Source organism: Orbicella franksi, chromosome 3 (assembly GCF_964199315.1).
Source record: "Orbicella franksi chromosome 3, jaOrbFran1.1, whole genome shotgun sequence".
Lineage (NCBI taxonomy): Eukaryota > Metazoa > Cnidaria > Anthozoa > Scleractinia > Merulinidae > Orbicella > Orbicella franksi.
Window position 1 is genome coordinate 4,470,008 of NC_138147.1, and position 71,426 is coordinate 4,541,433.

At 38.3% G+C, this 71,426-nt stretch overlaps 5 protein-coding genes and 2 pseudogenes across 6 annotated transcripts in view; 3 read left to right on the plus strand and 4 right to left on the minus strand.

The window, feature by feature from the left end:
• Positions 1-8,943: 8,943 nt before the first annotated feature.
• On the plus strand, positions 8,944-33,290 carry LOC145480521 (uncharacterized). Its single transcript, XM_081458762.1, has 22 exons — positions 8,944-9,067; positions 10,218-10,457; positions 12,304-12,333; positions 13,171-13,200; positions 13,402-13,559; positions 15,271-15,691; positions 16,569-16,604; positions 17,337-17,554; positions 17,770-18,154; positions 18,718-18,834; positions 19,839-20,384; positions 21,459-22,290; positions 23,997-24,169; positions 24,335-24,412; positions 25,823-25,957; positions 26,930-28,441; positions 29,201-29,896; positions 30,054-30,605; positions 31,124-31,159; positions 31,665-32,033; positions 32,495-32,630; positions 33,151-33,290. Exons 1-22 carry the CDS (start codon positions 8,986-8,988, stop codon positions 33,272-33,274), a joined length of 6,906 nt encoding a protein of 2,301 aa, XP_081314888.1. The 5' UTR covers positions 8,944-8,985; the 3' UTR covers positions 33,275-33,290.
• On the plus strand, positions 10,512-12,277 carry LOC145480386 (vitrin-like). Its single transcript, XM_081458669.1, has 2 exons — positions 10,512-10,599; positions 11,397-12,277. Exons 1-2 carry the CDS (start codon positions 10,512-10,514, stop codon positions 12,014-12,016), a joined length of 708 nt encoding a protein of 235 aa, XP_081314795.1. The 3' UTR covers positions 12,017-12,277.
• Positions 33,291-33,787: 497 nt separating the features above from the next.
• LOC145480749 (uncharacterized) lies at positions 33,788-36,650 on the minus strand. The gene is made up of 5 exons (XM_081459070.1): positions 36,567-36,650; positions 36,197-36,266; positions 35,377-35,539; positions 34,679-34,902; positions 33,788-33,862 (listed from the first exon to the last, which is right to left on the minus strand). Exons 2-5 carry the CDS (start codon positions 36,249-36,251, stop codon positions 33,837-33,839), a joined length of 468 nt encoding a protein of 155 aa, XP_081315196.1. The 5' UTR covers positions 36,252-36,266; positions 36,567-36,650; the 3' UTR covers positions 33,788-33,836.
• A 1,863-nt stretch (positions 36,651-38,513) lies between these two features.
• LOC145480522 (uncharacterized) lies at positions 38,514-44,756 on the minus strand. Its single transcript, XM_081458763.1, has 5 exons — positions 44,733-44,756; positions 44,178-44,309; positions 43,205-43,284; positions 42,833-43,015; positions 38,514-38,952 (listed from the first exon to the last, which is right to left on the minus strand). Exons 1-5 carry the CDS (start codon positions 44,754-44,756, stop codon positions 38,640-38,642), a joined length of 732 nt encoding a protein of 243 aa, XP_081314889.1. The 3' UTR covers positions 38,514-38,639.
• Positions 44,757-47,577: 2,821 nt separating this feature from the next.
• On the minus strand, positions 47,578-53,312 carry LOC145482965 (uncharacterized). The gene is made up of 6 exons (XM_081461593.1): positions 53,212-53,312; positions 52,588-52,666; positions 51,890-51,943; positions 50,689-50,845; positions 49,745-49,968; positions 47,578-49,224 (listed from the first exon to the last, which is right to left on the minus strand). Exons 2-6 carry the CDS (start codon positions 52,661-52,663, stop codon positions 49,187-49,189), a joined length of 549 nt encoding a protein of 182 aa, XP_081317719.1. The 5' UTR covers positions 52,664-52,666; positions 53,212-53,312; the 3' UTR covers positions 47,578-49,186.
• A 7,420-nt stretch (positions 53,313-60,732) lies between these two features.
• Positions 60,733-66,470, plus strand: LOC145480523 (matrix metalloproteinase-19-like; annotated as a pseudogene).
• Positions 66,471-69,625: 3,155 nt separating this feature from the next.
• LOC145480777 (uncharacterized) overlaps positions 69,626-71,426 on the minus strand; it is a 3,696-nt pseudogene continuing 1,895 nt past the window's right edge. Inside the window, exons 3-4 of the transcript XR_014048543.1 lie at positions 71,155-71,341; positions 69,626-70,031 (exon numbers count right to left, since the gene is read on the minus strand). The product of XR_014048543.1 is annotated as an uncharacterized LOC145480777 (transcript). The remainder of the gene's footprint in view (positions 70,032-71,154; positions 71,342-71,426) is intronic.

The window sequence follows — 71,426 nt, forward strand, 5'->3', positions numbered from 1 at the left end:
TATTCGACTTTTTCCCGCTGTTTGTTTGCTGTTAAATCTCTTCATTCCTTCTTTGGAGGCCAAGCTCTGGAAGTTTCCCCACAGAGAGGGGAAAGGTGTGTTCAGACATTACTATGCTCTTTATGTAGCTATAGCTATAACCTTATGTAATTCCCTGAGGTAACTTTAAAGTCAAAATAGGTCTATTCTTTTAACTTATCGTAAATATTACAAATAATATCTAACCGTTTATAAATATCGCATCTATGTTCTGTTGAACTGTTCATTCGAAGAATTGTTAATGCAGTTAGTTTAACAACAAAAGTACAAAATCCATTTGCTCTTTACTTAACCAACTGACATCGGTAAAATGGTCAGTATGCCAACGACTGGCATCAACCGATCACGATGGCCACGGGTATTCTTAGAAGCAGAGTTATTTACATTTTCATTCCATATGTTTTGGCATCAAATAGTACTTTCAAAGAAATCATTAAACCAGAACGGAATGGGAGGCAATAGGGTTGTGCCAATATCGCTGATAATTCTTTAAAAACGTACTAGTTATCACACGTGGGCACAGGCCTTTGGTAAAGAAAATAACAACAACAATAATAATAATAATAATAATAATAATAATAATAATAATAATATTGTAAGACATAGGCGGCATACGCCATAACACGTTACCAAGGATTATTTTTCTCGAATAGAACTATATATCGATATTGAATTCGATCTCATTTGGGGACATTTCATTTAGGAACAAATGGCATTCATGATAGGATACCAGATCCAACATGAAATCTTGAGAAGAAAACCAGTACTCCGAGAGCAGCAGGTTCAGATGATTCATCTGACGTGAGCCACATTTACGAACCGATTTGTACGATGCTAACAAGGATACGACGGAGAGATTTTCTCCGATTTGGAACGACATACACGGCATTTATCCAGGTACAGTGTAAAATTTAATCGACTTTGAGGCTATTTTGCTCAAAAGGCCTAGGTCTTTAAGACCACAAAGCAGAAATACAGCTGACAATATTCACACTAGTTCACGATTATGTCCAATGCAGGTGGCAATTCCTCTGAAACAATTGATCGATAACAGTTTTCTTTTCAAATGTGTCGGTCTTTGGGAATATAGCCCTATGCGTTCCAGTGGCATGGTTGATGAATATTAATGTAGATGTGGAGCCCTGCGCCTGGATTTAACTGGTTTTTAACATTCATTTGTCTGGGTAGCGAATTCAGAGAATTAACTCAGTTTTGGTGAAATAGAAACTATAATTAGCAGTAAAAACGATTGAAATGTCAGGCACATACGTACTATTCAACGATCGTGAGTTGTTTCTAGCTTTGAGATAAGAGCTCTTATCTTTTGTGGTCGATTTTAACAATGTTATAGTGCTGTGAATAAAGATCTAGGTACAATGTTAAAACGAGGCAGGTTCGGCGTTGTAAAATGTTAGCAAGCCATGCAGACTTAAGAAAGAACACGGAAAATTGACAAGGTCGAATGATAATTGTTGTATTTTCCACTTATCGCCTAACTTGAAAGATGGAACCTGCCGGACCTCAATGAAAAATTTGTTCTACATATTTTATTTTTTCGCTCTGTTAACAGATGTCTGCCTTGCTAGGAGACGACGTGAAACAGCTCAAAATGGAATATGAAAAGTCTTATTCATCCCAAAAGGGAGTAAATGTAAAAGAATCTCAAAGACGATCACAGGCGACAGAATTAAAGAACGACTCACAAGAAAATGTCACTGGTACAAAGAGACCTCATCTAGCCAAAACGGCAAGAAAGGAAGGTAGCCAAGAGGAAATCACGACAAATAAGACAACGAATATAAATGACAACGTACGAGAAAACGGCGCTAAAATGTTAGCAACATATTTACCTACAAGGTTCAGAGAGCGAAGTTCTTCTATGATGAAAAATGACAAAAAAATAAAGCACAGATTGGCGCAGCTCGGCTCAGGAAAAGAGCCAAAGCAGAATCAGAACGTTTTTAATGGACATTACACTGTCGGTCAAAATGCGAATGGGAAGGTCTCAGGTAAATATTGTGTGCTTTACGATAAACCTCAAAGCAGTATATTCATTTTGACTTTTTTGCTACAGCCATGTTTGCATTCTACCCATTCGCTGCAACTTTTTTCTTTTAATCCTTGGTGTGTTATTTCTGTTCAACTTTTTTTTACGAAATAATGCTTAAGGCCTAACCAAACGTACGCAACATAATTATGGCAAAATTGTTGCGCACATCACGCTTGACACGTTAAGCCAGCCTTTTGCACCATCCAGCATATCATCTTGCATTATATTGCAACGGGGTGGCCAAACGTGCGCAACAAAAAATATTGGAATATGCTGCATTAAAATGATGCGCTCTCACAATGCACATTTTTGTATAATACAGTCAACTATAATAAAACGCGAGATATACGGCATCTTGAATAGTTTTCTTTTCTTTTCTTTTTTAGAAATTAGGTACAAGCTGTGAGTGGCTTCAATTCTTGGAATTCTATATTTTCTTGCATTTCAGTTCCATTGCAGGTTCACTTACTTCTCATTCCAGTGATGCAGGTTGAAACGTTTCCCGTTCAAACAATGAAAGCGCTTCAGATTTTGCTTGGAAAGCTTGCAAGAACTTAAGGCGTACCAAAACCCATTCGCTGGGTTCAAATGGGTGAGAAATCAACATCCTGCAATAGGACATACGTTTAAAAAAATAAAGAATAGTCAAGGCCATCAAATCACAGCATGGATTCAGCAGCGACATTTTCAGCCTGCGCCACTGATGCGGCATCCAGAGCCTCCCCTTCAGACTCCTGACAAGGATGATTCAGTTCTCTCTGTTCCCCCTCGAAGTAATGATAACATTCTATCACCACATGATTATCATTCAAACTAGTAATAAAGCTTATGCTAGATTTTCATTGCTTACTTCTTACTTACAACGCAGTTGTCATCTTGTATGCCCTGTGGATGCACCTGTATCATCGCTCAATGAGCCACAGGAAGATGAAATTACTAATCCATTTCAGTTTTTATGCCATTATATTTTGTTGTTGCTGTTGTTGTTACTGCTGCTGTTGCTGTTGTCGTTGTTTTGGAAAAAAGAAAGGGGATTAAAAGTAGTTAAGGTTACTTCAAACCTTCGCGGGGTTACATTGGTCGATTTTTTTTTGGCTCGCGGCTTTTCAAGTTGACACAATCCTCTGTAAAGGCGTGATATGTTTATAAATCTTTAGAAGGCGAAAACTCGCACTCGTTTTTCGAGAGAATCCCATCTCTTTAAATGAATTAATGGGGTATGCAGATTTGACGGTTTTCCATGAAATCTGGTCAGAACATTCACTGATAGATATGGAACAAAACTGTGTCGGTGAATTCCTTTATTTTAAATACTTTATTCGTAGCGGCCTTTAACGCAACAGGCTACGCGAATTTTTCGATAGTCGAACTTTACAGATCTATAAAAATATAACCAATAGAAATAAAAGAAAATGCTCACGCATTTTTGGAGATGGAGGCTTTGTGATTGACACTGCACAGTTATTTTGCATGAACGATCGCATTTGATACCCGATTAATTAGCTGGAACGTCAGTAGGTCATTTTGGAGTTGACGGCCTCTGCCGCCTTTGGAAAGCAAAATCCAAAACAAAACATAATCTTATCGAATTTTACATTTTATAACCTTTCTGTTGATATAGTTTGTGGGGGTTTCCTTGAAAACAGCGCGCGTACGAATTTTTTTCTGGAGGACTCCCGCGAAGGTTTGACTGAAGTAACCTTAAAAGATGGCCTTATTTTCTAGGTTCCTGTGAGGATAACGATCCTCGATGTCCCTCCTTGTTCTTGGCTGGCTGGTGTGACTATCCGACCTCCTTCAATGAAGAGATCAATTTTAGAGATTAGTGCATGGCCTCCTGCGGTTTTTGCAACAAGTTAGTGGAGCTTTTTTTTACTCCAATATTTTCCTTTCTAATTCTGGTATTGGGAAACGCGATAGCCTGTATCGTAATACTGACGCTAGACATCAGATCGAGTGGTTGGGTTCTAACCATAGCCCGGGTGATTACGTTGTCGTTTTGAGCGCTACCACTGGATGTAGCGGCGAATTTAATGCTGGGGATAACCTTGCGATGGACTAGCATTCCATCTAAGGAGGGAGTAGAAATACTTTTAGTCGCTTAATGCTACGGAAACCGGTGTGGACCTCTTGGCTCGACGCAGACTTTGTTTTTGATACCTTTTCCTAATATGACAACCTTGTTAATCAACAAAACTAGAATTACAAAGTTGTCTTTTTTGACTGACCCTCCAAATGTCTTGCCTTTAGAGTAACAATCACGTGGTGCTTTTAGAACGGATTATATCTCATTAACTCCAATTATCTGGCATAATATAATACTTATCAATTATTATTCCATAACACTTTAACCACCGATGTGCATATATGTAAGATGCGTATATGTATTCTTGAAAGAAAAAATAATTGTTATAACAACAGTAACATAATGTTTTTATTCCTCTTGTGGTTACCAGAAGAACAAGGGCGTTTTAAACTCGCGCAAGAGAACGAAGAAAATTGAAGACAGTCGTTTTCCAGAATACAACGAAAATTTCTTTAAGCGGCGCGTTCCCTAACATCAGTGTCTACTGCAAACAAACCGTTCACAAAGCCTAGAATACTGAGACAGCAATTGTCGTCGTGCGGCCTGTTAAAGGAGTAACAAACTTTGAAATATGTTTTGCTAATTTGTTAGTAACTCCGTGTATAGTTTGCTAGCTTTGGCACCTTGAATAAAAGTATACTGAGCGTCTTTAATTTAAATTAGGCTATTAAGTAAGATTTGGGTCGATTTCGCATCCTGAAGTCATTTTACATCACTCGTTTCACTCGTTTCTCCATTCGTATTGACTTGCTTCTTTTTCTTCAGGTTATCCAGCATACTGCGGATACTGCTCCAACTATGTGCACAAGACAAAGCGTCACGACATTACCGACTGTCAAAATCTACACCTCCATCAGCTTCACCATCGTGTTTACCGCAGTCAAAACACGAAAAGATTTCTCGGTGAATCGCGAGAACAAAAGTCGAAGAAAGATCGCCTCTTCAGGGCCTTCCACACAAGAAGAAACAATGGCGTTTTATCTTAAGACTTTTAAACGACACTTGTACATGTTCAAATCCGGACAAATTGCACCATGGTCCATTGTAAAAAAAAAATGTGATTTTAGTGCGGACGACGACTCTAATATTTGGAATTCCATTTGAATATCTTATAGTCTTCAATGAAATACATGTTCCATGATCTTACCCAGTCTCGTGGTTTTTGTCAACATTAGGTGAGCAGATTAGCTTTTTTTCTTCTTCCTGCCTTTTCAAGGTATATTCAGGGTAGATCGAGGCGAGAACAAATGAACAGACTCTTGATCAAGCTTAAGAAGCTTTATTTTCCACGCAATTTTGAAGAAATGATGTTTGTTTTCTTTTCTAGTTTTATTAAAATTTTATTTAATTCTTCATCAGTTAGTGACACTAAATTGGTCTATTATTTTACCCATTCCATTACCTTTACGGTCAAACCAAGTGAATCGTACCCCTCAAGATTACATTAATGAATTGATTATTTGAAAACCCGCTAGCCGTTTCAAGAATGCAACAATGAATTGATTGTTGGAAAATTGAACCCACTAGTCGTTCCAAGAATACGGCTAATGGGTTTAATGTTCAAAAAATCAATTTCATATTGATTTTTGAAATGACTAGCGACTTCAATATTCAAATAATCAGTTCGTTACTGCATTCTTGAAACGATTAGCGGGTTCAATATTCAAATAATCAATTCATTAATGTAATCTTGAGGGGTACGCTTCACTTGGTTTGACTGTAATTTTAATTTATCCTATGATAATGCGAGAACCTCCTCTGGGAAAGACGTATGACCTGTTCCCGAGATACAGTTATGGAACGATACTTTATCCCTGGGTTCGTATTTGTTCCAAGTTACGTTTTTGGTGGGCTAATTTTGGGGTCAGGAGAGAAATGTAGGGTACGCGCCTCTGCATCAATAAGCACTTCTACCTACTTTCATTCTTTGGCCTCACCGTGCGTAAACGACATCAACAATTGCTTACCAGCCTGGTTAGATTCGTAAAAGGAGGGCTGTCTCTGTGTACAGCTTCTTGCTGTGACTTACATCTGTAAGCACTAATGCGCAAACGCACGCTTAGTACAGGTTTTCAATATCGTTCCCGTACTCAAGCGTTCTCTGGATACAGGTTCCCCTTTATCAGTTTTAATCCCGTACTCCGTCCCCCAATAAATGATATTGCTGAGCTTTTGCGTGGTTATCGATGAATTATATTGGTACCAAATTCCAACTTATCGGTTGGGTCGATTACCAGGGAGGTGTTGGCTGGTGTTGCTACATTTCACTCCAATTCTCAGCTTTCAGTAACTTTTGAAGTTCTCGCGAGTAGTGAAAAAACAAAAAACAAAAATAAAATAAAATAACCCGCGTCATTAAAGCCTTAGGTGGCATTAAAATTTCCACCAAGTTTCAATCTAACTCAGTTACACCCACACAGTTAATTTAATGTGGTAATATTGTAATAACAGCAAAAAGGGAAGCATTCTTTCCTTCCGTAACATACAATGTTCATCGAAATGACTACTTGAAATATCATGTCCGAATTTATGAAAAAAGTGTTAATGGATACTTCGATTTGCTTAACGTTTTTTTTTTTTTTTCCTGCAAAATAGGCGATGTAAAAATAAAAAGGAATGCAACGTGTTTTTTTTTTCCTCCACTCTGTTATCTGCTAAATGATGTTGTTCTCGGGAGCTCCGAGTTCAACTTCTCGGCTGTGCTTGTAAATAGCCAACTGGTCTGCCTCCCGCCAATTGGGATTCTTAACCTAGTTATGTCTATTTGAATATTTATTTATCATTGTTTGTTTACATTGGTCCTGAAAAGCCCCAATTGGGAGTGGCCAATTAGGTATATTTATTCAAATCTTTACATCTTTTTTTGATTCTTTGACGTTTGTCGGGCTTCATAACCATTCCCCTCTATTAACGATGCTTGGACTGAGTGTTCAGGTCTTTTTAGGAGTAGTAAAATCACATGTACGATGTACAGCTCATTTGGTGCAAAGGAACGTATTTTTTTTTTAACACTGTCTTTATACATCCAGTTTGGAGCTTTGAAGCGGTAACCCTAAAGGGCGAGCCAACCGGTGGGAATTGAGATTTGCCAGTTGTCATTATTAGTACCATGCAACAAGTAGCACTGAGAGAGTTTTCCGCTTGAGTTGATTTAATTAAAGTCATAGTACTTAAATAAGCTCTTCTTAATTAAGTTCGTCTCTGGCATTAGAAATGCGGGTAGTTTGTACCAGAACGTCCAAATAAATTGAAAATTAAGTAGAATATTGAGAATTATAAATCAATCTGAGTATCTGTCGTTTTAGTTGCATCAGCCGGCCTGGCTTCGAAATTCAACTATGCTGTTAATTGTTTGCTCTTTATAAGAAATACCCGGATGGGTTTTCAAAAAGCAATAGCATATACGAGAATTTTTTGATCATCGATCGGAGAACGTCACTACCATTGGTAGTAAGATATGTTTTCGTTTCTTCCGGGTCGTTTTGAGGATTCTTTTTGGGAAATCATTTCTGCTGTAGTAGGAGATGATTCAATCCAGGTCTTCGGCGATCGTATTGATAGAGCGTTTCTATGGCGTGTCACCGCGAACACTGGGTGGGCTGAGTCAACTGAAATTAACGGCTTGTGTTTGTTCGAGGGACATCTTGGATATCGCTCCACTGACAAAAATTGAAAGCCTCGGGTCAAGTATCTACCTCACAAGAACGCGAGGGGCGGTAAATCTAACCATGTAGACTCCACTGGAATTCGAACTCGTTTTAGGTGGTTATTGAAGCATAAGTCCATTGTAGCCTGTTAAATACAAACCACTGTAATAACTTTGCCCATAAATTAATGTAGGAATTTCCTCGACACGTTTTGAAGAGCAAAAACGCTTGAGAGAAACATTCGTAAATAAAAGTTGAGAACCGATATATTTAATGACAGCCGGGCAATACTTTCGACCGAGAACGACACAGATCTGTCGATCTTACCATTACGTCATCCAGCATAAAAAAAGAAACTAGATCAATCAGGAACCAATTTTGAAGTCGAGTTAATCGTAGAAATGGCGAGGACGAGCTGAAGGCTCGATTTCCGCCGCGCTCCCGCGTCCGGTTATGAAGCTGTGAAAAGCGGTGACATCACCATGGAGTACAGCCGAACTTTGAATGTTTCCTACAGTCAATAGGGAGGACAACCCACATACACATAAAACAAATGTAGGCACTTGCCGCAATTATCAAGGATCCCAATTGCACTAATTCCACTACAAAATGCTTGATTCTTTCCTCTTAGTGAATGATGGATCGTTTTTGGCGTAATTGCCGCAGGTTTGAAAAGTTAACCACCCGTGCAATGTCAACACGCTTCGACACCAATAAAAGACCACCTTGCCAATACAAGATTGAGTTACATTCACCTACCTGCAAGACCACTCAGTCGCTGAGTCTTTAACTAAACCAATACACTTGTTCTCAGCGAGGCGCCAGTGTCGCCTTCTGAAACAACACCGCGATCAAATATGCATTGTTGTTCAAAGCTTTGTTATAATTTAAACTTCTGAAGACAAAGCACCGAGCAAAACAAAACTCCATCATGTTGTAAATGAACCCCGATTAGAGTTTAGAAACGAACGAAGGAGGAGCCTTGTCGACGTGAACTTACCTTGAGTTCAAGTAAGTGGTACCGGTCAAATAAGTGTCATTTAATGATATTCGTTCATGGAGAAATCTCAGCGATATTAACAGTTACGAATGCTCTAGTTGTATTCACTGCACGATTTGTTTTGACGTAGCAGGTATTAATTATTATTCTTTCCTCTACAGGAATGAATGTTAACTTTTTTATTTTCATGTGGAATATTCTCACCGGCGTTGAGCTTTCAACAACTTCTCGTGGTTTAAAAGGAGGTAAGGTCAAGATGGTAAGGATAAGTTTGCTCTTAGAGATGCGATGTGATTATTTTTTAATGACTATGGGTTTAGCTAGGACTGTAAATCGTTAACTCATCCAGGCTGCTAGGATCAAGTTACAGCTTATTATCATGTATCGTATTTCATATAAGGTTACGTAATTTCCCCTATAAAATACATGATATTTATGTCTAGTATAATATACGTAGTAACAGCTTTAGGGTTTTTCAACGAGGTCACTAAGTATAGCACATTTTCTATAACGACTGTATGTTAAATTTGTGTCACCGTTTACGGCCCAAGAAACATTATAGCGAAAGAGAGTTTGAACATTATAGTGAAAGAGCCCCATAAAACCACAGCTTAATATGTAATATTTCAGGAAGTAAGCGCAGTTTTATTCAAGTATATTCCTGTTATGGTGCCCTCGTGCTCGATCAAGCGTCGAGTCCGGTATAACCAGTGTCAGAATTATATTGAAGCCGCTTTTGATGGTCGTTATTTACAATGTATGTATAGCTGTTTGCTATTTTAATTTGGAATTTGGTGGTTCTGAAGGAAATATCTTTGTTTTAATGGCTGTCGTGGTTGCCATTTTTTTAGAATTTTTCCACCCTAGGGAGTATTGCATACACTGCAGAAGTACTAAAAAAAATTTAGTTGTTGCAGTCATATTTAGTTCTTAAGACCTAAAGCAAACCGTACATAATCCCACTGAGAAAGAAAAAAAAAGAAAAAAGAATAACAACCAATCGCAATTTGACAGTGATGCGACAGCTTTACAACAGCTCGCTTCCCATTACAAGCAAATAATGATTTACGTTTTATACCCTTTGTCCTATTGTGTAACAAAGGTTTCAAAACCTGGCAGATCTGCTCTGGTTTTATTATTCGTCAATCATTACTGTGTACTCCAGTTTCATTCACTGGAACTAACTTGTCAGGTTAACTGAAGCTGTACTATAACGTAAAGCTTTATTTGTTAAATGAGCCTAAACGTAAGATCATTTGGTTTAAATAATTTTGTAGCAGCTTCAATATGGAAGCTGCTTGGAAATATATAGCTATGGTGCGGACCACCTGTTGAAAGAAATGAGTCAGTACAAAATTACTGTTCATAGATAGACATGTATTTCTTTATTTTCAGCACGGAAAAGTCAAAACGCTGCAAGCAGGTTTTTCATCGAGAGAATTGGACTGAAAGAAAATTATTCTACGAAACTCCCAAACCAAATGGGTTATAAGCGACGTCCTGTGGTAAAAAGACACAAACTTCATAGGAAAGGAAAATCTCACTTACAAACTTCATCTAGTCACCTAGGAGTGAAAAGACATTTCGCTGCACAAAATTTCGTTCCAAGACCGTTTGATGGCTCCTCAGTAAAAGGTAAAATTTTATAATACTATCGAAGAATGCATGGTGGCAGCTCAAACATTATTCATGTCGATAATTGCTGCTGTCAAGAAGTGTAACCTTACATTTGGAAACCAATCAAACAAGCTTCAAACCAAGAGCGTTACAGAGACAAGTGAAACTACATACATATTAGGGACCTTTAGATCCACGTTTAGGGCAAACGTCTGACTGCATGCAGTTTGAAGTTAGACGTTTTCCTTCCCCCCGTTCCGCTGTCAGTCGATTTAAATTGCAGTAAATTGGAGCGAATATAAATCATCCTGTCAATACATTAGAAATTGTCAAAATTACGCCAATTTTGAAAAAAATGTTCGTTTTCTAGCATGTGTAGCTCTCTAAAGAAATAAAACTTCATGAATTTCCAATGACTATCGCGGTGCATTTCCACATACAACATCAAAAGGCTAGGAAATTGCTTATTTGCGTAAAAATTATAACCAATTTGTAGAAAAGGGTCCGGTTACTTTATTCAATTTCATCATTTGTACCTGGCAAAAAACAAAATATCAAGGCAATAAAGCCTGACGTAAATGACTTTCGTGAGAACCTTCTTCTTGTTGCAAGTCGAGCTCAAACGTGGCGTTCAGTACTGGTCACTTGTCGTCACAGACCCCTAGCGGTTCGCCTATCGAGGGAAACTTGGATCTAAAAGTCACCATTGTTAAGTTTAAGATATTGATAAGCAAACACAAACTGACAGGACAAACAAACATGACAAACACAGTAGTATACTGCCTCGTAGACTGACCTGAATTCGTAGCTGCGATATGGAATTCATCCAATCATTTGCTCAAGAACCGTTTGGTGACTGTAGTCGTTTGTTACGAAGCAAATCACTCTAACTAAAAAGTGTATCTATCATCCATTTACAATGTTGTCTGTTCATTAAATACGTTTTATTTGTCTTAGCTTGCAAAACCCAAGTAGACCTTGGATTTCTGATAGATGGTTCCGGAAGCGTAGAGATGTACGGAAAAGGAAATTTTCAAAAGTGCAAGGAATTTGTAACATCTCTGACAAAAGCTTTTGTTATTTCTCCAACGGATACAAGAGTAGGAGTGATTCTGTTTTCGTCTCAAAGTGAATTGCAATTTGACTTTACTCGGTATAAAACGGAGCAAGAAATTGAGAAAGCAATTGATAACATTAAATATCCTGGCTACACGACGAAAACTGGCGCAGGACTGACAATGGCGGCAGACAAACTGTTTAACAACGTTAGACCTGATGTTCCTCGCGTGCTTATCGTTTTGACTGACGGTGCTTCCAACGACGACGTAGTAACACCTTCTGACGCACTGAAAAGCACTGGGGTAATTATATTCACGGTGGGACTGGGGAAAAACTTTAAAATAGACCAGCTAGAAGTTATGGCAAGTGATCCAAAAGAAGAGCACGTATTTACTGTTGATTTTCCACAAATGGAAACTATAGTAAAGGCAATGCAAGAAAGGTTGTGCAAAGGTAAGAGCCTGTATCTAATTAGTGGGTATAGAAAATTAATAATAATCTCAACCCCCTTCAACTGAAAGTAAGGTTACAGTAGGTATCGCGGCTGACAAGCAATGATGGAGGTTTAACAAAGCAAATGACTTTTGTCATCTGGAATGCCCAGGGATTGTTGATCGATTCATCCAGCAGTACAAAACGACATTTGAATTTCCTCGTAATTAGTGGTATTACGAGTGATTTGTACATTGAACTACTATCCGATGCATCGAAAGCAGTGCAAATGCAATGTAATGCAATGTAATAAATTACAGTTCAGTACAGTGCAGCGCAGTGAAAAAAAAAATTATTTTCAATATTTTTACAGCTGCTGTTAAGGCTGTCGCTGAAGGAACCAGTAAGTACATATTATTATTCTTATTTTCTAATTTGTAAAACTATGAAAAGAGAGGACTGTTGAAATTTTTTTACATCTTAAGTAAAAGTTGGGATGCAGCAATGTAAAGTTCATTCATGTAATAAATGACTTTCATCTCCAAATATGAGCTCATTGTTTACGTGAGAAAATCCCCGTTTTCTTTTGCGCACACCTTACCTGTCTGTAAGAAATGGAAGTCTCCGGTTGTTGAGATCCATCCTTTAAAGTAGCCCAAAGCTTTTGAAGTGGTCACAATTTGTTGAAGCCAATTCCCTAACTTACAGTAAGAGACATGCAAAGGGACTTCATGAACAGTCTTGCAAACCGACGAAGCGGCAGCATGCAAGTGACTCAGACCACCACCACCTCCGGCGGAAGCAGCTCGTCAGGAGGAATGTCCGCTGGCGGTAGTTCTGTTTCTGGTTCGATTAATGGAGGTTCTACAAGTTCATCAGGTTCCACCGTAGCTGGCGGTGAGTGATTTACGCGTGAGACAGAACAAGACGGTTGCGTGACAATGACCCGCCTACACGACGCATGTGCGACTGGCATATATCACGTTGGCCTGGCCATCACGACAGGCTCAGAGAAGACCTTAAAAATCTACACGAATTGACAATACCTCTACGAAATACAACTCGATGATGAATTCCCGAACCATCCGCATACAACGTTACACTTACTTCTATCACTTACTCAGTATCACTTACTTCTCGAACGCCTGTTACTGTTCCGAAAAGTTTATTGCCTTGTTGTTTAAAATATAGCTGAGCACTATTCACTAACGGCTGTTTTTTCAATGACTCATTTATTTAGCCGGTGGAGCAGTGGGTGCCTCAGGAGGAGGTAAGTATGTCCCTTTAGTTTTCTAGACAAATAAACGAGGCCTATATAAATTCTATATGATGAAGATCTCTTGACAAAAAACCCGTAAAATGGAAACTTTATAATGCAGTAGTAAAATAGAAACTGCTTTGTGAAGTTATACCTGTTTAGTCCAAATGACATCTTTCAATTGTCTTTGAAACCACTGATATTTATTTCTAGCTGGATGCGACCTGGCGTTCATGGTGGATGCGTCATCTAGTATAGGTGGAGACGCAAACTTCCAACTTGTAATTAAGTTTGTCATCAGTATTTTCCACTCCTTTACCATCGGCGGCGGAGTACGATACGGATTAGTGGCGTTCGGCAGCAGTGTCAAGGTATGTGGCTATAACAAATGATCACTATATTAGGAAACTTCTTGAGATTGTGACTCTCCTGAGACATGTTTCATGTCCAAATGAATAGTTCATCTACAGTGAAATTCCGATTTTTCGAACCTGCATGTGATATGAAAATCGGTTTGGAAAATCGGGCAGTTCCAGCCTAGAAATCTGGAAGTAAAATGGTAGCGAAGGGAAACCACTATTAGTTTGAGAGGTTCGTATATATCTTTAGTCCTTACTCGACATGCGTCGATTTCTGCGATCTATCACACTTTATATAATAACCCAAGTTATTCTCGCATTTTGATTGGTTCTCGCCTATGATCTATTAGAGGACAGATGCACGATTGGCGTCATCATTTCAAAGTTTTTCCCTCTGTGTTTCAAAATGGCTGAAAGTCTTGAGAATTTAGATAATATTTTACATGACTGGGAAAAAGATAAGGTACAAGAAAGTCTTGTCCAGGCATTGAACAGGTACCAGAAGCATAGTCTAGCAGGAAGAAGCAAGATAAAGCCGTTTCTGTTTTAGAAAATGACTCAGAAAAAATACTCAAGCAGTCTCAGTCGGCAGTCGAGCGAGACTAAACCAAACACAAAATTAGTCTTGGTAAGCCCAGAACCATTGCTTTATCTCAAATTTAACAAACCCAATAAACAAAATGTTTATGAGATTAATTTATTTAAAACATTGAACTTTTCTCAGTCTCAAAATAATTGTTGACACAGTGGTTGTCTGGAATGAAACATCAAAAACACTTCTTAAAATCAGTTAAAATAAACGCATAACCTTGCTTTCCGATGCGAATGTTCCAGTCCGTTTCAGGGCACAGCAGCGAGCAAAGTATAGCTCAGTACAGCTCACGGCCAATTGTATCGTAGCTAAAAGGTGTCTCCGACACTATTTCAAACTGATTTGAGAATCACCAACCACAGAGGACACAAATTTCCACCATCACTGATGCTCCTTTCATTCAAAACTTGAATCAAATGGCCTCCAGGTTGACTGCAGCCGCAAGTTTTCCGAGCGTAGTTTTTCAACTCCTGCAATATTGGAGGCAACATTCAAGCTTTTCGGCTCACAGGGCTGCTCTGATGATAAAAACTGACTTGACTTATCCAGCATTTTCTTTAAGATTTGTAGATTTCGCAGTTCAATTCTGCTTTTGCTGTAAGTTTTCATTCCACGAGAAGCGACGCTCGAGTCAAGTTTGACAGTGGCGTGATTTTCCTGGACCAATCACAATTCTTTGTTACGCATAGCAACCAATGAGATTGCTTCAATTTGTATAGACAATAGATTACGTCAAATGGCTATATTCGTGTTCGCCAAAGTGGGCAAAGGCCGGCTTTCGAGTTATATTGAAAGATTTTGAAATAAAAAAAGCTTTTTGTGTAGTAGTTTGTTTCGTTATATAAAGCAAATAGATTCCATGTTGCTGTGCGTCTGTTCAGTAATAGATCACAGAAGACGTCAAAAATGTGGTAAGAACATCAGTGACACACTCGGCTATCGCCTCGTGTGTCACTTTTTTGTTCTTACCACATTTTGACGTCATCTGGGATCTATTAATGAACAGACACACGGCAACATGGAATCTGTTTGTTAAATATTAATGGAATGTGTTGCGTGGCTCATTGAAACAATACTGTAAACGAGATAGACCTCATTTACACAAGGAACACAACACGATGTCCCTTTCAGGTCGTCTTTGGATTTAGCCAGTATACTTCGATCTCGGAAGTTGACTCAGCCTGCTCCAGTGTCACGCTCATTGGTGGTAGCTGTACTGCAGGCGCTGCTCTTTCTCAATGTAAATCGGCACTATTTGAGGGCGACGCAGGAGGGAAAGCACGTGTCTTGATTGTTCTAATGGCTGGAAGTTCATCTGACGACGTTGCAGGTGCTGCTGAGTCCTTGAAATCAGCTGGAGTCAAAATAATTGCTGTTGGAATGGGAAGCTCATTCGTTCAGTCACAGCTTACCGCTATGGCATTTTCTTCTTCTTATGTTCAAACGACTACCTCGTACAGCGGTTTAGCTGGTATAAGTGGGAGCATCACCGGCCTTATATCAAAAGGTACGATACGATGTCAAGGCAATTTTGCGACAATTTTAATTCTTTGTTATTAAACTAAGATTTCTTTGCTTAGTATTTAGGAAGTTGGTAGATATTTGTTTCTTTATACACTGATGAACTGTGAAATGACGTAGGTACATGTAGGTGGCTTCTTGTATAGCAGCCCTGCCTCCTCTCGCAAACACCTGATCCGGCCAGACAGTGTTTGCAAAGCGATGCAGAAATTGCATTTTTGGAGTTTCCTTGGAATGAGTCGATTTTAAGAGTAAATCAGTTGTTTCACTCAACATTTTCAGTAACCATATTCGTGTGACGACACAGCGGATCAAAACGTAAAGTATAAATAGACAAGATTTTATATATCGTTTTCATGTGGCCTGTGTGATGCCAGTCATGTGAGCTATCGATTTCTGCAGAGTGCGGCAACACAAAAATCAACTTATCACCCCCAAACTATAACTATCATGAAAACCCTGGAAGTTCCCTAAAGAACTACTGAGACAATTCTGTGTTTTAAAGGAATGCATGCACGCTTAAGTTCAATTCATGGCACACAAGATGCTGTTTTCAAGTTTACTGAAAGCTATAAATCTACTCTTAACTGTAGTCATAATCAATTCATTCAATATAGCACCCTTATAATTAATAAACTTTGCTAACGCACTCTACGAAATCACATTTTAGCAGATATTGCTTCTTAGACTCACAGAATACTTCCATGTTATAGTTCAAATCAATTGCTCTGTTTGTAATCTCTAATTTTGATAAGGATAGTTCTTTCATTCATACTATGAATAACACTATCCTTCCATCATACTTAATTAAGGTCTCACATTGAGAAGTACGAAATTAAAGTGATTTTTTTCCTACTTGCTTATTTGTTTATGCTTATTTCGTTTGTTTATCTTTTTCGTTTTTTTAGCCGGTGGCATCAGCGTCAGTGGAGGTGGAGGTGGAGGTATAAAGTCTCTTTTTCCGTCTAAAATAACTTTGTAAAATTCATTAGTGCTTTAAAAGGAACGAATCGGATGAAAAAGTACTGCTCAGGTTACATAAATGTGCTCTTATACCCAATTTATATAATGAGTCAAATCATTCTCGCATTTTGATCAGTTCTTACTTATGATCAATAGTAGGTCAGAAGCATAGATGACGTCATTAACATTTTTGGTTTTGTTTCTCTGTAAAATTAAAAAGTAGATTCCATGATGCCGTGCGTCTGTTCAATAATTGATCACACAAGTGTCAGAATTTGGCGCCTCCTGTGCGACTTGTTTTTTCTTACCGCATTTTCATGTCATCCGTAATCAGTTACTCAATAGACGCACCGAAACATAAAATCTATTTGTTAAAGAGAACAAGCATTCTTAAATTTATATTTATAACAGAATAAGCATTCTATAATTTTGATCCAGGATCTTAGTGACATCATTTAATTAAGTGATCCGTAATCCGCGCTTTTAATCGTTTGAAAACAATAAACGTTATTTAGTCATTTCAAATAACTGATACAATATTCGAGTCCGAATTGCAATGGTAAGGAACTGTTCCCAGGGCACTTTCATTGCTAATCGTTTCAAAAAGCTATGTAATCGACTACTTTCCTGGTGAATCCTTTAAGAAACTCTTAAGAAAGCAAATCGCACCTTAGTTATTTCAGTAAAAAAAGAAATGTTAAACTATTTTGTAGGTTCGTGTGATTTGGCCTTCATGCTGGACGCTTCCGACAGTCTAGAAGGAGAAGCAAACTTCAAGTTGTGTATCGAATTTATCAAGACTGTATTTCATGTCTTTGGTATGGGAGGTGGAATACGATTCGCTTTGGTTCTCTTTGGAAGTTCCTCCCAAGTTGTATTCCATTTCAACAAATATTCATCAATCTCAGACCTTGATGGTGCTTTGGGTCAGGTGCGTAAGATATAAATCTAAAAGTTTATGTCTAAAAATAGGTTAAATTAACGAAGCCTGTACTCGGTAACATTTGGCAGTTCTGTCTACTCCCTAACAAAAAACTCACGTGGTCTGTGCTGCATCTCTGCCGTACAGTGGGAATTACAGAGAACCTAACGCCAGCGTCCAATAAATTAAATTGAAATTACTAAAATTGTGCTTTTCTTACGCAGGTAAAACTAGTTGGAGGATCATGTGCCGCAGGAGCAGGACTTTCCAAATGTCAATCATCTCTGTTTGCAAGCGCTGGCGGAGGCGGTGCAGCTGCAGGCGGCGGGGTCGCCGGTGGCGCCGCCGCTGGAGGAGCAGCAGCTGGGGTGAGCGTTACTGCGCGTCTGCTGGTAGTAATGATGGCAGGAAAATCTACAGACTCTGTAACAAGCTCGGCTAGCGCACTGAAACAGACTGGTGTCAAAATTCTCTGTCTTGGTATGGGAGATAGCTTTGAAAAAGAGCAAATGACAGCTATGGCCTCGTCACCCGATTATTTTCTTTCAGTGTCCTCTTTTGCAGAATTGTCTGGATTTTCGCAGCAGTTCATCAGCCTAATTAGAACAGGTAAGAATCGAAATTAAGGAATACACTAATGTTTCGTAACGGAAGAATGAGTGAGAAAAAAAGCCCCTTTTATTTAGAAGCGAACCTAACATCTAACTTCCTCTGGCGTCAGGTTTAAAAATATGGTAAAACGTTTGATTTGCAATTATTAGCATAACTTTCCGTTAGAGACTAACCACGAGTGGACCTTCCTATTAATGTTGTACACTAAAGCCGGGACTTTGATTTTAATTTCTGCTAATAGATATTTTAATTTGATTCTAACTTTATTTAAATGTAATCTAATTAGCTCTAATTAAGGCCATTAGAGTGGTTTTCAAACGGATGTCGTAAAACCAAAACCAAACCAATTACTTACCAATTAGACCACTCGGCCAGAATCAAACCGCCTGATTACTTTCCAGACAATTGAAAACTGCTCTAACCATATGATTTGCATATTATTATACCTTTACATATAGATTTTTATAATGGTTAGGTATAGCTCCGTCAAGTCAAGGTTGTGCATTTTTCATACCATAATAATAGTTTGTTTTTCACTGATTTGCAACAATGTAAAAAAGCCGGAGGGATTTCAGCTGGTGGAGCTGCTGGTGGGGCTGCTGGTGGGGCTGCTGGTGGGGCTGCTGGTGGAGCAGGAGGATCCGCAGGATCTGTGGGAGGTGCCACTGGAGGAGTGGGTGGTAGGTCCATCTTGTCATTTGATACCCGTCATTTGTTAGAATAACATTAATTATCTACCAGAGGAATGTCTTTCGTTGTATTTCACTGAGCAACACAAACTACTATTACCTACAGGATAGTAAATCTAAATATTTTGGACTGGATGACAAATAGTTAAACAGTGACTCCAGCATACAAGACATTTTCTGACCCCACAGCTTGCAAGAGTTTTACCGACTTTGCATAGTTCTGACGATGCTTGGCTGACCATTGAATTAAGTGAGGAATAATTTCTTTAAACTGCCAAACATTCCTTGACAGTATAATATAACAGAATAGCTGTCTTTTATGCAACTTTCGTAACGTTTCTGTATTCCAAGAGAAATTTTGCGCTGATCGTGATAAATTTACTAGTCTACTATTTTCAGTTCAATTCTGACACCCATTATACAATTAGTTAGGTTTTTCAATCGTTGCTCTATCATAATGTTCTGTGCCAAGCAAGACTGTGATTTGGTCAGTTGATGGTTGTATTTGGAGTTCATTTGGTAGCTAGACTTTGAATGCTTGCCATTACTACGGTATAGATGCATGGATTTTTTTGCAAGCTACACGAAACAATGACACCTTGGTGGTACATGTAACGCGCGGGAACTTCAGAGCATTTTAGAAATCAACAATGGGATGTTCGGTGCATAGCAAGAGCATTAGATCAATCGCACGACTAGAAATTGAACGCTTAAGTTAGTTTGGCAAGAATAAATTTGCTGTTGGTCTAAAGATAGGAAAGACATTACCTTCAGAGTTATATTTAAATATCAGATGATTAAAGGAAGGATCAGAAGAACGGTTTCGTGATTCTATGCCTAGCGGGTCTGCTCTGTCAACTTTTAATCTTGATTAGATTTTGGCAGCTATACGAGCGAAGGATTCGATTGAACACGAAACTCCAAATTTTACAAGTTAACATCTGCAATCCTCATGACAAAACAGTCTAAGATATTACATGCTTTCTTAAAAGGGGCCGTTGATCTGGCTTTTATGCTCGACGCCTCCAGCAGTCTAGGTGGCGATGCAAATTTCCAGCTGTGCCTTATGTTTATAAAGGCAGTCTATGGCAGATTCACCATTTCGGCGTCGGGATATCGCATTGGACTAGTATTATTCGGCGCATCAGCTTCCGTTTCCTTTGACTTCAGCAAATACAGTTCGGCATCGGAAGTTGACGCTGCTATCGGAAATATGAAATTGGTTGGAGGAGCGTGCGCTGCGGGACAAGGTCTGAGTACATGTCAAACACAATTATTTGCCCAGTCGCGTCAAAATGCCGCTAAAATCCTAGTAGTAATGATGGCAGGGAAATCAACAGACGAAGTCTCGGGTGTAGCTGAATCTTTAAGGAGTGCCGGAGTTAAAATATTTTGTCTCGGCATGGGAAGATTCTTTGACAAAACCCAGTTGACAGCAATGGCTACAGAAGAATCCTATATTCAGATAGCAGCCGATTACAGCCAGCTTGCAATACTCTCCACTCTGTTTGCATCGCTTGTTGGTCAAGTCGCCACTGGTAAGTAATATATCTTTTTAAGAGTATCTACACTTTAGGAATGACTGAAGGTTTTCTACAATAGAGCGCGGCAAATAAGGGAACATAAATGTTATCTCGACTAACAAATGGATGAGATTAACTTCAGTTCTTTATACTAGTCAACCTCGATCTGACTCCTCCGATCCTCAGTACCTGAAAAGATATGTTGGAAAATATTATCGTTAAATAGCTTGGCGCACACTGCTTAATTGTCTTGTAAAAGAAGTGTAATTTGAAATAGATTAGTCATAAAATCACTAGACTAGATCGGGCGCAAAATATATGTCGCCCACATATAGCTGAGGAGTTGCACTTAGTAATGCTGTGTTCTAAGTTTATTTAAAAGTCTATTTCAAACAAATTAAATGCCTTGAACAACCACTGACAGTTATTGGCCAGGGATAAGCAAATAATTGATTTCGATACTACCTGGCTGAAAGGAAGTTATCAAAAAACCATCTATTCACAAATCAGGTTTCAGTTACTTTGTTCTCTTTCCCAATATATTTTGATATTTTATAAAGATGGAGATAGGGATACAGATGGGCCCTGAACGATTGGCGCGGGAGGATCTACGGGAACCGCCAGAGGATACCTTGACTTGTTTTGATGGAAATTAGAGTGCATCACTCCCATACGAGACACAATGTTTTCACTGATAATTATCTACCTATGAAACGTATCAAACAATTAAGTTTCTATTTCTTCAGAAAATGGCGGGAAATTAATTTTTTATCTGAGAGAATAAAGTCAGCTTAATTTCATCTATATGGAATAGGATAATAGGATAACATTGACGGCATGTGTTCCCGGTTTATCCAAGGAAAAAATATATTTTATTGGGCTTTTGTCGCTTGTGGATCACGTTGATTATTCCTAACACCACTGACAGTTGTTATACAGATCAGAGAACTACAAGAGTGAAATTTGAAACCAGTATCCTGCAAATAAGGAACCTGTGGGAACATATAGTCGTGAAAACAAGAGGGGAATAAATCCTTCAAAAGCAAAAGGATATACGAAGCTCATTAAGTAACACTATTAAACAGGAAGTGCTTCTGGAAGCAAAATCTGAAGCAATGGCTGAAGGTTCGCCAGGATCCTTAACTGGTGGAAGTGTAGGTGGCTCTACTGTAGTAGGCATTCCCGGATCATCTGAGGGAGCAACGGCTGCAACAGGTGGTTTTGCTGGAGGCTGCTCAGGTACTACAGCTGGTGAAAGTACAGGTAGCTCTTCAACGGCAAGCATTCCTGGATCATCTGGTTTACCAAATGGTGCAACGGGCAGAATGGCTGGAGGCTCTTCTTCCCTGCCTGGTGGAGGTAGAGGCGGCTCTACAGTAGAAGGTATTCCTAGATCAACAGCGAGCACGACTGGTGCATCTGGTGGCGTAACTGGAGGCTACTCAGGAACTATGACAGGTGGAGGTGCAGGTGGCTCTACAGGTGGGATTGCCGTCAGTTCTACAGGGTCTTCCGCTGCTGAAGGTATGGGGGGCTCTACGGGGGGCATGATGGAGGGCTCTTCAGGATCTATTACAGGAGTTGGGAGCACAACTGGTACAACTGGTGGCGTGACAGGAGGCTCTTCTGGATCTATGACGATTGCGGGTGCAAGTGGCTCTACCTGGGTGAGCATGTCTGGATCATCTGGGGGTGCACCTAGTGCATCAAATAGCATGGCTGGAGGCTCCCCAGGATCTATAACGGGTGGAGGTACAGGTGGATTGCCAGAAGTAGGCATGTCAAGACCATCTGCTGGAACAATGGGCGCACCAAATGGCATGACAGGAGGTTCCTTAGGATCCATGTCTTGGTGGAGGAGCGGGCAGCTCTACAGGAGTAGGCATTTCCGGGTTATCCGGTGGAATAATTGGTGCATCTGGTGACCAAGGTCCCTCAGGAGCTATGATTGCTGGAGGTACTGGTGGCTCTACAGGGGTAGGCATGTCCGGACCACCTGGGGGAGCAATGGGTGCAACAGGTGGCTTGTCTGTAGGCTCCTCAGAATCTATGACTGGTGGAGGTGCAGATGCCTCTACAGGAGTAGGCGTTCCTGGATCATCTGTGGGAGTAGTTGGTGCAACAGGCGGCACTAATGGAGGCTCCTCCGGAACTTTAATTAGTGGTGGTGTAGGTGGCTCTGTAGGAGTAGGCGTTCCTGGATCATCTGGGGGATCAAACGTTGCGAGTGGAATGCCAGGGAGATTTTCAGAATCTATTACTGCTACTTTTCGGCTGTGATGAAGATATTGTAAAAGGTGTTACCTAGAGTAAGCGTTAGCAGGAGGAAAGGATGCAATAATCTTGACTATCGTTTGGAGAAAATGTTTGAGCTTCATAGATTATATATTCGGCCTTTCATACATTTAAGAATATCACAATCACTGATGGTTTGAGATGGTGACAATTTGAGATAAGTTAAAGTTATGAATTTTTGGACATGTTGAATTGTGTTGCTGGAGGTTTCAGTTGGATACTGACCGTGGACTGCGGGCTACGAAGGGGAACAGGTGCATGTCTTGGAAGTTATCTTCTGGGAAGCACCAAGTGCTGAACTGGGAAATAGCAAGAAGGATGGTAGACTTAAGTTGAAAGAAAAGAGAGGAAGGGTGAACGACCATTGTAAGGAATAATTCGAAAACTATATCAGAGAATGAGGCAGTCTATTCCTGTAATTATAATTGCACAAAAAAGGACAGAATCTTATATTATTCTATCAACTGATTGAACTGAGATATCATAAAAAGATAACGAGATGTGCAGTACGCAGAGCTGATGGAGAAAACTTAAGCGCATTTTCTTCGAGGAAACGATCGGTTTTTGTAACATAACAGCAAACGGACCGCTTGACATTAACATTTACAACATTATCTATACTAACAACACATTCACTGACACTCTTTTGTTGTGTTTGCTTTCTTTTCTATTCTTCATTTTTTTTTATCTTTCCCAATATTGTACTCTTCTTTCTTTATGATTTAATAAGAATTATCTCTCCCAAAGTTCATTTACTCTGTCCCCCAACGTTTGGCAGTGGTTACAAGAGCATGAACACAGATCCGTCTAAATACTGTAAACAAGGTTATCTTACGAGATGATTTGTAATAAAGACTGAAAGATGAACTTATGACAATCCAAATGTGGCAGTATCAACAAGACATATTCTATTTACAACATAAACAGCCCGTGGTATTCTCAGTTAGGTTATATCCCAAACTAACGATCACAATTCAATGAATAATGGCTTGTTTAAAACAATCACCTCTCTTGAATTTTACAAACGCCGGTGGTGGAGTTGCAGGAGGTGCAGGAGGATCAATGGGAGCGTCAGGGAGCGTATCGGGAGGTGTAGGAGGTACGTTAGTTGAATAGGTCTTTCCTCTTATTTCCCTCTATGAGCTGTACATTTTATTTCATTTTTTTTTTTTTTTTTTTTTTTGCACGACCTCAATTCATATACTTTTTGATACGGACAGCATCTCCCATTCGATAACAATTAAGGCCATGTTCGCAGTTATCGCCCTATTAGCCCAAATCACAGTACGGTACTAGGCTACCACCGCAATGGGATTTGTAAACACTGACAATTACCAATGTACCGCGTCAACTTCCTCCTTCGTCCATTATTCCAAATGATCCTAAATCAGAGTTTTTTTTTGCCCTTTTCTCACTTTTATCAAAAGCTGGAGGAATTTCCACTGGTGGAGCTGCAGGCGGTGCTGGAGGAATGGGCATGGGAGGAGCAGCAGGAGGAGCAGGAGGTAATTTAATTAGCTAGGCTACCACCGCAATGGGTTTTGTAAACACTGACAATTACCAATGTACCGCGTCAACCTCCTCCTCCGTCCATTATTCCAAATGATCGTAAATCAGAGTTGTTTTTTTTTGTTTTTTTGTTTTTGCCCTTTTCTGACTTTTATCAAAAGCTGGAGGAATTTCCACTGGTGGAGCCGCAGGCGGTGCTGGAGGAATGGGCATGGGAGGAGCAGCAGGAGGAGCAGCAGGTAATTTAATTAGCTATTACATTATTGTTCTAAATTTCTCTCCCTGGATTGCTTAAGAAATCATTTTCTCTGATAATAAAAAATTAACAACGGCTTCATTTGTCTGGCACCGTAAGTACGTCGAAATAGGTCGAATGCCGCTTAAGATTTTCTTGAGTTATCAGTAAAACGCTGTACGTAATTAAGATATTGTAATTTCCATCTCTATAAAATATTAACTGCACAAGGTTGTGGTGGCGCCTAACAGACACCTATTGCCTACAAGGCTCTGATTGGGTTTCAATGTTAACAGGAAAACGCCAAACTTACATTACATTACGGTCACAGACACATTTCTTTTTAACGTTCATTATGTATTCTCACTTAAGGTGGCTGAACACAGTTTTTGATACCTGTGTTTCATTCACCTTTTTCTCTAAAACCCTTGATCCTTTGGTCGCCAAAAGTGGCAGCAAGCAAGTTAACAACACAAACTTCGGGGTTTCTTATAGTTAAGCTGACGTATGTGCCGTTACCATGGCAACATGAATAAACAGAAAAAGGCTTTTAAAATCGGTTTTGTTTATTTGCAGAAAATCTCGTCATCAGATTTTCTTTATAATTTGCGTGGAACAAGCTCGTAACAATGCTCACAAGTTAACACTATTTTGATAATAATTTAACAGCTGAGATCTTTAATTATCCCTTCTTGAAGTTGCGCTGGAATATCTAGAGTTTCCTTTGTTAAAGTTCAATTTTTTTTTCAATACTCCAGTTACTTATTTCCTAAAGCATTTTCGTGCCAAATTTCGGGAAATTCTAATGAGTGGTTCTTGAGAAATAGGCGTATTTCCGAGAGTGCAATTTTTCATTCAAACGCAATTTTTTGACTTACTACGCATGCGCTGCATTTAACTGGTTTCTTTCGGTGACAAAGAAAAAGCTTAGAATTGCTGGGTTCTTTGCATCGTTACGTTTTCTAACATATCTTTGTAAGAAAAGACTAAAGCCATCAATACACTTCCTTCCATTATTGAGAAAAATAGCACAGATAGTCCGAGCATTGAGTAAATAAAATGATCGCTCTATTGACGGCATGTTTGTTTTTTGCAATCCTTGTGCGCGCGCTGAATTGCATCAGCAAAAGCGCGCGCGAAAACTGTGTTCGGCCACCTTAACTTCATTTGCCAAAACATTGCGCACGTTGTGGAATTTGACTTTGAACTTTGACCCTAACAAAGACTACTGACTGAGCCCAACACAATACAATACCCCAGAATCTAAGGCCTTAAAGTGGAAAAAGCACCCTTAGTCCTTGATTTTCATTAAGAATCAAGTCAAATTCCAACTGACAGTAAATCGTATCAAACAACCTTTTGTTTTTGTTTTGTTTTGTTTTGTTTTGTTTTTCTATTTTGCATGTTACAAAAGCTGGAGGAATTTCCGCTGGTGGAGCTGGAGGAATAGGCGTAGGAGGAATGGGTGGAGGAGGAATGGTTGGTGGGGGTATGGGTGGAGGAGGAATGGGCGGAGGAGCAACAGGTGGAGCCGTCGGAGGAGTTGGAGGTAATTTGAGTAGCTTTTAGACTACTGTTTTACATTTTTGTACAAGGATTGCTCATGAAATATCTTGTTTTCTCTGTGTAGATGAGGCCTAAAATCATGCGAACCACAAATTGGCAATGATGGCCGTAAGAGTAAAACTTGTGCCTTTCGGCATCATTGCAATCAAAAAATAAACAGCTTATTTGTCGAGTTCTGAATAGAAACAATAATTAAATCAACCCAATAAAAATGTTGGCCCTTATTGAAGATTAACAAAAGTCAGCAGGTATCACTTCATTAACTTTTTTAGCTGCTCGTAAATACCCACATACTTTAACGGGAGACTTAACTTATTTCTTCGTTAACACCTTTTCTACGGCTAAATCAAAATGCTTGTTTTATAAGAAATTGCCCAGTATACTTAAAATGTGGACCAAAGCTTCAGTGAATCAGACGCAAAATACTTCACCGTTATTGCTAAAGTGTGCTGTCGCGATGATCTCACAACTCTTTCTGAGAGACATTTAAAGGTTTTTTATAGTGTATGGACCTCCTAGAATTTTTTTTAATAGCAACAAAGTTTTTTTAGCTTATGTGTTAACAAATCTCTTTATTTTGTTCTGGGAAGCGTTTTGAAACGCGCGAGATACTATCATTCTAAAATTCTAATTTCGTCATGCAGGAGTAGCCGGATTAGGTCCTGATTGTTCAGTTAGACCACTTCATTTACCTCATCTTTGTGGATGTCAGCCGTCAGCTCCTAGTTGCGGAAACGTTCAAAATGTTGGTCAAGGTAATTTGTGTTTGCTTGGTATACGAAAATACATAAATTTCAGACTGGAACGAGTGATCAATAACAATAATACTTTTAGAAGAACAATTGCAAGAGACGGCTGACATTCACGCTTAAAACATCCTCGCCTACTGTTACTTGCACGTAACGTGAACTAAACAAAGTGCTGAAGCTAAAAGGACGTACATTGAAACGTACAGGTGTGACATCCATCGAAGGCAAGAAGGACAAACAACGAAGATCAGCAAATCAGTTTTCCAAAAACAACAGTTCGAGCTTTGATGTAAAAGGAAGACAGATATTTGATAGGGGAAAGACCAACGAAACCAATGGAAATGGCTCATTGGTACCTTCGGAGAGAAGGAAATACACGGTCCTAAGAATAACTGTTGTAAACCATGGCCGAAATCAAAGTTCTGGAGAACCAAAAATGCTTTCTGCAGTTCATGGTGTGAAAGACGAAAACGCAGAATTGTTCAGAGCTACCTCACAAAATAATTCACAAGATATAATGACTGAAACTTCACTCAACGACCTATATAGCGACAAAGCACTTTCAGATGGTAGACAACCTTTGAGTGCAGGCGATACACACGGGCTCCCGCTGAGCAAAGAAGTTACTGAATCCTCCTCAGAAAAACCCGGGAAGTTTCAAGATCAATCGGATTCTAATGTATTACTGGAAGCCAAGCTAAATCCACTTAGAATAGGTATTCGTCTAGATGATGATGCGAAGAAAGAGTCAGAAACAAGCTCTAAAGACGTCGACAACGTTTCTCTTCAAGAAGTATTAAACGATATTGACTATACAACGAAAGCTGCTAATGTTACACCTGAAGAAACCGGCAGTGAGAAAGAAGACACGGTTGTCGTAGGTTTGAATAATAGCGGCAAAAACGCAAGTCATTCGAATATGGAGCAACCACATGTCGACCAGAATGAGCAGAATGAGGGAAACCTTGACAAACTGCACATAAAGGCAAGTAGTGAGAAGCAAAACAAGAATGGCACGGAAGTAAATACTGCGGGCGTTTCAATAACAACGGAGAGCAGAGGACTTCAAACAGATGGTCTCATGAAAGTTCTGCTTTCCAAATTACTGGGAAGTGACGTAACGGAGGCATTGAAAGACAAAAGTGTCCAGAAGTTTAAGCCCGCTAGCAAACCAAAATCACCTAATGGGTCACAACCTTCCATTTCTTTAGACATGGCATCGACAACTCCAACCGGTACTGCTGTGGAATCTCCTCCGGGGACAGTCCAAGGAGTAGACGCAGCAGAAATGAACAATAAAGGAGGTGATACTATGGATATTGAACCGCCTCAGACGGTTGCTACAAGTCCGCAATGCTTTGGAGAAAATTCCCAACCGTTATTATTAAATAGTGAAGGACCCAAAGCTCCTGGTAACATTCGTTTACCAGGTGGGAGAGATTGTCACTATGGAATGGAAAAGCTTCCCACTACAAACGAAGCCTCAAGTTCCCCCACAGGTATAGTGGTTGAGTCCACCCCAGGAGCACATCAAGCAGTTGGTACTGGAATCCCTCCTCCTGTCGAAACGCCAAATCCACCTCCCAGAGTGCCCTCTACTGAAGAGTTTGCTTCTACGACGCCTACAGGGATTTCTGTTGAATCACCTCCGGGAACTATTCAGGCGGTCGGTACCAGTATTCCCGAAGAGGGCGTCAGTGAAATGGCAGGAGATAAGGGTAAGATAAAGTGGTGAGTGGTGCATGCGCATGGATTGGTCCCGTGAAACCTGCATGGTGGCCGAGAGACGAACGTGTACCAGATCAGGCTAACACAGAATTAACGCGGCTTGCTTCACCATCACTATACGATCTCTCTTTAAACAGGGAATAACATATTTTCAGCAATTAAACGAAGAAAAATCGTGAAAATATTAACGAGTACATAACAATAAAACGGCGCAGTTAAATATAACAAGCTTTCAGCTACAGCGACGTTGTAGTTTTATATTTAGAAATTACTAACCTCCCCAGGCTATTTTACAAAACTGGTGTCTGTAATCTGGAATGAACCTATTTCCTAATGATATTGTAAGGAGCTAAATAATGCATATATCAAAATTATGTATAAAAGCACAAAAGACTGGGGAAAACTAAACATTACATAAACGATTAGATTAAATAAAAGAGCTTTTGCTTCTTTTCCTATCAATAAATTGTTTATGCCTTTAATATTCTGTTATTGTCAGTTAAATCTGTTTTATTTTATCATCGAAAGTAAATTAATAAATTGAGTACAATATTTTGTTTTCTATATTCAATGCGACCAATACTAACAAGTATTTCACCCTAAGACAGTGAAATAAATATGGTTGGTAATATCGCGATCGGTTTGATATTAAAAACTATCTTGAATTAAAAATCTCTTTTGCTGTTTACGGCCTGAACGTTAATAAAACAGTTATAAAGCATTATGTAAAATCATTTTTTTCTCTTTAGGAGTATCAGGTGGAATGACTGGTGGTGTAGCAGGAAGCATGGGAGGAGGTTCTGTTGGTGGTGCTGGAGTTAACACAGGCGTTGGGGGAAGTATGGGAGTAGGCGCCGGTGGTAATATGGGAGGAGGACTTGGTGTTGGTGGCGGCGGCGGTGGTGGTGGTATGGCTGGAGGTGGTGGTATGGCTGGAGGTGGTGGTATGGTTGGAGGTGGCGGCATGACGGGTGGTGGTGGTAGCATGGGAGGAATCGGCGAGAATATGGGAGGAGGCACTGGAGGGAACATAGGAGGTGTAGGAGGTACGGTTGGTGGTGCTGGAAACGTGGGAGGGGGAGGTGGTATGATTGGTGGTGGGGGAAACATTGCAGGTGGCGGCGGTGGTATGATGGGTGGTGGTGGGATGATGGGTGTCGGTGTAAATACGGCAGGTGTTGGTGGCAACATGATTGGTGGAGGTGGTGGGAACATGATGGGAGGCGGTGGAGGTAACATGGGTGCTGGTGTGGGTGGAGGGTCTATGGGTGGTAATATGGGCAACATTGGTGGAAATGGAAATTTTGGTGGAGGCGGAATGGGTGGAGGTATGGGAGGTGTCGGTATAGGAGGTGGCATGGGTGGCGGTATTGGAGGAGGCTTTGGTGGAGCCAATATGGGGGGCGCTGGAGGAGGAAGTATGGGAGGAGCCAGAGGAATGGAAGGTAAATGTTGTCGTTGTTATCTTTCACAAATGTGCCAAAGTTAAATAATACTAATGCGCTGCATGACCTCGCCCTGACAGAGAGCCTCTTCATTAAAAGAACAGGAATGAAGTGTTTGGTGATCTGATCTATTTTATTGTTCATTTTGCCTTCATAGTCATTCTGGACCTCGCTTTCTTAATCGATGGATCTTCTTCCGTGGGGAACGAACAAAACTTCCAGCAAATTCTCACGTTTGTAAGTGCTGTAGCCCATTCATTCTCGATAGGCCACGACATGACCCGTGTGGGTGTCGTCGTGTTTTCTCTCGAGGCCTTCGTTATCTTCAACTTCCACACGTACTTTGACATACAGAACATAGATCAGGCGTTGTCGACAGTCCAATTTCCAGGAACAGATGGACCAGGAACTTACATAGGCCGTGGTTTGCACGTAACAAAGCATTACCTCTTTAGCAGCTCTGGTAGAGCGCATGTACCAAGAGCGATCGTTCTTCTAGTGGCAGGAAGATCAATTGATGACGTTATCACGCCGTCCATGGACATCAGGTCGTATGGAGTGGAAATGTACTGTGTTGGTGTTGGTAATCTTTACAGTAAATTGCAACTTCATGCAATGGCAAGCTTTCCACATAGCGAGCATATTTTTAGGGCCGAGTACACACAAATGGGACGAACCGCACAACAAGTTGTCACTAAGATATTGAAAGGTAACATTGCGTATTTTTTGAATAATAGAAGAATTCGAATTCAAAACTCCCTTTAACAAGGGTATCAAACTGCAGTGATTCAGTTTAGTGCTCTCCTTCAAAAACGAGCCCTCCTTCTAATTAACGATTCCCCCCCCCCCCCCCGCAGTGCCGTTTTCAGTGCCGTTTTCTTTAATTAGCACCCCTATTCCAATAAGCGCCCCTTCCAATAAAAAGAGAAAGAAAGAAGAGACGGTGGTATAGAAAAGACTGATTACACGAGAGAATTAAGAAGTCTTGCTTTCTCATCTGAGCGTGACATATATATTTTTTTTTAATTGAGGTATTATATCTGTATCGTTGTTCAGAAATAAATAAGCACCCCTAACCTAATAAGTGCTTTCTCTTCTATAAGAGACCTCTCTCCAATAAACTCTCTCCTTTGAACTACCAAAAGTAATTTATTGGACAAATAACTCCATTGATCCTTAATAAAAAGAAAATTTCTCGCCAAATGTGGTCATATATTATCTTCACAGGTATTTCTGTTCACTTCTGTCGTCCCTGCTACGATGGTAAGCAAGCTCTTAACTGTTGTCTGAAGTTCCACGCTCAGAGCATGATATCAAGAGCACTTATTATGCAATCTGTGTAGGCTACAAATATTTTATTGCCGCTTTGCATGGGCAATTTGCGTTAACTCTGTCATACATATCTTCTGTTAATGACATTCCTAAGATGTTTCGTCATCACAGTCGTGCAAATATCAAGTTAGCCATATATGTCTTGTAAGCATAGCTGTAAAAGCATTATTGTTGACGCATACTGCGAAATTATATTATTACTATGATTATTATTATTATTATTGTTATTATTATTCTGTATTAAGCTTCGCGATCGGGACTTAAATTCTGTAATTTGTAATTTGATTGTAAATTAGCTGCATTTTTGCAAAAAGAAACAGAACAGAATAATGTATATGTTTTTTTTGTTTGTTTGTTTCTGCTAACATGCGAATATGTACACTTTACAATTTTCCGCATGAAATTAATAGGCAAGACGCATTTCTTTCTATTATAGGTCATCAAGAACTGTGTGATTATTGTCCAAGCGAGTTCCAAGATGAAGTTGATGAAGAAGACGAGGGCTTTAAACGCCACCATCGTCATCGTCATCATTTAAATGATAGAGAGCGCGTTCGGCCTGTTGGTGGTGAGCGTAGACATCCAAAAGACAAAAGGCCTACTGAAAAGCCAAATGGAGACTACGAAATCGAACAATCAGAACACCTTAATCCCACAAAAAGCCGTCATAGACAACATCGCCAACGATACAACGATGATAAACTGAGTTTCAGCAGCGATGAAATGCAGTCTACACCAAATCCTGAATCAGCAAATTATGCTGAATATAACTTTGACGACAGCAAGATGACTGTCGAAGACAATGGTAAGACTAAAGAGTACTATTTTTCTTTCTTTCTTATCTCATCCTATGTTTGTTTGTTCGTTTGTTTGTTTTTTTCGGTTGCCTTGCAAATGTTCCCTAAAGAATAAATCTCATTGTTTCATTACTGGTTTGAGTAAAGTGCTGGTATATCATCAAACCCCCGAAGTAGAGGGAGTGCATGCATGAGATATCCCCGGTATATAATGAGGTTAATTAACGTCGGTAGGAGAGTATTAGTGTGCATATTAATTCAGTTGCTTTATTTTTCTAACAATGAATTACGAAACTTCTATGGTCTATAATCTTATCGACTTTGTCGTCCGACCATTGACCATAAGCGCGTGAGAGTCCAATCAGTATTGTAAATAAAATGCGAATGAACCATATTGCTTACCTTTCGATATTGAGGGTAAGATATGGCTGGGATATTGCTTATTAATTTGATTCTCGTTTTCTTGTAGATTGCAAAGATTATTCAGACGACTGCAATGAGTACGCATCTCGTGGGTATTGCAGTGAGTACGCTCCGACAGCTAGCATAGGAACCATTAACATGATGTGCAAGCGTGCTTGTGGGACCTGCTCTACCAACACAACGTGAGCTGAGCAAATTATGATCCTTGACTAGTTTCTCTTATATATATAGCAAATCACTTGTAAATGATTTTAGACTAAGAACGTCATAACAGCTGAAAAATCAGTGCTGACATTTTTGTCGCTATAGATAGAATATATCAAAATAGAAACAACTTAAGATCAAGAGTGCAAAATTATTAAAGGAATCCGATTGAAAGTTTCCCTTGCTCTCGATTAGATCAACCATTGAAAATATCACTTTATTTGACGCTATTTGTCATCTCACCTATGAAGCAAAGCTAAAAGCTCAGACACCACTATGGTCCGCTTTTTATGTTCTTCCAATTACTTATGACATGACTTTACATGAGGCCATCAAGGGACATGCCACTGCAGATAGGGTTTTTTACCACTTATTATCATGATTTATTATTTATTACCGGTGAGTTGTTTTATTTATTGCTTTTCCTCATAATTGGAAGAATGTATGTTAGTCTTATCGGTATTCCATTTATGAGACTTCATTGTCTTTGTTTTTCAGGCCGAAAGAGAAGCAGGATACGTATGAAGTAATGGATAAAGATTCCTTTTACAAGAAAGGAGAGATAGGAAAATCACACGACAAGAAACAAAAACATTTGGAGCATCGTCTAAATAAACTGTAATTGAACAATGACTGAGTCGCCAGCTGAGAATAATATAGTTCCATGAAAATGTTTAGCTAGTGGCGTGGTTATAAAATACAATCGTCTTACCGGATCGGAGATGCAAAATCACTACCAAGAAACATTTGTCCGAGATAGACTGGGCCATGCTTTTAATTCGTGACGTAATCAGGCAGTGTAACATACGCCATATACGGGCAAGCGTTTTATGTACATTGTTTTTGTTTGTTCATAGCAGAGAAAGCATCGATAAACCTCGGAAAGCCGTCATGAAAGAAATTTAGCATTGCTTTCTCACTGTGAACATTTGTTCAGTTTCACGACTTTTCCATAAAAAAAGGTGATCAAAAATGTTTAACTCCAGCAACAAAAAAAAAAAAAAAAGGAATAAAGTTTGCAAATTTAAAAAGTACACATATGGACACACTTTACGCAAAAGGCTATGTTATATTTTTATTCAGATACTTCGACATGATAAAAAATCATCTTATCTCTAAGTATAATATAAGGTACAATAGAAACTGCATACTCTTGAAGCCGCAAAGTGTGTTTTGTATTTTACTTAAATGACATGTTCTTCTTCTGGTTCTGAAATAAAACGAAAAGAAAGCGAAAAATAAATTCTGCGACAGATGTGTTTCTGCACTCTAATAACCACAAAAGAAGGAAATGAACTTTACACTGAGGCATATCTAGAGACCCTCTCAATTTATGTCCATTAAAATATCTCCTTTTTCAAACAATTCAAAACAAAAAACAGTCAACTCGTTTTCTACGTACTTCAGTGAATGTTTTCGAGATATTCTTAATTAATCTGGTAGATCCTTAGGCCAATCATAGCGCAAGGTTGTAAAACAGAGCCATTTTCAAAACAGAAACAAATGACAATGCATTATTTAGGATAGAAATGAGCCTTGAGACGAGTTAAACTATACTGCTTATTGGCATTCTTTTTTTTAATTTTTTTTTTTTTTTTTTTTTTTTTTTTTGAGAGCGGGAAATTCTCGTGCAATATTTTACCTCTTCGGTGCCGTCTACACTACGCTGAAAGAATTTAAACACGCAACAATCAAAGGTCATTTTCGATTTGTGTTTGAAAACCACTCGGGCAGGGAAATCACATGATTATCGTAACGTCATCGTTTTCAAAAAGCGCCACTTTCAAAATGTTTTCTGTCCACACGAAAACGAAAAGCCGGTGTTTTCAAATTCCTCCGGTTTGAAGAGCGTTTTCATAAAGCGCCGTTTTTGTGACGGATTAGTGCGGACGGTAGGCCTAGTTGCGTTTTCAAATTCCTCTAGCGTAGTGTGAACGGAACCTTTCTCATTGTTATTTATCAAAGTTCCGGGTAAGAAATTTATTTGTTTTCACTGTGCAACCATTTACCAATGATTAGGACTCACCCTCCAGCAAAAGATACACGAAGTTGGCGTTGCTCTCTCCAACACACTCGCTTTCGTCATTAATATCACATCTGGTGTAGTTTTTACCAATACACAGCTGAGAATCTCCATGTCGAGAATACAGGTCACATGACTCTGGTCCTGACCAGCACTCTCCGTAGTGCTGAAGTCCAAACATTGTGTATCCCTGTTGAGAGGCAGCCTGGGCACAACGACACGCCAGGCTGCAAAGTGAAAAAAAAATAGAGAGGACTAATTATTACCAATAAATTCCAAAAGAATTTAAGATCGGATTGCGAAAATGGCTAAGAGGCTAAAGGATGCTCTCGAAGAAATTAAATGAAGCGCACGGTACAGACAATCGTAAATTATTTCGAGTGCAATTAACGATTTACAATATACGAGTGATATTTTAAAATTTCCTCATGTTGCATGCGCGTCTACGTGAGTGCAATATTGAAAGTCAACGATAAAATGGTTTGCTTTTAGCTTAGGCACAATAAAATACTATTTTTCAGTCATACAATAAAATAGAATCCTTGACCTCCGAGACTGGTCTTCCATGGCTCAACTGACTAAGTTACTAAGCCATACCATAACTAACTGGGTGAGCAAGTGATGATATTTAACTTAGGGCGAACAGAGAGAATGCAGGATGACAAAATATCAACCTTTTTTCACTAGCATTTTGTACAAACCCGTGCAAGTAATCTTCCCAGTTGTTCCAATCGACACTTCGTCCCTGACTTGACTTAACACGGTCACTGATAAGAAGTTTAGACATAGCCCTGGACCACTGTCGGTCCTGATAGCATCCCAGCTTGTAATATGATCGCTCGCACTTGACGTGTTGTCCAGATCCTGCTTACAAAAAGTAACATACATGTAGGCAATCCATTTTCGAATCTTCCTGGCGTTCAAACAAGTAATGTTCTAGACAAAAACTACCAAAACTAGCCTGAATATGATATTGAATCCAATGAAGCTTTTGTTACGAGATTTTAATTACAATTACTTGTTTCTGAAAACCCAGTCCCCAGAAAGTAAGCAAATTATAGCAATACACATGCAACTTCCTTCGCCTAGCTCACTAGCCTGCATTACTACTGAGTGATCAAGTAATATCTTGTTAAGCAACACGACCTTTCCAAAATAAGAACTTCAAACTAACCAAGTGCGAACGCCGTACTAGGAAATATATGCCCGAGGTAGTGGCAGCACAGACCTAGCGCAGTGAGGTCAGGGAAAAAGCGACCGAGGACCAATATTTCAGATTATGGCTGGAGCAAGCTAGGTTAGTAAGTAGTTTGTTAGATGGCAATCAGGGCATGCTTGTTTATTGGATTTTCCGGCTTTCGAAAACAAAAAGATACACAGCTTATGACCGGTTCCATAGAAACAATCTATATGGGAAAATCCCGACCAAGAATGAACTAATCAGTGCACTTGGATCTACCCGAGGACTACCTCGCCGTTTAGTAATCAATCATACTGTCAAAATTACCGTGCATTCATCACCTGAAATGAATGATGTACCACCAAATAACACGAGCAAGGTGAAAAATAACGTCATCTTTATCTTGTTATTCTATGGACAAACATGCAAAATATGTACTAAGCTTTAAATGGCTAAAAAGTCTAACGTGCTAAAGAATATAAGCAGGTTTTTATCAGTATAAAATAATTGTTCATTTTCTGCCAACAGCTGTGTGACATGCAATGTGCGGAGTATTGATTGAAATTATTTCATGAATCATCAGATAGGTATTTCCCCATCAAGGGACTGAGATTAGCGTTTTTCAAGATTTGTAAGGAAACTCAAGGAAATCTAAACAAGGATCAGGCCGTACTCAAGAGCTATTTGATTAAGAGAAGAAATTATACTTACGTTCCGTTATGAAGCTGCCTCCAGCACGCTTTAAACTCAACCTGGAAATGATCGATATTTCCTGCCGGCCCAGCGAACAATTTCACTTGAATGCTAATCTTAAGCATAGTGAAGAGTTTAATTTGCATAACAATGAACATCCACTTAACCACGTTGGCCAGCTAATAATAAGATCCGCAGTTATCATACATAACAATTGTATTTTTTACATCCTGCTTTTAAAAGAAAATAAATTGTCGATTTGCCTGAATCATTTTAAAAGTACAATAAGGTTTGTAAAAAGTTAAGAGCAATTTTGATATTTTGTCCATCTTTTGGTGATTTACTGAATTGCTATAGCGATGATAGTTCGTGCATTTATTCACAGTAAAAATTTATTTAATCATTGTCAAGGTTAAACACTGAACCAACTGGCTGCTCCGATCCCAAAACGATGTGGAATAATCAATAAAACAAATCTTTCTGTTTGCAAACTGACGATACATTTGCCTATAGCATCCTGGCGACAAATATAAATCAACTGCTCCATAAAAATACAATAACTCCCGTTAAAAGAAAAATTTCCGGCGTACGAAAAAAATTACATATTTATAATTACATGCCGTGATTGTTTGAGTTCCGCCTTATTTCATGATAGATTTCAAAGAAAAGTAAATATCTATTGTGATTTTAATATTCGTATATTTCTATCTTTACTTTCAGGTAAACACCTTAAAATCGACATTGATATTTTTTATTGTATTCTCCGTCTTCAAGTGTCAAACCCACTAATTGGTTAAAAATGACTAACCTTGAAAGGTTGCTACGGTACTTCATGGGATCAAATCTCACTGACAAGCAAACTTTTGGTCACTTCACTGCTTCACAAGGGGTAAATTATTGCCATACTGCTTGATTTGGAAGCTAACAGAAGGATGAAATAAGAAACCAATTCTGTAGACAGAATGTTTGCCTATTTTTTTTTTCAAAGAAGAGCTCGGATTTGTTTATGCCATCCTGTTATCTTGACCTAACGAAGAAACGAATTTATAGATCTGGGTGATGCATGGACCAAGTTTGATCATGATATCACGATGAATGTTATTAGGTTCTAACAAAAGTCTCCTAAGGGAGAGTGCTTTTCTCTGTCTCTTTATAATTTGATTTTTCTTCCTATAACCCTCCGAGAAAAATACAAATCATGCGAATCGCGCGAGTTGTAATTTAATTTCCCCTGATTTTAAGTCTACTTTTCTAACCTAGCAGAAAATTACTATGTTCTTTGTACTTTTTTTCTCGAATTCAGACTTAATTAATCAATATCCATAATGTAACATATTACTCAATTCCATAGTAGTTTACTATGAATAAACAGATCGGAAGAAGAACACGCAGTGATAAAGAAAAGAAAGGAAAGATAATGTATCGCCACGCAAATAAGCCGAGGATTAATTAAAGGAAAAAAAAAAACAACGAAGAATAGTCTTGTTACCTATTCTTCCTGTTTTGTAGGATGATTTAACAGAACAATAGGCAAATACATTTACTTTAATGGTTTATTTTATTTTAGATTCACTCTATTAAAGCATTCGTCAAATCCAGTGTTGAAAGCCATTTCTGTAGTGACCTCAGTTTAGAGCGATCCACCTCCACTTCCATTCCCTCCTTTGAAGATAACAACATGTTCATCTCCTATTAGTAAGTTACCAACTATTCATAAAAGAGGCAGGGTGGTTCAGCTTCCTTTTGGTCAAAATGATGTCCAAATCAGGATTAAGTTGCAACAATTAAACACGAAATAAGACTACAACACTGCTTTTACAGTGCAACCCTCCCCTCCCCATTTCGGGCGTATTTGGTAAATAAATAATGGTGATTTTTTTCATCAAAGTGGTATGTGATGGTATCAAGTCATTCCTTTTTCTTTTAAAATGTTTAAGCAAGGAACCGCGAACGATGATCCTGCTGGTACGCGATGGATCAACGGTGATCTAATCGGCTTATCATAGAAAACGAACGTTATTATAATATTATATTGTTCTTCTCCTTTTGCATCTCCCTGCTTCCTTTTTCCCTCAATAATCCTTGAGGGCTTTAGCAACATGCGTTTTCGTTTGTTAGTTTATTTGTTTGTTGGTTGGTTGGTTGGTTGGTTGGTTGGTTGGTTTTTTCCTTACCTCCGTCCCCTACTATCCGATAAACATAGTTTTTGTTCGTAGTTCCAACACATTCGTTGCTGTCTTGGTCATCACAGTTGTTGTCACCAAACCCCACGCAGCCTCCTGCTTTGCCGTAAAGATCAAATCTGTCAGCCGCCTGAGGGTCACTCCAACATTCACCATAATACTGAAGACCAAAATGACTGTACCCTTTGGCGAATGATTCCTTAGCACAGTTGCAAGCCAGTCTAGAGGGAAATATAAACCTCAAATCATTAGCAAGGAAATCATGACAGTGACGGTGTTTAAGTATCTGATCTCAATTAACAAGACAATTACGACTTTATTTCTCCGTTGTCTCCTTGGTTTTATGTTTCAATTGAGATTCAAAGTTCGTCAAAAAATACTCCGCTACGTGTCGTATTTTCAACTCTCTTCACGTTTGATCTATTAAATACAGATTTTTTTTTTTTTCAAAATTCCCTCAACTCTGCAACGTGCTCAGGTTTTCATGTGTTGAATTGTTGTCGTGTTTGTTATGATTATGAAATAGAGGTCAAAGTAATAAGTAGCGAAATAACACCAGGAAATACGGTTTCACAACTTTTTTCACAAGGTTATTCCTTTTATTTACTGTTGACAATGATAAGATTCACTGCTTGCCCGACTGATAGAAAAATCAAAAGAGTAACAAACACAAGAATTGTAAAGAAAAATCACCACCAGGCTGTAATTCTGTAACTGAAACAAAGAGTTTTTTGAAAACAAATAGTATATACATGTATTAAAAGAAAAGAGATAAATTATTGTAGAATAGCACAAACAGCACATATCTAGATCATCTGTCTCTATTGTCTTTCTGGGGTAAGTAAGATTTTCTTGTAAATGTGTTATCACCCATAAACCTTTTCTCATAACAGTTTATTCTGGCCCTTTTCAGTGCCAAGATGGCAATCAAAGGCAATTTAGTCAAAGCACTTTAATTGACATCCATCCAGAGGTACCTATATCCTCAGATTTCACTTCTCCAATAGGGAGGAGACCCCGGAGCAGGCCAGACAGGACAAAGGCAATAACTTCAAATCCCTTCCTCTGCATTTATTTGTAAATTAGTCTTTACTGAACACATAATAGATAGAAATGATCTCCTTCGCCTATGGAAACAATGAGGTTGAAATTTCCAAAATGAAAATTCGTAATGTTATGTTTCGGTTATGTTTCTAACCCTAACGTAAACCGTAATAAATTCTTTATTTCTCTAAACAGCAAAACTAGCCAAAAAGGAACAAAAAAGGCACTGGCCGAATGTTTGATGGTAAAAACATTTCTGCAAGAAGTCATGTGCATTGTATCGATAAGTCTAATCCCTACAGGCTGGTTCTAAATGTTGCTGGGTTCCCTGTATTGTTTATGTATTTTTCCCGCCGTTTAGTTCCCGCGTTTAAGTCATGTGATCATTTCGAGTGTGCATGCAATGGCGAACGTCGGCAAGCGTTGTAGTTGTGTATGCGATTCACTCGAAGTAACGACGGATAAGACGGATAAAGACGCGGAAGATTGATGGAATTATGTACAAGCAAACAGGAGCGTCTTATTGGAGTGTTAGTCGAATTAAAGTCAGTGAACTAGAGCGAATCTTGCCTATTGAAACCGAGGGAATTGGAAATTGGCCCTTGCACTAAACTTTAGTACCATCCAGACAACAAATCATACATTTGACAATAGAAATATCATAAACCAGGGATATGCTACAATCTAAGAATATTCACAGGGATATTTTCAACCTAACACTGCCACAAAAATAAAAATATTCAGCCTCGGCCAGGAAAACAATATTATTATTAGAAAAAAAGGGTGTATTTCAAATAAGAATTGGAATAAGCCCAATCCTAATACAGATGGAATACGTGTCCGGACACAAGAAAACAGAAACGATTTTCCGTAGAAAAACCAAGGGTCACAAAAAAATAAGCAAAAGTTCCTTTTAGATTTGAAATTCGAATGTGACGAACCCTTCAAGCTCTCTCATCCCGCTCTACTTTGTTTTCGTTCGCAGAAAATCTAATTACGCTAGAATATATATAGAACGGAAAAAAATAACGTAAGGCCGCTGGTGGCGAGCTGCAGCTTGCTAGCTGTCGGCAGATCTGTACTTCAATCAAAGCCTTAATTAATGCTCGTTATTTCTATTTTTTGGGGCTTATTTCTACTTCTATGATATGGGTTACATCTTTTAAATTAAAATTTAACGGAAAAGATTCACCTTTCGAATCGTTAACGGCAGACTGATTCAACATCGCTTGAGGTGAACTGCAATATAACCTCCTATAGCCGTTTCTTATTCGTATAAACACTCGCCACGTCCGCCATATTTCTTTAGGATGTATTTAAACCAACACGTAGGGGCCAAACCACCCTCCAAATGTTTCGTCAGTTCTTGGGTATTTCACATTATTTCGCATTACTTAAAAAGTATTGACTCTTTCTACACCAAACTTGGCAGATGAGCAGGAGACCTATTGCCAATTATATTTATATGAAAAATGTCAGTAAATGTCAAAGTTGTGACGTCACAGTGATGACGCCATGTTTTTTTGCCACTTTTGAAGTTTTTAATATGCATATGTTTTACAACGTGTTCGAAAGAGGACATCAAGGGGAGTTGAAACCTGAAAAAAACTTTTCCATATCACAAAAATTAAATGAAATATGGCATTTTTAAATATGAAAACTAACTCTGCAAAATATGGGGTCCCCCCCTTGAGAAAAATCCCCAAATTGGAGCGGTAATTTTGTTCCAGCAAATGCAGCTATGTTGCACATGTGATGTGCCAGATGACTAAAGCAAAAATAAAGAAGAAAATCGGAATAAAAAGTATCCTTCTAGTGTTATTGGGTTAAAATTAGTTTTGTTACGTCATAACCTGTGACGTCACCCGTTTTTTACTGTTAATACCATCCTAACAAAGCCGAAAATCAAATTTCTAAAACAATACGATTTTTGACAACATCAAGCTTTCTATTTTTCTAGATCATTAGCCTTCCTGGAATAAAACTGAAAAAAATAAACCAGAGAGACTGAGTTAAGAAGGACAGTATGGTTAAGCAAATTCCGGGGGGGACAGCAAAAAAATATTTAACTTACCACATCTCGAAAAATAATCATCACAGCAAAAAACGGTTTCCGGCATTTTACTCCTGAAGTCAAGGCCTTTCCAATGACATAATCTTTTTATCAGATTTTACAAAAAATTATAGCACGTTTTGGTGACGTCATCAATTATGACGTCAAAATCTGACATTTTGTCATACTTCCAAATTAAAATAAACTGGAGAACAAAGAAAGCTCATCTGCCAAACTTGGTTCAGAAATACATAAACCAAGCAAATATAGCCTTCATGAAACATTAGGGGGGTGGTTTGGCCCCTACGTGCAATCATAAGCTAATCAGCAAGGGTGTTCAAGTTCAACAAATTCTTCCTTACCAAGGCTATTCTCCCGTCCTTGGGGACGAGGTTGCGCCGCAAGTAAACATGGCGGACATTTGCTGAATTAAATTTTCATTTATTCGAAAGACTCCAAGTTCAGGATATTCGAAAGAATGGAGAATTTTCAAAATGACTGCTGTCGCCCTTGAACCAAAAATCTTTTCAAGAACTCGTATTCAAAGCATTTAAGAGTCGTAAACGAAGTGGTTACGTTGATCACAGGTCAGATTGATTGACCGAAATTTATTTACCTTCAAACTAAAGCTATTCATCAGACGATGAGTACAACTGTTACTGAAGTCAACAACGATAAAACAAAGGTACCAGTTGAATTAATATTTCGTAGTGTTTCGCTTGTTTGTTTTACTGCGCCGAACTCCATGAGTAAATTGATTCACAATCGATATAAATGTAAGCATATTATTAGCACTACGGCTATACAAACGAGCAATTGCGTCTGTTACTATGCTTTAGTCCGTTATTTTGTAGTCTTGATACCCACCTCTGAAAATTATACTAAAACAATTATTCGCTTCAACCCTCGACTTCGTCTCGGAGAATATTCGCCAATGTTCACTTGGCCTTTGGCGAATAATTGTTACATATCATTATCACATGCTACTGTGTTCTGACACTTACTTCCGCAGAAACTTCCTCCATTCACCGACCTGCCATGTTATTTTTTTCCTGTCATTGAAAATTTTTTCAGAAAGTGCCCTGGTGTAGGGTCTATCTTGATAACATCCAACTTTCTCGTATTTAACCTCACATCCTTCTAGTTCATCTGAAAAAAAGACGAATATGGTAAAAAGAGAGGTAATAATATTTTATCATAATATTGCTCTTTTCAAGCTTTACACAGTCAAGTTCGAACCCCGATTTCTCCTTCTGGGTGACTCTACTTCATCGGGCCATCGCGCTCGACGTACGTTTCTGAATCATGTATTTTCATTACAAGCATTATCAGTAAAAGTTAATAAAAAGTGAAAATGAAAAACAAACATTTTTCACCTTCCAACGACCATGACTGGACTATTCCTAATGTCAGAACAATCAAGCAGCCAGCTGTTAACATCAGATGCATACTGTGGCTAAAACATACAAAATTTGATGGAACAGTGGATAATTATTGCAACGCAGTTATAGCATTATTTTCCGTTCCTCTAGTAAAACTAGTGTTGAATTATATTCTCAGATATTTTAAGGGTTTTTGTGGGGGATTTTAACTTTAACTATTTTGTGGTTCTTTTCTTATTTCAGGGAGTTTTAGGGTTCAATTTAATAGCTTTAGGAATTTTAGGTACATTTGGGTTATTTATCTCAATGAGCTATCAAAGAACTAATGGATAAATTTATATCATTTACAAGCCAGTGGCTTTGATTTGGATTTATGAACACACAAATTTTTGCTCAAGGATCATTGTATTTCAGGAACGGATTTTACAAATAAACACCGTATGTCATTAGTTATTTGATAGCAAGCTAAACATATTGATCCGGGGACAGCTATATTTATTCGTGACTTACAGGACCTTGTGTTTAAGTCAACGTATTTATCCATTTCATCACTTTCATTTTCAATTTAGTCTACCCTTTGGGCATATTTTGGGTATTTCAATATTGTGATATTTGTGGCTTTCGGTTTTATCATATTTATTCTCGGGCACTCATCTTTTTGGCCCAACTTATTTTAAGATTAAGTGGCTGATGCCGATGGCCATCTTAGAAACAATTCTCTTAACCAGTGTTGATTTAGTAGGTCAGACTCCGTAAATGAGAATCTTGGTTCGGATGTAATTTTCTTTAAAAGGGTGAATCGGGACAAACAACTAGAATTTAGAAAATTAAGATCCGCAACTGTACTTACGTTCTATTCATCTAGTAAGCTAACTCAACTACCAAATGATGATTTTAACTGTTGTGCGTCCGGATAAAACAATCTCTTGTAGCAAACAGTTTGTTTTATACTGTAGAAAGCTCGCACCTCCAGACGCAGGACCGCATATTGATAAGTTTTCCAGAGCTCATTAAATCTAGTTTTCAGTCGCATGCCTAACACCTTCTCAATCCTTTGTTCTCGACTCGTGGATTTAGGCCTTAACTTAGAATGTTTCCTCTAACGAAAACATAAACGTTTTTCGATAGAAACTTAGCTTAAAATGATAACTTCCTCTCTTTCCGATTATTGGTCTTTCTAAAATATTCCTTAGCATAGAGGGTCCTTGAAATACAAATCTTTGCACAAACACAGAAACTGAGCTAAATGATAAATTCTTTTGTATTTGCCATCTCCAACAGCTGAAGTCACCCAACTTATCCATAACAAAACAGCTTACTTTAGCTGTAATGAGAAAATTCCAACCGATTTATATCAGTGCGACGTGAATAGTCGTTGTAAGGTATATAATCGACTGTCAAGCGATACACAGTTAAAGAAGTGGCCCGAAGAACTGTTTCCTCTTTGGATGTGCTAACTTACAAAATCTGCCCGGTAACACTAGCTTAGTTTACGCTCGAAGCTCTCCCACTTGCCTTTCACCTGTTCTTTTAAGCACCTCTCCATTACTTCTAATTTTCAACTAACAACTATCTTAGATCAGCGCTAATTCGCTAATTCACTGAGTTCTTCAAGGCTTCCAAACCGAGCTCTACCCCTAAGTAATTAGTTATTCTTGCCACTAGCCAATGAAGCTAACTAATGCGTTCTAAATTATACCTAAGTTTTGCTGAGTCACTTACTGTGATCTCCACTGACTTTGTTTTCTAAAATTCTCAGCATAGGCCATGGGTAAGAGCTGATGTAAACTGCGCGAAAACAGATTAAGTAACTTCCTGGACAAGGCTCCATATACAGTTAAGAGAAATATTAATTGTCAAATAAAGTAGAGTTGACCTTCGGGCAGGAAATTAAGGTACCATCAACCAGAGATCCCGGTTGTAGTCTGGGCTACTTCCCGCTGCAGCGAGTTACTACTCAAACTCTTCGCCATCACTGAGTTATTTCCTTACAAAAGACCCACCTACAAAAAGCATTCAGAGTGCTTGAAAACTAACCTCTGTTTGATAGCTTTCTATTGATAATCTCCTTTTTTCAGTGAAATAATGTCAGTAGTAAGATATTTCAGTCTCATTCACGGACGTTCTGTGACGATGTACTGCTTTGGCTTGTATGAATTGCTTTTGTTTGGTTACTTTAGTTCTGCAATTTCTTCGTCCTGTTTTCATTCGGAAAAAAATAGAGGGCGTAAATATGTACTGATGATTTCTCGATTGTTTAGTCCATGCAAAATAAAGTCTATTGCTGAGAAAATGGAGACCAAATTACACGCGGTGATTTTGACCAAATTTTGCTTAAATTAGTTTCTTAAAAGGAGTGCGTACTAATAACAAATCACCCGATCTCCAGACTAAATATCTTGTACCCTTGCCAAGAGATTGATATTGATATATGGGGTCAATTTTCATCTTGGCAATGAAAATAACAAAATAGTAATAGGGCATTAAAATCACTTGTTACATTAAAATCGTAGGACGGTACGGCGAATGACCCACCTATAAACTGACTGACAAATCACAACGTATGAATTTCTCTATGAAAGGCCTAGCTTCAGACCGTTTCTCGCGTCGTTTACTGAATATTCAACAAATATTAAATCGTTATTTGAACGCCAATACTTTTACATTAATCCGGGAGCAAGCTCACCATTAGGTTGCACGTGCGAGCGGCGAAGGCTCAAGGTGGGCTCTAATTTCCATTGGACTCAAAATGCCGGTTTGCATTTCGAAAAAAACCTGACCAGGAATTTCTGTCCCAATTAGTTTTTCTCCCCGAATTTCCTGAATTTTCGGCTGAATGATTGGCATTTCGGAAATGTAGCAATTACCGGGTTTTTTTGGAATTTTTCCAAAGAAAATGTCCCTACCATCCTTTTGGAAATTCTGGTTGGATGGAAAGCGCCAAGTGACTTTCGCCGCCCGCAGGTGTAAACCAAAGGTGATCATTCTAACAGGCTAGCTAGTACCTATCAACATAGTGAGCTGCGATGAAACTGCTGTTTTAAACAGAAGAAAAGTATTAACGAAATATAGACTATATCGAAAGAGTACTTCATTTTTAAAATATCAAACTTACGCTAAAAAGGAAAATATTGGCTGAGAACCTTACTTGTACGAAACACGTTTCTTTGCTGGTTACAAACACAATGCCCAGAATAAAGAAAGTTTGTTCAGTGCAACGTATATATACTCACCTTTGACGTCGAACATAGACAATGATGTACCTCTTTCAAAATTTAGGTTAATTAGAGGACCATATGCACGATGCCTTAAGTCATTTTTCTGATGTACAAAATGACTATATTAGGTAGAAATACACGTAATTTTTACATTTGGGAAAGACAGAGATAGGTTATGAAGGTGAAGATGTTCAATATTTCCAAGATAGGACATCTGTGATCGAATTTCCCTAAGACCATTAGATATGTTTTTGTTCTCTAAGATCATTTTATTCCTTTATCATACTCAGAAATCTGTTTGATTGATAAGATCCTAAAGACCGTTTCATCGTGTACAGAATGTTAGAGATATTTGAAATATTTACAGGGATTACCAATAATTACTCAAAACCCTCAAACTACGAAAGTCAACACCAGTCTACTTGTATCAACTCCTATTCAATGGATAAGCTTCTCGTTTAGCACTATTCAGCACTTTTTTTATCTCGAAAATACCAGAAAGCTGGTGGCAGAAATTTGAATTTTAGTAGATTACAAACCAGAGATGTTAATATCTGTAACCAAAACAAGGTCAGCAAAAGTCTCTACCTGTCACAATATGTGTGTGATTTCGGATAAAAAAAAAACTAGATTTTAAACTGCAGTTGAAATGAAATTTAAGGTTACTGTGTGATCGTTGTGTGGGAATAGAATCACCGGAAACAGCTGAACGAACAATAAACTAGGAATAAACGGATCGAAGGTAAAGAAATACCGGTTAATAATCACGAACGAACGAGGATCTCAGAGTTTAACAATGTATGGGAACTTTAATAAGCTAGGAATGCGTCGCATTTCTGAAGATTTATTTTAACATACATGCACTGATAGTATATCCACGAAATTGACCTCAAACGAGTGTAGGTTAGTTCTGAAACGAGTGAGGATACTAGAGACCTTGGACCTGGCATTAATGATGAAGATCTCAGTCAGAGATAATTTATTTTAAACAACGTATCTAACTTATTTTTATGCAAATTTCCAACCTTTATGCAACAGGTCTTTTCAGCTATAGATCCATCCTTAACTGTGTAGATCAGTCAAAAAGTAGGTCCACGTCTCATAGAAAAGAAATCCTTTGCAGAACCTATATCAGTCAACGTTCAAGAAACTTCATAATCCATTTATCTATTTTTTTTTCTGTATTAAGAATATAACAAACAAATAGTTTAGTGAGATGTTTTTTATATTATTATTTTTTTAAGATTCACACGTTTTTCATTACTTGTAAAAGCCAGCGTTGCAGTCTCGTCATTATGCAGTCGGCCCAAATCCATTTCCACTTCCTCCTTTAAAAAATACACACAGCTCTTTCTTTTTTTTTTTTTTTTTTTTTTTTCTCAGAGCTCTAGAGTAAAGTGGCTTTAACGATTACAGGAAACGAGCAAACATGTCCTAGGGATCTGATCGCTACATTTACAACTCAACTACCGCGCTCCAAATTTGTTTTCCAAAGGAACCGTGGTACAACGGTAACATGACTAGAAAGTGCCACCAAAAGAGGCTAAGGTGTTTGGTGATAGGATTTTCGTTTTGGGCCGGTGGGAAAATGATGAAACAATTTTTTACGTTAATTGGATCTATTTCAATCATACGGGTGTTAAAAAGAAGTTTTCATGGGAGGCCGCTCTGTTTGTACTTTCCATGCTCTCGCATGGACAGGAGCTTTAAATTACGATGATAATTTTCACCTTCTTCTACTACGCGGTACACGTAGTTTTTGCTTGCACCTCCAGTTTAAATTGCGATGAACGTCATAGGACGGTTGTCATATATAACAGGACCAAAGATCATGGCGAGAAGTTTTCTTGACAGAATGTCAGCGAGGAATGATGACCGAACAGCTTATGAATGCCTCAGCATTCCGGAGTTAGCCCTCGGACGTACAAGGAGGGGGCGGGAGTGGATGCCACCCCCCATAAGGTTTTTTCAACTTTTTAAAAAGACGATTTACTCTAAGGCGCATCTTCCGCGGAAATTTTGATATGTCGAGTGTGTGTCTGTCATTTTTGACGGACACATTGGCAGTTTACCAGTACTGATTCTAACGGTTTTGAGTCAGTACTGGCAGTTTTTAAGGAAGAAAAGGGGAATATATAGCGCTCTTGCAAAAATGGCGCAAAATTTGAGTAACAACACGACGAAAAAGCATGGTCTTATGGTGTTTATGATTTTAGACAGAGAATTGAACGCCTATTATACGCGATTGGTCCATGCAGTTGTAAGTAATATATCAAAATACAAAAGACCGTGCTTGACCACATTTCCAAACACCGAGAAGAGAGTTGAAAATACGACGCGCAGTGGAGTATTTTTGACAAACTTCGAGGTGTTTGGAAATGTGTTCACACACTGTCTTGAGCGTTTGATATATCTTCTCAATCGAAACTAAAACTAAGGAGAAAACGGAGAAATAAAATCATAAAAATCTGTGCTAATTAAGATCAGATATCCAAACACCATCGCGGTCATGATTTCCTTTGTTTAAATTTGATGAATTATGAATGAGTTTGAGAAGATTCATCCTCCACATCTTAAACTGGAAACAAAGTCCTCTCCAGAACCCAGCCATATCAATGTTCAGGAAACCTTAAGACCACTTTATCACGCTTTATGTCGTTATCTATTGTTTGACGATTTAAAATCAAGTAAACAGATAGGTTATCAAAATGGGTTTTCATTTTGAGGTAAGACGTTTAATTTTATTGTAGTGTCTTCATCATGGAGCTAACCCAAATCCACTTGCACTTCCTCCTTCTAAAATAAAAAAAAGAATAGAATAGTTTAACCTGTTTACACAACAGAGGGTCGTATTTTACATTTTCTAGTGGATAAGTTTAAATATGTCTGATAGTTGGCAATGTTATCGTGTTTTATTTTTAAAAAAAGTTCCAGAGCAAAGAGTTTAGAGTCTATGAGCCTACAGCTGCCCTTGAGTTCTGATTTTTACCTGCTAATCTCAACCTGCTAATCTCAACCTGCTAATCTCAACCTGCTAATCTCTGCCAAATATTATTTGCTCCCAAATGGAACCGTCGCATAGTAGCGATATGACTGGAAAGTTAGTCAAGAAATTTTACGTAAGCCTTTTTTTTTTTGATAGGTAGGGTAGGGGTGAATTTTTTTAATTAGGTTAATTTGGTTTCCTTTCAATCATATGGGACCTGTTTTTTATGAATGGAGCCTTCATTGGCAGCCGCTGTGGCTGTACTTTTCAAAACTATCCTTTGAAGTCCTCGTATGGATAAGAACCTCAAAATATGATAATCATATTCACCTTGTTCCACGCGGTACACGTAGTTTTTGTTTTCACCTCCAACACATTCGTTGCTGTCTTCGTCATCGCACGGTTTGTATGCAAACCCCATGCAATTTTCGGATTTTCCGTAGCGGTCAAACTTGTCAGCGGCCTCAGGATCACTCCAACATTCACCATAGTACTGTAGACCAAAATGGTCGTGCCCTTTAGCCCTTGATTCCTTGGCACAGCGGCAAGCCAGTCTAAAGAAAATTATAGAAACACAACACATATTGTCTCATACCTAATCACGGAAGGGTTTATTTGGCCAAGATGCACCACCAAGCATTCGTTTATCACATTTAAAAAGGATTTGTTTACAGGAAACCAGAGATATGAAATGGGCAATCTCATCGTCTTTTTATCAAGATGGAAATGAAATCTCGCTTTATAGACAAGGGAATAGACGACAAAGAAAGAGAACGATTCACTGCAAGATTAAAAGGCCCTGTGAGCCAGATTGTTTTGCAAAAGTTAATTTAAAGAGTGAAAACAAACTAATATTGCGATGCTAAAATGATCGTCAATTGCAAAATTATTGAACATAACTTTGAAAGAAAAACATTAGAACGAATGGTAAGCTACAAAAATTCGAAATGGGATGAGGGTAAATTTCCGGTTGCCATGCGTGCGTGCGTGCCATGGTCAAGAATCGTACACAAATAGTTGTCACAACATGTCCGTGGGAGATGACTGAACAGCTCATCATAAATTTTCATCATACCAAAATGAAAGTTCTTTTCCAAAGTCCTCAAAAGTCTAAGAGTGCTGGCATTTGGTAAGATCGATTGACCAATTGATTACAACCAAACCCTTTGAGATTAAACTTCATAACTTACAGATCAATTAGAGAGTTCCTTGCTCTCAATGTTGAAATGAATACTTGACCTTTGTTATATTTACCACCATTCTGGAACACTTGCCTTTTTAAAAACTTTTCCCATTTACCAGCTTCCCAGTCTATATTTTTCCGGTCACTGAAGATTCTTACAGAGAGCGCCCTGGTATCCGTTTTATCTTTGAAACATCCTACTTTCTCGTAGTTCACGTCACATTCTTCTGGTTCATCTGAGACGTCCTCTAATTGAAAGACAACAAGCAAAAACAGAAGAAATCTTATCAGTTGCAGTCAAGCATTAGTAAAAAGAAAAGGCTTCCAGTATTTATGGATTGGAGGACCAGGATGCCTATATTTTAACTATCATCTCTGATGCGAGACTGAGAATATTGTAACTGACTGGACCAGATGCTAGTAAACTGCTGATTCTATCTGTAACCCTGGCTGCCTGCCATTTTTTACCTCTAGTTATTTAGCTGGGCCCCTAATAGATAACTTTGGAAAATATTTCTGTGAGACCAAGGGAAAATAAAGCTTGTGTGGTACTGTGTCCTCCCGCCTCCTCCCCACATGCTCTTAATTTACATAAGAGATGTTAAGCGTCATTCCAAAGGGTACACCCGAGAGGCCAGTCCAGTACATGAATCAAGCACAGTCATTCCGCCATGCCACCTGAACACTTTAATAAACAATCATTTCACGAGCGCGCGTTTGATTAGAAATGGATATGATTGGTCCATATCTGACAAGCGCCAGTGGAATAACTTTTTTATTAAAAACGCTCCCAAATCATAGATACTAAACTAATATTAAAATAAAAACGCCTAAAAGAATCACGCGTACGCTTATCATATTTACAGAGCATGGTATAATGGCACATAACCAATGATGGCTAAGCCAATGAAAGCTCCAAAATTGCATTATCCAATGGTCCAGTTTTTAAAAATGAGGTAATAGATCGGTTTTCAAGAGTGTCGTTAAACCAAAACCAAAGCAATTTTCTTTTTCAATTAGAACACTCAGCCAATCTGAAACCGTAGTAAAACAAAACCCAAAACGAAAGCAATTTTTTATCAATTAGAACACTCAGCCGATCTCAAACGGTAGTAAAACCAAACCCAAAACTAAAGTAATTACCTTATCACTTTCGACGCCAAATTGAATACTGCTCTGTGTAGATGCAAAGAAATTATTCAAGAAACAAATGGGGTTTTCAATTCACATTTAGCAGTATGGCATCAATTAAGATTCGCTATCTATAACAATTGAAATGAATATCTACTAACCCTCCTCCAGAAAAGAACGATACATCTGTTCGAATTCCATGTCGTTCTTGATGTCTGATAATCAAAATTATATTATATTACTGACTATTTTCTCGCCACCGTGCAATATCCTCTATGTATTGAACAAATTGTACCTTAGATATACATCTTAACCCAAGTGGGCATCGTGAACCCTACCCACGACTAGTTAATGCGACGTACAATTTCATTAAGATGACTTTTGCTTGGCCTGAAGGAAAACTGCATTCGTTCGATTTGATTTTCGGGGTTCTACTGTCCTGTTGACATAAGGACAGTAGAACATGTTCAGTAGGTGTTTCATCTAACCTTTCTCCTTTGATTCTCTTTAAAGATTACTACTTTGAATATGTCTTGCATGATGCATGACCAACTAAATGCGTTCACTTTAGTCTGAGAAAGACGATAAATAAATCCTTAGATCATAGATGGAATATTGTTAGAAAAGTCACTCTTGCTGACTTTAGCAGACACTTAAGACAATTTTTGTCGACGTCAAGTTGTGCATGAGGTACGCTTTTGACTGGAATATATATTTTTCGCTTGGAACCTCACTTTCTATAACGCACGTTTGAATTGAAAAGGACGAACAATTAGCACTTCCAGCTAAGAAAAGATTATACCGCACCAGCTGTAGCAACAAATAATAAAGATGGCGATAAAAAACAAATTACGATTACCTTTCAAGGACGATGATTGGACCATTACCACCAGCAGAAAAATCAGGCAGCCACTTGATAATGTGAGGAAATTCATAGTCTGCGTAAAACAGGCAAAACGGGTGACTATTTAATACTAACGTATTTTTTTTTAACAAAAATAAATGATAATCATTTGCTTTAAGTGGTAGAAAGCAAGAAAGGCAAGTGAGGACGAAAGCCGCTTTACTCGTTTATTTAATAAAACGTTAACGACCAAAGTGCTAGAAATGAAAATAAAAGACCGACATTAAAACATCTTCTTTTTCCATAAAGAGTTAAGTTGATAAATCATACCATTTCAGTTGTTAAATGAACTATGTAATTCTTCGACAAGAAAGTCACAAACAAAATAAAGAAGAGGGCGCCTGATATTAGTTCCACCTAGCTTTAATGTATTGATTAAAACTCTTAGTTAATTTAAAACTTATAAGCAATAGAGTGAGTGGTAGATAGGGCGATAGTGAACCATTAAAAGGGAAGCCGAATCCGAAAAGATTAACTCGCTACTAAAACGTTTCTTCGAAGCTCGCTATTAGTAACATAAGACAAAGTAAAGAAAAATATCAATTCTATAATTTTATATGAAGCCAGAAGAAGACCTACCTGCCTTGAGTGAAACAGAGTTTTTTAGAATATTCGTAAGGAGATTGGGAGCGTGGACAGAAGCAGCAATGGCAAATTAAAACGTGAAAGTCGTTCTTCAAACTAAACTGTTAAAAGTGGGAAATTTCGCAATGCGGAAAAAGAGTATCACCTTTTCGTTTTATAACTCTGGCTGTGTTATCTTTTCATTATGCCATTTGTCGGTTTGTTGAAACACTTGCACAAATAACACGCTTTGATTTATCTTGGAGCAAACGATAAAACATGTAATTAAAAATAAATTGTTATCGATCTAGCTTGATTTTAAAATTGCCTTAAAGAGGCTTTTACTCGGACGATAAGATATCTTAATGGTTAACAACTCCGCATAATATTATAATTAGTAACAGAGGAATTCGACATCGCTTTAGGTAGAAAGCTATGCTTTTCAAGTACTAGAGCACAAAATTCGATATTTAAATTGTTTAAATAACAACTTAAACAATTTTAGCTTTAAACTGATCAATAAGAATCGTATTTTGTTTTCTCATAATAGATTTTCGATAATAAAACAGACATCGTTGAGTGGGTCTACTACCAAAGAATCATTACGAAAGACAGTAAACAGGCATCTTGCATACGATTCACGGAAGTTATTGATATTTGTGTAGAAAGACCCATCTCTAAAAAGCTTAAAATCATGTGAATTGTCTCACCACTGTGAACAATTTGAAACACTGAACGTAGGAGTGAAAGTTCCAACAGGAATGGACAACAACACGTGAAATTTGTCCAGGACAAAGACGTTTTCTTACTGTTAATTCCATCTGAAAAAGTAAATGTTGCGACCTCTTCGACAATTATAAATTTTCTATTTTATTAATATATGGTTATTGAGAGTGCTCAAAGACCAATAACACCCTGACGCAAAAAAATCAAGAGGCCAATATCCAGCCATCTTGACCAAATAGGCAAGGTCAATAAAGAATTTATTTAATTGCATGGTGACAGGGACAACGCAGGAGGTGATGCTTGGGGATTTTTAGTACCCCTCTCTCTCTCCCCGCTATTTGAAAGTAAAAATAAAGAAATAAAGCGAAATGCGATATACCATAACGACTTCTTATGAATAATTCGTTAATGGATTATATACCTGGGAAACTCCGTGGCCAGATATACGTTGACGAATTCATGGGAACCCAGCCCCCCACCCCCCGCCCCACGCCGAAAAAAACCCTTTGATTTTTGTCTTCAAATTAAATTTAGACCCCCGCACACAATTTTTCAGAGGCCTTGTACAGAGGACAAGGATGTTACCTGCTAGTGGTACAAGAGTAGTTTATGTCCTGAGGAAGATGTGAAACGAAGCAAGCGTCAAATCATCAGTCAATGACGCGAATTTACTATAACCTTCCTAGCTGAGGCAATGTTACCGGGGTGAACGCTTACACCAAGGAGAATTGAAATTGAGGCTCCCTCCACTTTAATAGGTTTTAAATAATAATATTAAATAATCTTTATGGAGGATGCTCCCGTCACATTGCGTTGTTTTCAGGGAGGTCCTCGAAAACTCATTAAACGTTTCGGCAGCGTTTTCCTCATCAACACCAAACGCTCGAAAACGTTGATACCCGGTCAAGAGAAAATGACCCAAGTACAATCGTCACCTGCGAATATGCATGCATGTGAATGACTTAAGCGTTTCAAAGGCCCCCGTTTTATTACTCTTACGCTTACAGTAGGTCGGGGGGGGGGGGTGGTTTAGGAACCAAACCAACTACTAGATCCCATACCCGCTGACGCTTAACTTTGCTGTTCGCACAATGTACTGCAGTGCCCTAGTGCTAGCCAGCTGTCCTTGAGAAAAGACATGAAATTTCAATTTTTGTGTACGTATTAGTAGACCGCTCATTCACGTATTTACCTGTACACTGTATTCTATTCAGCTTATTCATAGTACATATATAGTATCAACTCAGATCTGAGATTGAAATGGGTAACTGTGTTTTTTGCTTTATAATTTTATGAGCATCTATTACCTATTTTGAGTCAAGGTTCTTTTGTTTTGTTTTTTTCTTAATTCTTAGTTCTTCTTTAATCGTTTGAATTGTCCCCGACCAAATTATAACTGTTTTGCAGATTACATTAATAATTGTTTTCGATGCGCCAATGGCAACGTCGATACATAAGCAGCAAAGAGAAAACATGATAGAAACACGAGTAGAAGAGTGAGAACTGAGGCGAGGAGGCAACTAAAGTCACATACAAGAATCCATTTTTCTGTTGCATAAGCCCTTCCTTGCTATTCAGATGTATTTTGTTGAATAACTACAATGCGACACCTCTGTTACCGCCTTTTTTTTATCGTATATTTCTTTGGATACATGTACTGGTCTTCTTAAGCTTCAGAAAATTAGGTTGCAGTTCCAAGAAGCAAATCTTTTATCTTTGCTCTTCAACCTAAGCGGATCTTCCCAAAGCAAAATCTTGTTCATTATATGAGAGGGGTTGGACGGTCCTTGAATGACGTCTGAATATTTCTAGTTGAGAACTCACGTCATACTCACAGGCAACTAGAAAAGAAGAACTAACGAAAAACTCTGTTTTGGAAGGCAGACGGTCTTTGAATGGCTTTTAAAAAACTATTAAAGCATCCAGCGTCTATCTGCATACTTTAAGAAATCAAATCAGACTCGTGGGCGACTAGAATTGTGGAGCTAAGTAACAATATTTATTGGAAGGCAAAGTGTCAGAGCGGTCATTAAATGACGTGTGACAAGTCAGACTCACAGGCAAATGGAAAAGTAGAGAAGTTACATCATGTTTCGTTTTCGTTTTAAAATTCTGACTGTCAAGACGGTGATTAACTGGGATCTGAATTCACGACCAAAACCCGAAACCAATAACCAAACTGCAGACGTAAAATGCAAGAAATCCCGACAGAGTTACAGGCGACTACACCTGTAGACCTGTAAACACTGTACACGCTTTTTACTATGGCCAAACTGTCAAGATAGTCAATAACTGGAGTCTCAACTCTTAGCCATGAAAGCATTTATCAAACAACAGGTGTGAACTGTATCAGAAATCACTTAACACTGACAAGCGAGAGCTATTTGACAGCTAGAAACCGTGACTTCGTTTTCTTTTTTTACCATGGCAGAACGTTTAAAAAAAAACTACAGTTGTCTTCATGTAAAAATATTTTACCGGCAGGCTAAAATGTAGACAGTTAAACAGTATATTCACTCGAATAAAAAAATTCTATTATGTGGAAAGTCGCGTAAATATTATTAGGATTGCGTGTGACGAAACAATATGTCTGCTAAAAGGTAAATAAATCTAACGAGAAATATGAGTAAGAAATGCTCCATTGCCGGACATAATAACATAACCAAAATCAAGGTTAAGGGCAAAAAAACCCAAAAACATTTTTAAGAGCAAGGTGAATACACTTAGGCTAATGTGACCATTTTCACATAACAAACATCAGCTATAGCGTAAAATTGAATGTAAATAGAACTGTAGTCACATTCACCTCACAAAACAACCGAAAACAAAGTATTTATTTAAGTAGCTGTAGTAGGAATTTATCTCATTGTGAGGTTCCTTTTGGCTTCTTAAAGTACATGTACAAGTACACTGCTCTTGCTCATGGCTGGTCCTCGAGCAAACTATGATACAGGCCTTTAACTAATGCGTCACTAATGGAATATTTGACCAGACGACGATCGAATAGTATCCCATGATGCAACTTTCTACCTACGTGACGCAACATCGAAGTTATCATGGATTTCAGCGTGAAATAACGTGGTTTTCTCCGCGGTCTATTTCTTATTTTTATTGCAGTATAAGGTTAGAAAAGTGCATTATTTAAATCTTTGACACGATTATAATGATTTGTAAGTGTTTAAGAGCGCGGCCTTATAATAGTATTCGTCTTTGATTGTGCTATGTGACTATTCACATCACAAAGTGTTTATTGACCCGTAACAAGGTCATGGATATTCGCTTTTCTTTGCACAGTATGTTGATGTCTTCGATTTTTGGGCATCACGCCACAAAATATAGACATAATAATGATTTTTGGCGAAGAAGTACCGAGAAGTACCCACATTTTTATGACCTTTTAAGCGATCGAAGTGGACTGAAATTTCGTAACATACCAGTGTTGCGTGTGTGAATGTCTGCTTCAAGTCTCAGTTCGTTTGGCGCTTTATTCCCGAGCTTGGTCATCTTTTAGAGTCAAAATGATTATTTTCGAAGGTGTTTCGGTTACTATTCTTTCCGAAACTGCAAAATGCTCAACAGCCGTATAACGAGCCTTAATAACGAAGTGTTTAACTTCGTAAATTTCAATAGTTCAATGGAGCCGTAATCAAGAGATGTCATGCAGCAAACGGCAGAACACGGAACAAGCCTGCTAAGAAGCGGACAAGAGATGTCAAAAGAAAAATCAGAAAACCCCTTAACTTCTCTTCAGAGAATGTACCTGTTTAACTTACTCGTATCAGCACGGGGCTTCTTACCCCAGCGAATAATTCGTCCGTAGGCGAATTCACAACAACCACAGGGACGAGAGCTCTTCTTCACTCGTCCATGCTTTCCACATAGCTTATATGAACTTCTCGACAGACCAACGAAACACAAGTAAACCCCTTCACTGTAACGGCAAAATTCTCCTTTGAAACGCAGTGAATATAAACTAACTCGGTACTCTTAAAAGCAGAAGCCATGGAATCCAGACAAGTGTGAAAGCACGCCATGGCTTCATCGCGAGAGCGTGGAATAAATGATGACGTCACGTACGCAGTGATAATATAACCCTAAACCAGATGCATCATGGGATACTATTCGATCGTCGTCTGATATTTGACCAAAAGCAAGGTGAAAGGCAAGAATAACTTAAGGAAATTTTTAAGAGCAAGATGAATGCACTTAGGCCAAGCTAGGTGACCGTTTCACTGATAACAAACAGTGTCAATAGCTTGAAATTGAATTCAAACAGCACCGTAGTCGCATATAGCCACAAAATAACCGGAAACAAAAGACTTATTTAAGTAGCTGTAGTAGGAATACTAATGTGAGGTTCCATTTAGCTGGTCCACTGCACTTGCTTATAGCTGGTCCTTGAGCAAACTATGACACATGCCTTTAACTAATGCGTTACTAATAGAATATACGACGTGCAATGAAAATACAAGTCATAGTTATAAAATGGGTACGCCAGCCTTCAGAATATTCACTTCCAAAGTATGGCTCGATTTCTTTTTCATTCTTGTTTTCGTTTTACAATAAGCAGATCCGCGGGGTACACAACACTGTTTCTAGGAAGGCAAATTGTCGAGACGGTCATTAAATGGCGGGTGAATAACTATGAAAGCATTATATTCATCAGCTGCTTTTTGAAGGCCTTTTTAAGAAATCAAGCCAGACTCACAGGTGACTAGAAATTTAAATCGAAGTTACATTTCGTTTCTTTTTAAATGTGTGATTGTCAAGAAGGTGATTACCTGCGTGGGATCTTGATTCTTAATTCGTAACTATGAACGCAGAACCAAAGACCAGAAATCACTTTGGACTGACAGGAAATCGGAATTTCAGAAGTAGAAACACTTCTTTTCTTTTTCTACGATGACAAAAATTTCCAGACAAAACTGCGGTGGCATATTCAATGTAAAATCTTTTTTTCACAGGCTCACATGTAGAATGATTAACAATATTCACTCGAATAAGATACCTGTAAATTATCATGCTGTAAATACGCCACGTTCGATATCTCAATATCAGTTCTAACGTGGCTCCGAGGCTCTCGGGACAAGTCTATATTTGGTGTTGTTTTCTTTGTATCCAAATATCTTTTGGGAATTGTCAGGTACAAAACAGCATAAAACAGTTTGCAATTTTGACCTGAAAGCCTCAGAGCCATGTTAGAATATTGATCTATATCGAACGTGGCCTATTATCATTACTGTTTTTCTTTCTTTTCTTTTTAGTATAAACTCTTGCCTCCGCCTCGATTAGTTCTGAGACTAGTTTAAAATTAGTTTTCGAGCAAGCAATTCTTGTAATTATATAAGGAAAGAAAAGAAAAGAAAATGAAAGTTCAATTAAAAAATAATATTATATCGAAAGTCGGGTTGAAATTAGTATTGCGTGTTACGTACCAATATGTATATTTGAGTAAATAAGTTTTACGCGACGTACGAGTAAGAAATATTCCATTGTCGGACATAATAACAGACTCATTTGACCAAAAGCAAGCTGAAGAGAAGCAATAACTCAAAAACATGTTTAAGAGCAAGGTGTTGACCATTTTCACAGAACAAACATTGTCAATAGCGTAAAATTAAATGCAAACAGAACTGTAATCCCATGCGCTCTACAAAACAACGCGAAAAAAAAAACTTATTTGATTTGCTGTAGTAGGGCCGGAATTTATCTTGTCTGAGGTTCTTTTAAGCTACTTAAAGTACATGTACAAGTACACTGCTCTTGCTCATAGCTGGTCCTTGAACAAACTATGATACAGGCCTTTAACTAATGCGTTACTAATGGAATATTTGACCAAAAGCAAGATGAAGGGCGAGAATAACTCAAGGAAATTTTTAAGAGCAAGGTGAATACACTTAGGTCAAAATGACCGTTTTACCTAACAAACACTGTCAATAGCTTGAAATTGAATTCAGACAGAACCGTAGTCACATGCACCCCACAAAACAACCTGAAACAAAAGACTTATTTAAGTAGCTCACATGCAGAATGTTTCACAGTATTCACTCGCATAAAGTATCTGTAAATTATCATGCTGTAAATAGGCCACGTTCGATATATCACCATTATCATTACTTTTTTTTATTTCTTTCCTTTTTAATGTAAACTCTTGTCCCCGCCTCGATTAGTTCTGGAACTATTTGCGGGGGCAAGCAATTCTTGTAACTATATTAAAAGAAAAGAAAATTAAAGTTCAATTAAGAAATAATATTATATAGAAAGTCGGGTTGAAATTAGTATTACGTACCAATATGTATATTTAAAGTAAATAAGTCTAACGTGACATATGAGTAAGAAATATTCCATTGCCGGACATAAGAACAGACTCATTTGACCAAAAGCAAGGTGAAGGGGAACAATAACTCAAAAACATTTTTAAGAGCGAGGTGTATGTACTTAATAGCCCAAGGTGACCATTTTCATATCACAAACACTGTCAATAGCGTAAAATTGAATGCAAACAGGATTGTAACTCCACGCGACCCATAAAACAACCTGAAACAAAACGCTTACTTAAGTAGCTGTAGTAGGAATTTCTCTGATGAAAGGTTCTTTTGACCACCCAAGATACTAATACGCTGTACTTGCTTAGCTGTTCCGTGAGTGAAATATGATACCTACCTTTAGCTGATGTATTATAAAATATTTACTTAACGTATGCATCTGGGACATGTAATGAGAATACAAGTTTTTGCTATAACGCAAGTAAGCAAGTCTTCAGAATGTTCAATTCATTCGGGGCTTTCTACAGAGTAATCGATAACGAAAATGTTGGCTACTGTGTTTCTACTGTCGTTCTTCACTGGGGTTGCGATTTGCGAAGATGACCAAACTATGGCGTTGGTATGTATTGGATTTCACATTAATCACTTCTAGCCAAAGATTTTGTGCTTGTAGAAAAATTATTGTTGAACTTATTTTACTTGATGTATGGAGAATTCTAAAATTTTTCACTAACACGTGATCGGAAAGCAACAAAACAAAAACACAAAACATTCTAAAAAGACGAGAAAATAATAGATGGAAAAAGTTTTTTCACCGTTGCTGCAGTCATAATTGTGTTGATATTTTTGCTTGTTAACTCTGCTACGTGTTCATTGTACGTTATTTCATGGACGTTACAGGGTATTACTACTGATTAACAGTATATAAGTTTATCGTTGTTAAAAATATTTGCGTCATTAGCAAAGAAAAAGTGAGGATCGTAACACCTCCCATTACTATTACTATAAAAAAGAAAAAAAAAAAAAACTAATATAGTCGGAAGAACGTATCGATGTCCGCTCCTGTCCTGTCCTTAAGATAGAAAGGCTGGTCCACCTGCTCTGAGTACGTTTTTCACAGAATTCTCAACAAAACAAAATCATATTAATTTTGCAATTTGAGCCGTTCATGTATTTTTATTTGTGTATGCACAGAGCAAACACCACAACAAATCCCACCAAATGGGCTTTGCCTATCGATTATGCTAGTTAAAGGTTAGTTTTTATATGCGTACTAAAATATTGTTCATAAATATTCTCTCAGCACTTCCTAATGCGATACGGGTACATGTCAAACACTCGCAGTGGTAACCACGATGTTGGCACGGCCATTCGACAATTTCAAGAGTTCTATGGCCTCAAGGTCAGTGGCAAACTGGATGACTCAACTGTCGCACTCATGAAGAAGCCTCGGTGTGGTATGAGTGATCCAACTCCGGACGGTCGCCTGCGAAGATATGCCACTCTTGGAAAATGGTCAAAGACTGACCTAAAATATTATGTCCAACCTGGTCCGGACCTCCCACCTGTGAGTACAGTTTGGAGTTAAGTTGCTACCTGGGAGGGGGGCTGATTTCAATCCTCCTTCACTTGGACAATTTTCAGGCTAAAATGTTCAAATAAACTTCAAATGTTTCCCTCATATTTTAAAGAAAACACGCCACTTGACGTTTTTAAGGCAATCAAATTTTTATATCGAGGATCCGTTACCTAGATTGATCATAATAAAATTGATTCGACAGCCGGCCTACTGTCTTCAACGGATAAAAATTTGCCGTGAAATGAAACATTAAAAATTTGAATATACAGAAAAATTCCCATTAATTAAAAATATACGTATAAAAATGTTCGGAAGAATGTTAAAAGTGCTAAAAATTTATGTTTGTTTAAAAGAATGTTATATTGTCTCGGGAGTGGGCACGAGTTGTTGTCAGCCTCAATAGTTTTGTGAAATAAAAGTGCCTTAAAATATGGTGTATGGCAAGTAGAATGTACAAGATTAAGAAATTCGTTATGTTTAACTCGAGTAAATCGCACGGACATCTTAAATCATACATTTTGCATCATCATAATAAAATACCGATTTTCGATTTTTTTGTTTATCGTTTCCATGGAAAGATCGACTGCCCTAAAAAATACATTATACCAAAATTTCAATCCGTTTTTAATTACTGGTGTAATTTTAACATCAAACTGATTAAGGGAAGACTATTAAAAAACTGTATCGAGACAGCTTCAATGCATATACGATATAAAAATTTACCATTACGAAAAATATCAACCTACATACCTGACATACTATTAAATAATAAAATTGATAAAAATCAAGAATGTTCCTCTTGAAATCCTTGATCTTGTTACAACTTCTCAAAGCCTCAGGGAGGGAATTCCTCAGTTTTGCACTTAGGTACGAAAAAAAAGGGTGAAGTTCGTAAGTGATGGTTCTCGGCTTGGGCAGTGAGACATATCACTCAGGAAATTCGGATAATCTGACACAAACAGACTTTTATATTGTAAAACCAACATATTCTGGAGACATCTGTCACCTAACGAAGTGAGGTTAACTTTTTCAAGTAACTGGTCATAAGAGGAGCAGTAATCCCTAAAAATAAACCTAGAATGCGTTTATTCAGAGCCTCTAACCTGCAACTTTGATAACAACAAGCTCTTTTCGCTCGATCGACTTGGCGCTTAGAGACACGCATATTTCAGCTGTCCTTTCCCCAAATGTCGCTTATTTGTTTCGCCGACAATTCTCCGATAGTCGAAAACTTATCTTCGACCAGCTTCGGTTCAATTCCCTTAGAGCGACACACAACAAAAGCCTTCCGTATTGAGGAACTTGATCCTGAACAATAGACTACTTCTTGATATGACGTACACAAATTGAGGTAATTACACCTGGGATTAATTACTAAGTAGCTTTAGAGATAGAACGGGGCACAACTCCCCAGGTCGCAAGAAAAATGGCAAAGCCAAGGCTAAACAGGGTTAATGTGCCGAAAATAATAATCCATTACCTCTTTTTGTCTGAATTACCAATAGGCGAAACAAAAACAGATATTTGGTAAAGCACTGAAGTTCTGGGGTGACGTGTCTCGGTTGACATTCTCTGAAGTTAGTAGCGCCAGTGAAGCCGACATAAAAATAAGGTAATTTAGATGATCATGTAGCAGTTATATCAGAAATAAATAGGGATTTTATAATAGGTGGAATGAAAAGACTTTATTCGTTGGATGAGGAATCAAAGGTCCTATATTTCATTTAAAAAATTGGACAAAACTCTCCAAGGTATCTTACTGAAGGTGACGGGCTGTTCATCTTAGACTAATGCTTTATACAGATACATTCTCCATGATTTGCTGAGTGACGAGGAGACTGTCAGCTGTTGTTTGTTCATCTCTCGTGGAATATTTTGCATCATCCGTTAATCACAGATACGTAAAATGAAAATAAATAAATAAATCACTTTATTAAAGTGTCGAAGTATTTAGCACTGCTGTACTAATTGAGGACACTCAAATAAGCAAACAAATATTGAAAATTAAACAGAAATTTGTTAAAAATACCAACTGGCGAGAGGCTTACCAGTTGGCTATTTATTTTTACAAAGCGTGGAGGAGTTGAATCTGGGAACACCAGACACAAATCCATCTAGTAGCAGAGAGGAGGATTTGAACTCGGGACCTCCGGATTAGGAATCTAGCGCCCAAAACCACTAGACTGCGCCGCCTGCATGGGTACCGCTCGTTTCGGCACGCAGATTACGACCAATTTGGTCTTTTTAAACAGAATTTTGCCTTTTTTTTTTCTAGCCTGAGCTTCCTTGAGCAGCTGTGCATAAGTAATACATTCTTACGTATACCCGTGTCATGTAGTAGTAATAATAATAATAATAATAATAATAATAATAATTTTCGATGAATTTCCTTCAAATTTACTTTATTTCCCGGCTTTCTGAGTTAAATAGTAAAATCCAAGATGGTAGATCCAAACTGATAAACCTAATGGCGTCATTTGCAATACTTTGATACCAAAATTAAAAAAAACTCTCATCTAACCGAGTTGTATGCTTGATGTGTGAGAAACAAGCTGACCCCGCACCCGAAAAAATCCGAATGCACGCTAATCCACAAAGGATCCTTTACAGGCACCCACCCACCCATATACCTTGGAAACAACATTCTGGAACGGGTCACACAAAGTCGGCTCTTGGGTGTCGATATTGACGATAAATTGAACTGGTCAGCACATGTTAAGGGGCTAAAGAAGAGCTTCGTCAACAAATTGAGTCTCATAAAGAAGAGCAGATTTTTACCTAAGCAGGATATCTTAAACCTATATTTTAAAGTTATAATCCCTGCCGTCACGTACGGTAAATCCGTATGGGGAGGCACGAATCGCTCAGATGACTTCGACTCACTCGAAAGACTACACTGCAGAGCAGCAAGGCTTATTTTCAACTTTCCTAAAGACCAACCATCAGTTGAAGCCCTCACCAGGGCCAAATGGGACACTCTAAGAACCTATTATAAGAACTCCACTCTGAAACTAATTTATAAAAGGTACTACAATGATTCACCACCCTGTATGACTGCACATATTGCAAAATCACAATCCTCCTATAATCTAAGAAACAGCCTTAAGCTGGACATCCCTCATTTTAAATCAAATATCAAGAAATCCTCCGTATCTTATAGAGGTACAATTTTGTGGAATTTTTTACCGATTGGATGCCGAATGGCGAACAGTGTAAACAGCTTCTCTAAGATGATCAATAATCTTACTTTGGTCAGGGACATTAGCTTTGCGAATATATACTGCAGAAGATGATTCGACTGCCCATTGGTATACGTTTATTAGTCACATAATGTTAATAATTAGGTAATTATTATTAGCTACAAATTTTTATGTTAACTAGATTACATCTTACATTGTAAATTTTTTTCAATTCTTATTTTGTAATTATTCTTTATTATTTATTTACACACGACCCCACAAGCTGCAAGCTTAATTACTTATCGTGTTTAAATAAAGGTTACTTACTCACTTACTTATCTAGTAGGGCAAGTCGAGGGCTATCTTGTTGCACTAGACCTTCAGCTAAGGAGGGGGGGGGGGGGCCCTGAGCCAATGACCCGTGGAGTAGCAGCCATGGACAGCAGCCAAAGGTTGTTTTAAACCTCAGACCCAAACAACACATATTTGAGCTGGGGCTTAATTGTCTGAGCACATGCCTACGGGCTGAGATCAAACCGTGTAGATGTGTATTGTGACCGTTACATTTAGATTATTTATTTAATAACATTCTTTGCACATCGTAAGGTCATAACGGCTACAAACACAAGCCATATAATAAAATAATAAAAAACGGGAAAAATAAAACGCAATTTGAAAATGTACATGTACAGGTAGCGAAACAGGCGAAATATTGATAAGCCATAACCATGTAGGTTTCTCACGTGTACACTTTATCTTTAATTAGCTATGGGGCAAAAACTCACAGTGGTACCAATGTAGAGCAGACCTACCCGTATCCATTTGACGGCGCTTCGGGCACTCTAGCTCACGCGTATTTCCCTGAGGACGGGCGAGCTCATTTTGACGAGGACGAAACCTTCACCGATGGAACTGAGAGCGGTGTCAATCTTTTATGGGTGGCTGTGCACGAATTTGGACATTCCTTGGGCCTTGAACATACAAACATCTACGGGCGATCATGTATCCTTTCTACACAGGCTACGTCCCAGACATGAAGCTCCACTCTGATGACATTGCTGGGATTCAATATTTGTATGGTACACATGGTAAGAGCCCGAATGAAAAGCTGTGATAAACTTCAGAACGATGGGACTATAGCTCGATAAAAAAGTTCCCTACGTTCTAGAGGATACAATTTTGTAACAGCGATTGATCGAGATATGTCAATTCTTTTCTTGACAATATAGGAAATGCGGATTATAAAGATAGATTGGATCGGGACTGCAAACCATTCAAGGATGGTGGTCACTGTCAGAAGTATCCTGATAACATGAAGTACTGCTGTGAGAAGAAATGCTTTAATTGTAAGTGGTGCAGAAATTAGCAATAGAGAAAGGAGCCAATTGTAAGAAAGATTGCAGGGAGGTGTGTTCTTAGCCAAAGTGCTAAAGATCCGTGGATGTACTTAAGCTTTTAAGACAGAAAAAATATTCAACTTCTTCAACTTCTTTATTGTTACACACTATTTACAAAATTAATTTGCATCAGTATTATAAAATGAATATAAAAAGAGAAATCTGTGTTACATATATGACATAGACATAGACAAAGATTCAACGATAATGGTGAAAAGAATTTTTGTGCATATTTACTGATCGTCACTTAAATATAATTTTGAATCTCTTTTTTTTTTTTCTGCAATTTTATTGCAGGTAGGGCGCCATAAACGTTGATCACCTTAATCGACGGGGGATGCTCTTGTCAAAATATATAAGAAATAAACGTGGGAATAAAGGAAGCAAATTAAATGTTAATTAAACGTTGACTATACCATAATCGAAATGAAATACTCTTGTAAAAGTATATAAGAAATAAACTAGGGAATAAAGAAAACAGGTTAAATCATTTGGTGGTTTATTTTGGTCCATTTATTTTACCCGCAGTGTTCCCTTTTATCATACGATTTTGGGTGATAGGGTTACGTGCGTCTCAGTTGAGTAATAGGTACCGAAGACGTCAAAATGTGGTAAGAACATCAGTGACACACTCGGCTAACGGCTAATTGGACTTCATCTGTGATCTATTACTGAACAGACGCTCGGCAACATGGATTCTGTTGCGATGCTTGCGTTATGAGGCAAAAACACTTGAAGTATAAAAAGAAAACTTTTAAAACTAACTTTACGTTCAGTGACCCCCTGCTTTTTCCAAGACACCGGCAAATCGCTCTCACCAACGTGGACGACTGGATTTAGGGGCAGGATAAATGACATTTGAATAACTCTAAAAGCATTCTATTGCACAGCGGCTGTTTGAAGACTAAGTTTAGAAATCATGTCAGACTCACAGGTGGCTAAAACATTACAGCGAAGTTACATTTCGTTTTCTTTTTAAAATTGTGACTATCAAGACGGTGGTTAACTTAAGTATGCATTTAGGGAGACCATAGCTAAACAGCAGGTGGAAAATGTAAGAAAACAACACGTAGTGAGCTTTTCAAAGTAAAAAATAAACAATTAAAGCAAAACATGATAAAGCATAATAATGCAGCCGACGAGCTTCTTGGCTCGTTAGTGAATTACGATGATAGGTATTTCCGCTTATGAGAAGAATTTGAGGGCTATGAGTACATGGGTATAGGTATGTCCGTTCAGCAATAGATCCCAGAAGACGTCAAGATGTGGCAAGAACAAAATTTGACATATTCGCCTGATGGCTCGTGCGTCCGAGGATACTGCTCTGTAAATCTTTGGGTAGGGATGTGCCGCTGCAACACTGAAACTCTCACCTGTACTAGACCATGATCAGCTTGATTTTGCAACACTATTCTGGAATAGTCACCAAAACCCCTACCCTATCCAAGGCTAGCCATTTTCAATGCAAAAACGTTATCACTATTTCGTAGTCCAACATACGCTGACTAAACCAATACTTTACAAAGCCGCTTCCGAGTTTCAATTTTTATTATACGTGTAGAACCCTGGGTAAAGAACCCCGTTTTAGACTAAATCATTTATACACTGGCCATTTTTTTTGGTAAATTATACTCTATTCTAGACCAAAACTGTCTAATTTCTATACCCTATGCCAGAGTAAACTGCCTGAAAGCCATACTACCCTTCACAGCGGCATATACCCATATTGCTTATATAGGCGAGTACCCCCCGGGGCTAGTGTGCACTTTTTTGTTTTGTTTTTTTTTTTTTGGTCTTACTGCAATTTGACGGCATCTGTAATCATAGTCTCTTGCTGTGATCCAAGTCCCTAATGCAATATTTGAATTATTTGACAAAAACACTTGAATTATCAAGAGAAAACTTTGGAAGATTTACGTTCGTCCCTGAAAAAAATTATAATATTTAGAGAGAAGCCACATTAGCCCTAGCTGGTTTTCATGCGAGACCACTATCCTGATCGATTTGGAATTTGTAAATGTTGGTTTTTTAGGAGGGAGGAAAATTAGAGAACCCGGAGAAAATCCCTCGGAGCAAGGCGAGAACCAGCAACAAACTCAACCCACACATGACACCGGGCCGGAATCGAACCCGGGCCACTTCGTGGGAGGCGAGTGCTGTCATCACAGCGCAGCCGCGCAATGTTAAAACGGTTAGACTCCGTTTAAAATGCATGTAACAATTACCTCATGAAAGTCATAAATACAAAGCGGGTTTGCCTTGCAAGTCTAGACAGTTACATTTCATCCATTACAAAGCGAAACAACACCACACCGAAGAATGAGTATCTCTTACAAACGGACCAACTTTTATTTAATTCTCTCGATTTTGGGTTTCATAATCCTTCTGGTCGTATGCCGGTTTACCATAACTGATCTCTCCGTCAGCGCTGCTCGCTGTTGAGAAGAAAAAAGAGAAAAAAGAATCACAAAAAAAAAAAAGACTTAAAAGCAAACCAATTTACAAGCAGATGAACTTACGAGCAACAACATTTAACATAGCCAAATACATCGCAAGCTTTCGTGACAGCTGTGTTGTTACTGTTGTTGTTGTTTTCGTGATCAGACTGACGATAGGAGTGGCTTTTTTGCTGTTGTTGTGGCTGTGGTGGTTGGTGTTATTGTTGCTGTTGTTGTTAATGATGATGACGACGATGATGATGATGGTAGTGGTGGTGATGATGACGATGACGATGACGATGACGACGACGACGACGATGATGATGATGATGATGATGATGATAGTGATGAAGATGATAATCAATATCTTACTGCGTCTGCAAAACTTATTCTTGTGCTTATTCGCTAGTGAAAACCAGCCTTACCCGCTTGGTGCGTGCTAGTAGAGGTGGTCGCTGCCGTAGTTCCGTTATGTTCAAGCAGCGCAAATTCGAGACATTTTTGACAAAATCATTCTAAAATACAAACTTTGAGTTGCAAATAAAACAACGCTTGAATGGCATCGCATTATCGAGTGCAAGGAGTAACCCAAACGTGCATGGCGGTCAAAAATACCGCATTAATATCTTTAAGGCGAAATGCAATAGGAAATCGACCAATTTCAGTTTGTTTTTAATGGACAAAAACCAGAATATATTACAGTCTTAAACGGTTGCCTGAGACAACACCAAAAACACTTTCCCGTGGAAAGCGGAGGAAATAAATTTTACAGTTCAGAGAAATTGTGCAAACACAGATAACATTTCATCATCGTTTCATTTCACCAATACTTCCAAGTGTTTCATGTGAACTTCAAAATTTGTTTTCGACATCTGCAATTGGTGTCGTTAGAAATGATTCCTTTTGAGAAGGTATTTAAAACAGTCGCACAGAAGTTTCCAATACAATGTAAATAATCTTGGTAAAAAGTTTTTGTCCAATGGTTACTCGTTTTTTTTTTTTTGGTGGATTCCTTCTTAATACCTTCGACAATTTCGTACACGTAGTTCACGTCTTTAGCTTTCCCCACGCACTCGCCCCACGCATGGTCGTCACAGCTCTGGTAGTGTTGGTTTGAACACCTGTTTGAGCTTCCGTGCATGTTGTAACTGGAGGCGGCATGCGGTGCACTGAAACATCGCCCATAGTCTTGGAGACCGAAGTAGGTAAAGCCGTTCTGTTGACTGCTTTCGGCGCAGCGACATGCTAGCCTGAATAAAACGTACAAGTTAGACACGAGTCAGTTTACCTCTACATGAGCTTCTTCATGACCATACTTGACGTAATATATCAAACACGAAAGACCGTGTTTGACCACATTTCCAAACACCGCGTAGAGAGTTGAAAATACGACGCGCAGCGGAGTATTTTTGACGAACTTCGAGGTTGGAAATGTGGTCAAGCATTGTATTGAGTGTTTGTTATATCTTCTCAATCGAAACTTAAAATAAGAAGAAAACGGAGAAATTAAATTGTAAAAATCTATGCTAGTTAAGATCAGATATTCAACACATGATTTTCTTTGTTTAAACTTGATGAATCATTAATGAGTTTGAGAAGCAAACAGCAGAAGCAAAAACAAAAGAGACAAATATACCATTACTTCACTGAGACAATTTTTATCCCCTAAACATAGGTAACATCATACGTTTTCAAAGTTCGTTTATTGTCAGTATCTAGATGCCGAAGGATTCCCTTCTCGAGCAAGTTCTACTTGCGGTATTTCACACTTCAATTTCCATTCAAAAATAAAATTAAAAGTCGAAAAGATCAGCCATACGCCACATCCATAACAAAACCTGAAATTCCAAATAAGCATTTTCATTTGCAATTATCTACTGAAATAATGTAACTACTGCACAAGAATTTTTTTCATACCGTAGTGAAAAAATACAACAAAAACAATACAATACTTTATTTAGACACGTTACGTCTAAGAGCTGTACAAGCTCGTTCACAATACGGACGTGTAATCCTAAAATACAAACATTTACATGATTTGCAAGGTTATAAAATCTAAGCCATTAAAAATTTTCCATGATCTGATACACACTAATTAACTATTAACTAAACGTCAACACTAAGAATTCAATATATACGGTGAAATTTAAAATCTTAACAACGTAACCATGAATGAATGAATGAAAGACTTTATTAAAGTGTCAATAGTATTTGGCTTAAAAAAAAAAAAAAACTAACTGGGGACACTATTTACGCATCACCCGTGGAATAAAATGAGCAAAAAATTAAAGGTCTAATGTTTTTAGTTTACTCTTAATTGGGCAACATTGATGGCCTGTTTCAAGAAACTAAAAGGCACGATTACACCCTCACCCTTTAAGATATGTACTGTAGTCGCTCCAGTCCACATTTTCTCCACTGTAATTGGGATCGCCTGAACTTAAATCTTGAAAGAGTTCCTGTGAAAGTGCCCGGTCGTTTTTCTTATCTTTGAAGCATCCAATCTTTACGTAATTGACATTGCACACGCCTGAGTAACCACGCTTATTGATGGGGTTCTCTGGATACACAAAGACAGAAAAAAAAACAGTTAAGACATTTCGAAAACACTTACAGAAGAATGTAATACATATCAAGAGATTATT

Coding starts and splice junctions, on each gene's coding strand:
- LOC145480521 (XM_081458762.1), top strand. CDS start 8,986: ATGAATGTTAACTTTTTTATTTTCATGTGGAATATTCTCACCGGCGTT. Junction 12,334..13,170: donor GGCTGTCGCTGAAGGAACCA/GTAAGTACATAT, acceptor TCATTTATTTAG/CCGGTGGAGCAGTGGGTGCC. Junction 22,291..23,996: donor TGGAATAATTGGTGCATCTG/GTGACCAAGGTC, acceptor AACACTGACAAT/TACCAATGTACCGCGTCAAC.
- LOC145480386 (XM_081458669.1), top strand. CDS start 10,512: ATGTCGATAATTGCTGCTGTCAAGAAGTGTAACCTTACATTTGGAAAC. Junction 10,600..11,396: donor CAAGAGCGTTACAGAGACAA/GTGAAACTACAT, acceptor TATTTGTCTTAG/CTTGCAAAACCCAAGTAGAC.
- LOC145480749 (XM_081459070.1), bottom strand. CDS start 36,251: ATGACGTTATTTTTCACCTTGCTCGTGTTATTTGGTGGTACATCATTC. Junction 35,540..36,196: donor TGGTACATCATTCATTTCAG/GTGATGAATGCA, acceptor TTTTGTAAGCAG/GATCTGGACAACACGTCAAG. Junction 33,863..34,678: donor CGTGTATCTTTTGCTGGAGG/GTGAGTCCTAAT, acceptor GTTTTATTTCAG/AACCAGAAGAAGAACATGTC.
- LOC145480522 (XM_081458763.1), bottom strand. CDS start 44,756: ATGGAGAGGTGCTTAAAAGAACAG. Junction 43,285..44,177: donor ATGCGGTCCTGCGTCTGGAG/GTGCGAGCTTTC, acceptor TGTATGTTTTAG/CCACAGTATGCATCTGATGT. Junction 43,016..43,204: donor CCAGTCATGGTCGTTGGAAG/GTGAAAAATGTT, acceptor ATGATAAAATAT/TATTACCTCTCTTTTTACCA.
- LOC145482965 (XM_081461593.1), bottom strand. CDS start 52,663: ATGAATTTCCTCACATTATCAAGTGGCTGCCTGATTTTTCTGCTGGTG. Junction 50,846..51,889: donor TCGTTCTTTTCTGGAGGAGG/GTTAGTAGATAT, acceptor TCTTTCAATTAG/AGGACGTCTCAGATGAACCA. Junction 49,225..49,744: donor CGTGTACCGCGTGGAACAAG/GTGAATATGATT, acceptor TTTTTATTTTAG/AAGGAGGAAGTGCAAGTGGA.